The sequence below is a fragment of the Myxocyprinus asiaticus genome, chromosome 26, assembly GCF_019703515.2.
Source record: "Myxocyprinus asiaticus isolate MX2 ecotype Aquarium Trade chromosome 26, UBuf_Myxa_2, whole genome shotgun sequence".
Lineage (NCBI taxonomy): Eukaryota > Metazoa > Chordata > Actinopteri > Cypriniformes > Catostomidae > Myxocyprinus > Myxocyprinus asiaticus.
In genome coordinates, this window is record NC_059369.1 from 40,677,765 (window position 1) to 40,749,853 (window position 72,089).

General features: G+C 37.5%; 1 protein-coding gene and 1 long non-coding RNA gene across 3 annotated transcripts; one reads left to right on the top strand and one right to left on the bottom strand.

Moving 5' to 3' along the window:
- Positions 1 to 38,386: 38,386 nt before the first annotated feature.
- Positions 38,387 to 44,476, bottom strand: LOC127416943 (uncharacterized). Of its 2 annotated transcripts, XR_007893203.1 has the most exons (5): positions 44,387 to 44,476; positions 44,023 to 44,142; positions 43,456 to 43,502; positions 41,066 to 41,121; positions 38,387 to 38,813 (listed from the first exon to the last, which is right to left on the bottom strand). It is a non-coding gene; the product is annotated as an uncharacterized LOC127416943 (long non-coding RNA). The 2 variants fall into 2 exon arrangements; XR_007893202.1 differs by lacking the exons at positions 43,456 to 43,502; positions 44,023 to 44,142; positions 44,387 to 44,476 and adding an exon at positions 40,528 to 40,565 and having other exon boundaries at positions 40,699 to 41,102.
- Positions 44,477 to 67,265: 22,789 nt separating this feature from the next.
- LOC127416937 (uncharacterized) lies at positions 67,266 to 69,104 on the top strand. The gene is made up of 2 exons (XM_051656544.1): positions 67,266 to 67,861; positions 68,057 to 69,104. Exons 1-2 carry the CDS (start codon positions 67,351 to 67,353, stop codon positions 68,155 to 68,157), a joined length of 612 nt encoding a protein of 203 aa, XP_051512504.1. The 5' UTR covers positions 67,266 to 67,350; the 3' UTR covers positions 68,158 to 69,104.
- Positions 69,105 to 72,089: the final 2,985 nt, after the last annotated feature.

Sequence of the window (72,089 nt, forward strand, 5' to 3'; positions counted from 1 at the left end):
TTATAAAGCAACCAAATCATGTCCATTCAGCCGGCACTCTTTCTAAATGGCTTGATAGACTAAAGAGACTCTGGTAAGAAAATCGGGTTTACTGTTCACATCACAGGTTCACATCACACCTGTCCTGAGAGTGAGTGTCTTTGTCAGAACCACGTTAGAACTCATTCACCCTGGCCATTCATCATCTAGTACCGTGCCTGCCCACTAAAGGAGTTATTTTCTCACGATTCTTTGGGTTCTCACTATTCCCTTAACTTTTTCATGTGAAATGATACCCTTTCTTTACATGTTCTCAATGAGTGTGCATAGATCCAGCTGATAAATGCAATAGCATGCTCTTTGTGTGTCAGGTGTTATTTGGACTGGCAATTTGCAGATATTTTGACCCATACACTCATGTGTTTGAATAAAGAGCATGAATATTTTCTGATTGTTAAGAGGTACCTTAGAGTAATACAGCAATCAGCTGCAACAGGTGAAGCACAGTTGTGATTTTACAAGTTAAAGATTGTTGTTAGGTACAACATGAAGCGGAATGCTTAAAATCTCCTTTAATCATGGTAAAATCATGGTAAAATCATGGTAAAATACAGCCTTGAGGGTTTTATTGCTTTTATGCAATGGTGACAAGACCAGAATGATGAAAGACACTAATGTTTAATAAATAATTACAATTGACCCTTCGCTAAGTTCCACTCCCCTTGGTTACGGTCACTCACTCTGACAAGCTCTGCAGAACTCCCCATAGGAATGAATGGGAGATCGCCGTCAATGGTGCGGTTTTTGGCAAACAATTCTCATAAACGGAATTTACAATATTCTTACATGGGCTGGAATGAAGATTGACATTGTAAGGCATATTTATCTGATGTTTTTTTGTAAAAGAAATATTAAATTACACAGTAAATTGAATGAAAACTGTGGAGACAAACGATTATCACAGTCACTTGAAAAGAGAAAAGCATCATTTGATAGCAATTCCACACCTCATAACATAAGTGTAAGTGAACAGGTCTGCTTATAATGTCTCATAACACATTCACTTTGATGCTGTGAACTCTTTATTTACTAATCGCCTTTACTAAGATTTGAAACTCTATATCAAATAATTAATGTTGTTATTAGCTTTGATTTACCTCGGAGCAAATGTAGGTGTCCTCGCTGATGCTATTCATGTTCATTTGGGAATGAGGGGTATTACAGTTTAATCTACTGTATAGTACGCTCTTCTCAACATTTCTTTAAAGATTTTTTTATGTGTAACTTTAAATGTGTATCCTCTCTGGGTACCTTATGTCGTTATTGCAAGTGACCCGGCAACAATATGTTTTAAATTTTTTGGATTATTTTGATAAAATCCCGCTTAAAACAACTCAAACACACATTAATTCCATAGACTCTCATTGGAAAATAGCAAACACGTGTCAGAGTAATAGTGGCCCGGCAACAGTTGCTAAGACAGGATTGGTCAGAAATGCTTTTAAGGTGGGGCTTAGCGAAGGGTCAATTATTCATTATAATCAGGGGCATAGCAACTGTTATAACTGGGGGGATTCATCCCCCTCACCTTTTGAGAAATAATAATTAAATTTTAAGCTGTTTATATTGCTTAATTGTAGTGCAATGGAAAGAAGTGTGGCAGTTCATATAAAACAAAGTCTTTAAGTCCCAGCAGAAGCCTCTGCCAGCTGGTTGCTTCAGCAGTGGGCGGAACTGACTCAAAAGCAGTAATCCCATTGGCTAGCACTCACATGTCACAGTCCCTGTTTTAAATTTAGCAAATCAGTTCGGCTGAACGCAGACACCGTGATTAAAATTAATGAGCCCAACAGCCTGTCAGGCGTTAGCGCAACAGACACTGATCTGTTGACAATATGCAGTCTACCTGAGACAAGACGTGAGCAAAAAGAGAAGAAATCTTTGACTATTGTAAGTTAATGTTGCTAAACAGATGAAAAACATATTTTTTTTTTATATATATTTTGGTAACTTTTAGCGAGTTTTTATTCTCTGACCTCTTTATTGTTAGTCTTTTTCACTGAAGCACTGAATGACCAATAATGTGACATAAAAGTTACCAAAACATTATTAATGTCTCATGTACAACCATCAGCCAAGAAAACTGAAGTGGACAGACATTCAGGATTTCTTTCAAAGGGTCATGTGTGTGACAACAATATTCTTATGTCATAGTATACATCTAAACTATTATAAAGTTCTTTGACTTTTCCATGTTTTTCTTTGTTTGGCCATTATATTGAATTTAGATAAATTGTAACGGTGATGTTTGTGGCATATGTTTTAGAAAAATAAATATGTCAACAGTGTCGACAGAGGTGACACACGTTTCTGAAATTCTTTAGGTAAGATCATATTTGACACTGACATTAAGGGATATTTTTTATGCTTTGATTTGTTGGTTCTGACTGGACCAATATTTGAAATGTTTGACAGCAGTCATTAAAATATATGATAAATCTTCTGTTTAATATGAACATTTTCATTCATAGGTGGTTGCAGCTTTTTCAGTTCTAATTAAAGTTCTAGCATAAAAAATGCTGATGATTCTTAAAAGTTCAGTTGATATGCTTTCTTTCAAATTATGTCACATGTTCTTAAATGAAGAAACAAACACATTCTAAAAAAAAAAAAAAAAAAGAAAAAAGAATCATGTATTCTTAAATATTCTTTAAAACTGTCATATTGTGAAGAGAAGCTGATGAGATTTAGAATGTGTCCCCCCCACTTTTAAGGTTGTTCCTACGCCCCTGATTATAATAATATGTTATGACCAAGCAACTTGGAGTGCTAATTTAATTCATGTGCATATATTGTAATATTTTAGCACATTTTCAAAGGCTTTGAATGTAGTCTATCCAATCAGATTTCAGAGCTGGAACTTTCCTTTTTATGTCTTTTTTAGTTTGTCCAAACAATTATAACAGTAATTGTAACAAAGATTAACATATTTACCATTAAAAACTACCTCCCCTCATCTGCTTCTTATGTAATGCCACATCTCAGTGCACAATGAAAATTTCTTTGCATTTCAATGCATTTATATACTTGTTTATCCATGTAGCACCTCTTTGCCCTGTCAGTGTGTAGTATAAATGAGAGTAATGTACGCTTCAGTGGTCTCTCTCAGGGAGTGAATGTACTGGAATGGCATGGAGATATATTAAAATAATGAATAACATCCCTGGGCAAGGAGGAGGGAAAGACACAGAGCAAGCCCTCTAAATGACTCCCATTAATTCCCATTCAACAGACACTGTTCCTCGCGCTGTGCCGTCTGTGTTTGTGTTAGCGGCAGTGTTTGTTATGTTTGGTGCTCGGTAATGTTCCTCTCACCCATCATTAAACTTTTGCTGAGCTTTAATATAGTCTTTTTTAGTTTTGTGGTTGAGGTTAATAAAAGCATAAATGCTAAGTCATTGTTTATCATAGAAGGGTTCTAGAAGTAAAAATGGTGGTTATGGTTTTACTATACAAATACCATAGTTTAACTATGGTTTACAAAGTAACATTGTACCATAGTTTTTGACAGAGATATATTTTCTATAGTAATATTGTAGTAACCATGACTGTTGTAGGCTAACCATGTTTTTTTTTTCAGAAACCATGGTATACTATAATACAGTATACTATATCATTTAATTTTTATTTATTTATTATAACATCATCTTTTTTTTTTTTTTTTATGTCCTAAAAGGAGTAGGCTGAAGCCAAACCTTATTATGCCTGCCTATTTTACCTCTATAGTTTTCTATTCTCTCTTTAAATAAATCCATTTACAGTCCTATTTATAACTTCACCCTAACAAATGAATTATTTGAATCAAACTTAACCAAATGTAGCATTTGCTTTAACTGCTTAATTTCTACATGACACTTATACAAACATACACATACTGTATATACATAATACAATGCTCCTATCAACCCATTCTTTCATACTTTTTAAACACCTCAATTTTAAACATTCTCTTAATTGTTTCACACATTTTTAATTATATTTTTTTAGCTTAAATACCATTGTATTTGTAGTAAAACCATAATAACCAAAAAAATATGATTTTTATTACAATAGTTTTCATTTTTATGCATTATTACTATGATTTTATTACGAATATCAAGGTTAAAATATGGTTACTGTTGTAAAACCATGGTACATTTATTGCGAGGGCCCGCAAAACTATTGCAAGGGAACACAAACTATTGGGAGAGAATGCAAAATTTATTGCGAGGGAATGCAAAATTGTTTCAGAAAAAACTATTCACGCCCTGTCCGCTTACGGGCACCGTATTAGTTAACATTAACTATTACATTAGCCAGACTACATTAGCTACACTACAGGTTGCATTAGCTAACATTAGCTACATTAGCCAGGTTACATGGCTAACTGATGGAAGCAGTCGGGAAGAAAATCACTGGAGGCAGAGAGCGCGTGAACATGGAGTAAAATTCAGCGGGAGTATTCAGGTGCGGGATAGAAACCAGTCCTGTGCAGACCTCTAATTCAGTCATCATTTATTCACCCTCATGCCATCCCAGATGTGTAAGACATTCTTTCTTCTGCAGAGCACAAATTAATACAGTATTTTTAGAAGAATATCTCAGATGTAGGTCCATACAATGCAAGTGAATGGTGACTAAAACTTTGAAGCTCCGAAAAGCACATAAAGGCAGCATAAAATTAATCCATACAACTCCAGTGCTTTAATCCATGTCTTCTGAGGAGATCCAATCAGTTTTGGGTGAGAACAGACCAACATTTAACTCCTTTTCACTATAAACCTTGACATCAGCAGTGTCCTTGGCGATCATGATTTCAAGCTCGATTACACTTCCTACTGCTTGATGCATGTGCAGAGCGCTAGGTGGTGCTAGGGAGTGTAATCAAGAATTAAATCATGATTGGACTGCTGATGTTAAGATTTATAGTGAAAAAGGAGTTCTTTTTGGTCTGTTCTGCAGAAGAAAGAAAGTTATACACATCACAAATTTGTGAAGAGATATTGAATGTCTCATCATTCCTTTTAATTAAATATTACCTTATCGTTTCTGAGCATCAGAGAGTCAGAGACCCCAGTTATTGAACCAATTTAAATTCACCAAGAAAATGCTAAGAGCTAAACATAAACGAGTCCTTTTTATAACTTTCTGCTATCAAAGCAGCTGTCAGTTTTTTCTCTCTCTTCCAAATACATATTTTCAGTGTTTATTGTGCACATCTCCCACTTTTTTGTGAGGCAAACTCGGAAAATCACCTCTCTGTGACGCTTTCTGCAACATTTGTCATGTGGAGGGCAAAGCACCGCTTGACACTGGCATTGAGTGGAGCGCTGACACCTCGACTCAACTCATGTGAAATGCATTTTACAATGACGAAAGAACATTAGAAAATCAAAATGATTATTATTAGGCTATTATTATTGTCTTTTCTGATAAAAGTCTTGCTCAGCAGTTTAAATCTGTAGAAAAATTAGACCATAGATCTGCTTTGTGTTTATAATTCTTAAACATTCTACTGAAGTCAGTAGATTTGTAGTCATGCAAGTTTTAATGAAGGAGAAGTTAAGGACATTATTGAAACTCACTATTATTAGACTATTATGTTGTCTCTTTGAATGAAAAATCATGCTCACACTGAAGGAAGACCATAGATCTGCTTTGTTCTTATAATGCTTAAATACTATATAGTCTCTTGGTAGATTTCGGTCATGAAGGACTCAAAGTGATTCAATGACTCACTCATAGCACATAAGACGCTCATTTGTCACCATCTAGTGGCATCTCCAGAAGGGGTCACTGAACTAGTCAATTAATGAAACAATTTTGTGACACAGAAGCAAGTCACAACAAAGTAGCCTTTATTTTTTGCAGCTAATTCTGTGCAATTGTGCAGTTAATTTGCTATACTTGATTCACAAAAAGCATGACCATTGATTGTCCTCGTGAGTTTGCATCCCTGCAGCTTGGCCTGGCTGGGAAATCAGCTAGACCATCTTAAAACACCAAACCATCTTAGGCTGGTTTAAGATGTTTATATTCAGCTGGGTACTTTTCCTACCATGGAATAAAAATTTCACAGTGAATATTGACTAAATTTTTAAAGCATATATTATTGATTGCTCCTGTGCATTTGGCTGAAGTGGACTGTACTCACAGATTGTAAAATGAAGATTAAATACACTATCCGTGTTATTGAAAGAAAAAAGAAAACTGGGTAAAAGCTGCCAGTTACTTCATAAACTTTTCTTCATTAGTCTTTATCCGTATATCTATCTATCATGGAGACAGAGAAAAAGTAAATGGGAGAAAAGGACACTGAGATAGAGAGAGCATGAGAAATAGAGAGAGAGAGAGAGAGAGAGAGAGAGAGAGATTTTCATGCTCATTTCCTCTGACAGCTGTGAAAAGGATTAGAACATCTATCAGATGTTGGTTCAGATATGAAGACCTTCCAGTCAGTTTAGTTCACACATTTTCACACAAGCTCCATTTGCAAAATGCAATTTTTGGATCACGTTAGGGCATTCTCCATAAAGGTACAGTTTTCCTTTCGAACCATAAATAACTGACAATGATTAAAATGTATCAGTTTAGGGAGAACATCAATCTGTTCTTTAAGATAAAGTCTCTATTCTAGAGTTCAAGATCAGTTAGAATGTTCTCAGGAAATAGAATGCTCTAAAAAAAAAAAAAATCAGATCATGGGTCTTTTGTCAGGTTTTTATATGTAACACTAGGGCTCATTTTGTGACAAAAAATGCATCGTCAGTGTCTTGCCACAGGGTACACTGTGGTATACTGCACAAATCTGTGTATTAGTCACTTTTCTTCCCTGATGGTCTATGTTAGATGATGGAGGTGAAGAGTTATAGCGAGACAGGAGGAGGAAGACAAAGAATTCTGCACTGACTGCACAATTTGCTTGGCTTAATTGGATTATTAGTGACTCTTATGGGCTCAAAACTTTCACCAGGCAGAGCTGAGGTGTTGGAAAGAGAAAGAAAGAAGGAAAGGGAAACAAAAGAAGGAAAGGAAGTAAAGAAGGAAAGAAATTAGCTTAAAGGAAAGAACATGAAAGAAAGAAATATGAGGGAAAAAAGGAGAAAGTAAGTAAAATGTGAAGGAAGGCTGTAGGGGGAAAAACAAGGAAGGAAGAAAGAAACAGGGAAATTATGGAAAGAAAGAGACAGAGGGAAGGAAACCAAAGGAATGAAAGAAGTGAGAAAAGAGAGGGTGGGAACGAAGGAAGGAAGGAGGGAAGGATGGATGGATGGATGGATGGATGGGGAAATAAAAGAAGGAAAGAGAGGATGGGAATGAAAGAAGGGAAGAACACAAAATTAAAGGAGGAAGGAAAGATTGAGGAAAGAAGGAGACAGGTAAACAAGGGGAAAAAAATAAGGGGAAAGAGATAGAAAGAGAAACGACAGCATGAAGGAAATAATAAGGAAGGAAGGAAGGAAGGAAGGAAGTGAATGAAAGAAGGAAAGAGAATGTGGGATGGAAGGAAAGAAAGAAAGGAAACTGACAATGGAAAGATGGGAAAATGAAAGAATGAAAAATTATGAAGGAAAAAGGAAGACAGAAGATAGGAAGGAGAGGAAATAAGGAAACATTTTAAGATTGGATTAAGTAAAAAAAAAGAAAGACAAACAGACAGAAGGAAGGAAGGAAGAACGGACGAGGAAAGCATTAAGAAAGAAAAAGGAAGAAATTAAGGAAGAAATGTAAGGTAAGGAGACAGGAAAACAAGAAAAAATATGTAAGAAAATAAAGAAATAAGGAAAGAAAGAAATAAAAATTGGAGGAAGGCAGGAAAGAAAATAATGAATAAAGAATGGAGTAATGAAAAAAGAAAGAAAGAGGAAATGAAGGAAAGGGTATACTGTAGTGTGTGTCATTAAGGAGAGGACTGCACTGCCTCATCTCACCAGGGATCAGGCCTCTGTCTGCAGGCTAAGTGTATGAGCTGAGCTGGAGGGAGCGCTCCTGCTGGATGTGACAGAGAAAGAGAGAGAGAGAGAGAGAGAGAGAGAGAGAGAGAGTTAGGAAAGAGCAAGACTGAAGGTGTGCACTACTCTTCTCTTTAACTGGTGCTCAGTAATGAGGCAGCACGGGTGCTCAGCGCTGTACATACTGTGCCATGTGGTCACTGTCGTGCTGAGAACATGCCGCACTGCGGGCGATTCAGGCTGTGTCGTGGCGCCTCTGCCCACCACCCAAGTGTGTGGCACCCTGCAGAGCTGAGACTGCCAACTCAACTCAGTTCCGCACAGGACTCCAGGGCTTCTGCATCTGAAATACAGCTTTGCCCTTTGGATCTTACATTACCTTTGACCTTTCTCACGACTTTGGCAACATCCACATCTCACACCCTTCCGGCTCTTAACCCTATAAAAACGTTCCTTGCACTGTCTATTTCTTGTTTTGGTTTCTGTTTTTCTTTAATACATCTATAACTTCACCTAGACCTCACGTTAAACCTCTTCTGCTTCTTAGAAGCATTTCCGGCAAAGTTTGGCAACTTGCGCTAGAGCACAGCTAGGCAGAAATAAAGGAACAAAGGAAAACATAGGATTCCCAAGGTTCTTTTTCATTATGAGCTCTTCCCCTCCAGGGCATTGTGTCACACTTCCCGTGTCTGTCTCCTCTCGAAGGAGTGAAGTTCTCCAAGCTGTAAGAGGATATAAAACTTTGCACTCATCCCTCAAGTATACCCTGTCTTGAGGATCAACCCTGTGCCACACTTTGAAGCTCACTGTACTGTAATTAAAACAAAATGTATGTTTCTTTGAGGCAAGATGGCCAGGACATACAGTGTTTGAGGAGTTTGTGGTATGATTTCGTGATTTAGAGCTATCTAAAAAAAAAAAAGAGGAGGAGAGGAAGCAAGGAGATAGGAAGGGAAGAGTGACAGAAAGATGGGGAAATTAAGGAAGGAAAAAAATGAAGGAAAGCATGAAGGAAATCAAGGAAGGAAGGAAGGAAGGAAAGGGTGAAGAAAGGAAGGAAGAAAAGGGTAAAGGAAGGAAGGAAGGAAAGGGTGAAGAAAGGAAGGAAGAATAGTGTAAAGGAAGGAAGGAAGGAAGGAAAGGGTGAAGAAAGGAAGGAAGGAAAGGATAAAGGAAAGAAGGAAGGAAGGGAGGAAGGAGAAACCATGGACAGAGTGAAAAAAGATAGGGAAATGGAAGAAAGAAGGGAAGAAAGGAAGCAAGAAAGGTTAGCATAAAGGAAAAAGAAAGGAAGAAGATGGAGGAAGGAGAAAAAGAGGAAACAAGGAGAAAGTAAGGATTAAGTGAAGGAAAGATGAGAAAATTAAATAAGGAAAAAGGGAGGGAAGGATGTAATGAAGGAAAGCATAAAGAAAAATGAAGGAAGAAGGATGGAGAAGGAGAAAGGAACTACCAGTGTAGTCTAATTTGTGAATAAATGACTCTTATGGACCAATTATTTTTAATGAACAAGTCAAAAAGAATCTTGAGTCTTTACATATTCAGAAGAGAGTTTATTATTATTATTATTATTATTATTATTATTATTATTATTAACAAATAGTACTTTAAAAGTAAGAAATGTTAAAATGTAAAAAAAAAAAAAAAACAGTTTAGCATTTTTGTTTAGTATGTATAGGACTAATTAGTGAGGAGTGCGTCTTTAAAGTAATAAAAAATCATTAATGACATCCGTTTTGGTATCCGTTAGAGTGTGCATGTGTGTAAATATCTGTCAGCATTTGCATACTGTATTGTCAATGAATGGGTAAGCTTTTATGTGTTTGTAGTAGTCTGTGAAATATAAAAATTTCAATTTCACATTCATCTCTGAATGTTAACACTGGTTTAGTCCAAGCAGTCTTAGTGATCAAAAGAGACACAGAGTTCCCCGCAGGTTATCCTGATTAAAATGCTTGTATGACTGCGTGACATTTCAGACCTAAAAGGTGCTCTTTCCTCCTTGACTTTATGTTCCACAGAAACTTTGCTCACAACTTTAGCTTAAGAATGTAATGTGTGCTTCAAGTTGACTGTATGCTCTTAGTAAATCCCTCGATTGAAATTAAAGGGTTTTTTTTTCCAATTTCCAAAAATGAAAATTCTCATCATTTATTCACTCTCATGCTATCCCAGGTGTGTATGACTTTCTTCTGCAGAAACAAACTGCACAAACTGAGATTTTTAGAAGAATATCTCAGCTCTGTAGGTCCATACAATGCAAGTGAATGGGTGACAACATTTTGATGCTCCAAAAAGCACATGAAGGCAGCATAAAAGTAATCCATACAACTCCAGTGTTTAAATCCATATCTTCAGAAGTGATATGTGATAGGTGTGGGTGAAAAACAGATTGATATGTATGTCCTTTTTTCTAGAAATTCTTGTCACTGCCTAGTAGGGAGCAATTTGCATGAAGAATGTGGATCACCAAAAACACAAGAATAAGAATGTAAATGTGATCTGTTTCTCACCCACACCTATCATATCGCTTCTGAAGACATTGATTTAACTACTGGAGTATTTTGGAGTCTTATATGCTGACTGGTGTGCGTTTTGGAGCTTTAAAATGTTGGCACCCATTCACTTGCATTGTATGGACCTACAGAGCTGAGATATTCTTCTAAAAATCTCAGTTTGTGTTCTGCATAAGAAAGAAAGTCATACACATCTGGGATGGCATGAGGGTGAGTACATTTCAGAACAGAATTTTCATTTTTGGGTGATATATTCCTTTAAAGGCAGTCAAAAGTAGGAGCCAACCTGTGCCTTCAAAAGTTACTCCTTCTGGGAATGCATTCATACAAGTTCTGAAAAATTCTTCTAAATGTTTGATAGAGTTTAGATCTGGCGATTGAAGAGGCCATGAAATAAGTTTGACATTATCCTGGTTCAGAGGAAATCAGTTTAGAATGTTTTAGCATTGCCTTGTGGCTTTGTATCCTAGAAAACTCTTAAGGTTGTAAAATAAGGTTCTTCTTGGAAATTCACTCTGGGCAATCCTGATGTATTCATCAAGGTAGTGGTTAGTGCAGACGTGATGACATATTGAGCATGTGGTGCACCCCTTCGTTAACTGCCCTTCTCTCAATAAAAGTGGCAAAATGAGTAAATTAGAAAAGAAAAACCATTTAAATTAATTTGTCTTCCTGCAGGCCACAATTAACAATGACACAACAGATCACTGCATTTCTATTCTCAGCATCGCTCTGATGCAAATTTTACTTGCTATGTGAGCAACATGACCATATAACGAGTATCTTGTGCATTAGCGTAATCTCTCATCACGCGTTTTTTTGGAGTCTCTGTGCTGCTGAGGTGCCTCAACGTGACCAGCTCTCTAACAACTCTAGAGCAATCAACAGTTCAAACAAATAACACAAGAATGCTAATGTGTTGACCTTCTACCTCCAATTACTTAACTTCAGATATTTACTTTGGTCGCAATGGGGGAGCACATGGGAAAACTGTTGATATGGTTCCTAACTTGAGGGATTTCCAAAGCAGACCACACAGAAAGACTCATTTTAGTGTGTTTATTTCTGTTTTTCCTCATCTACAGTATTTCTGTTTTCTTCTCTCTACTTCTTGTTTACAACTATTTCCCTTGCTTTCTCTATCTCTCGCCACTGATTCTCAACCCTGGTTGGTTTGCTGTTCTGGACTGGTCTCCCAGGCTGGTCATGGTGGTCTAGACCAGCTCTACCACCCAAGAACAGCAAAACAGTTTAGGCTGGTTTCAGCTTTTACATTTTTTTTTCTTTGCTCTGTAATATGATAAAAAAGATTCTCATGTCTGTTAATAGCATAGACAGAAAAACACTTTTCATTGCGCTTTAAGAGGGGAATCTGATCAAGCTACTCATTTGTATTCAGATATGTAAGCTACTGTTTTTGCACAAGCAAGATGACACTTATTTGCTTCTTAACAAGTTACTAAAACAACTTTGCTTCATCTCTAGGGAAAATAATAGAAACATATAGACAGAACAAACATTGAGGCACTTAACCATGCTATTGACATCCGAAAGCACTGTCCTGTTGACATAACAGCCTAAATCATCATAAGGTGATTAGCTTAGCTGGTCTCCCAGCCTGTCAAGGCTGGTCAGGGTAAACTATTTTGATAGTTTTAAGGGATTTTAGGCACATTTGGGCAACTAAACTTTAGCGTGACCAGGCGGGGAGGCTAGCTAGACCAGCTTAAAGGAATAGTTCACCCAAAAATTTATATTATCTCATAATTTCCTCATGCAATCCCAGATGTGTGACTTTTTTTGTTCTGCTGAACACAAATTAAGATTTTTAGAAGAATATCTCAGCTCTGTTGGTCCATTCAATGCAAGTGACGAGTGGCCAGAAATTTAAAGCTCTATAAATGACATAAAGGCAGCATAAAAATATTCCATTAAACTCTAGTGGTTTCATCCATGTCTTCTGAAGTGATAAGATATGTGTGGGTGAGAAAGATGTTTTTAGTCCTTTTTTACTAACAATCTCCATTTTCTCTTTTCCAGTTTTTGGCGGTTTGGATTCTTCATGCATATTGCCACCTAGTGGGCTGGGGGAATAATTTATAGTAAAAAAAAAAAAAAAAGAACTTAAATATTCATCTGTTTCTCACCCACACCTACCATATCACTTCTGAAGATATGTATTTAACCACTGGAGTCTTATGGATTACTTTTATGTTGCTTTTATGTGCTTTTTGGAGCTTCAAAGTTCTGGCCGCAGTTCACTTGCATTGAATGGACCTATAGAGCCAAGATATTCTAAGTGTTTAGCAAAAGAAAGAAAGTCATACACATCTGGAATGGCATTACAGTGAGTAAATGATGAGAGAATTTTATTTTTTGGGTGAACTCTCCCTTTAAACCAGTTTTTCTCTCATATCTGTTATAAAGTCAGTAAAGTGTCCTCTCAGTATACCACACCATGCATGAGAAATAATCTCCTTTATTGGTGTAAAGTACAGCCTTAAAATGCTGTCAGTTTGTATAATGTTCCATTAAGGGTCATACACAGGGGGTTATATCCTAGAATATGCCTTAAATTGATATCAGAAAAGCTCATCTAATGCTGTTCCAGGATTATAAGTAATAGAGCATCATTAGAGGACCAGATAATGGATCACATTGAGCAAAATTGGGTGAAATGGAGAATCTACTGCCATGGTTGGGTTGGATGGCCAATTTCTTGCATAGATTTCTAGGGACATGATCGTAATTGATCCCATAATGAATTACCAACACTTCTTCATAATTTAGCAGCAAATGGGACTATCTAAAGCATAATAACTGCCGTGTCTAAAGCGATTCATACTACAACATGAAGAGGAGAGTAATTTAGCTGTCACTCATTTAAACCCCCTACCTCTTCTCTCTATCTCTCTCTGTTAGTCTGTTCAATTAAGCAAGCTCAGCTAGTGAATGGACTAAGGGTGTTGAAAAGTAGTTTTGATGATTTAATAACTTTTTAATAGACTTACGTATCTGTCTGATGGATCTTTTAAATTTGGGCTTCAGACAGAGTTATTATAACAGAGGGAACACAGAGTCATAGTTCTCATAGATCCCATGGTGGTCCTTAATTGGCACAGTGTCTCTTTCTGGCCTTCTTTCATACTCATCTAATTGCCACCCCTGCCATAAAAGGAACAGTTCACCCAGAAACGAACATTCTGTTGTAATTCACAGTGGCATGTGTGTTCAAATGACAACATGCATTGTTTAGTGCTAAAAGCAACACATGTTCTCACGTGAACACACATGCCACTGTGAATGAGCTAATCTCATAGCCCAACGCACATGCAACCCTCTTTTCACTCAAAAATGACTTAAACTGCGGGTTATCACCAAAACCTATTGTATGCCTACAGAAGACTTGGAATATGATGCACAAGCCGCATGGATGACTTGTATGATATCTTCTTGTCATATTAAAGAAAAACAAAAACATCATCATGTGTCATATCTGTCAGACGTCGCAGTTTCACCTCCCTTTAAAGGTGCACTCAGTAATTTTTTCCCCATTAAAAAAGTTTTACTCCTAAAGAAATTAACTGGATGAATGAATTTTGAAACATACAGTATGTATAAAATCGTGACCACTCACATGAGATGAGGACTCTAGTCATATCAGTAACCTTATTAAAGCTGTTTTATTCTGCATGGGGCAGGGTTGCCCTCATGGGGGCTGTCATTTTAGAATCACATGACCAGCTGAATACTACTCGCTTTATCTCAGTAACTTGTCTTGTTACTGGACACTTTCACTCTTGGATTAAATTAATCGTGGCTGATTGTGAATAGTCAATTTCTTCAATGACATCTGCAAATGAAAACTATTGATTTTGAATGATGTTGCATCCACACCACTTGGTGTCACTGTAAATCCAAGATGACACGAGCAAAAAGTTACTGAGTGCACCTTTAAGCAAGTGGATGATGGCAGCTTGTTTGATTATAGAGGAAGTATTCTAGTGTGAACACATCTTTGTGCACTACATGTTTGCAGATATGAAATAGATTAGCTACCTAGTTAGCTTGCTTGGTAGTAAGTTAATGTTACAAAGTAAATACTGTAAAGTTTAAAAAATAAGTTTAACTCTCAGAACAGAAGACAATATTAGTTGCCAAACCGTTTCAGTTTTATCCAGCTTGGGGAAGATAAGCCACCAGCAGGCTTACTATAACCCAGCAGATGAGTAGATGTGTAAGGGCACGCATTGTTTCTGCTGTCAGTGAAACTGACCCAGTCACTGACCCAGCAGCTTGGTTTCACAAAAATGACCCCACACTGTGAGCATAACCCAACAAAACGACCCAACAGGCTCAAACCAGCGTTTGATCAGACATAAAAAAAAAAACTGTGTTTTTTAGAGTGTTTCTTTTCCTTTTCTTATTCAGTACATCAACCATATACAGTACAGCCGAGGCATTGATGTGGATGCCTGGAGTGAAGGATGCTGCAGTCAGACTGGGTTATACTGTTTGTGGAAAAACATTCTCTCAAGACATCAGAAGAACATACATTGTGTTCCTCTTTGGGCGCCTTTAACTGACACAGAATGCACATCAGCAGTTCCATACTGCCCAGATTTATTACCATGTGTTTCTCTCATGCACATATGGTACAATGGAAAACATATGCATTCATGTGGACAAGAACACCCATGCATTTTCAAATGCATTTAGATGCAAATATTTATAATGTAGCATTGGAGAGTAACTAAATAAAATTTGCTATGCTACAAACTTATATACATTTTGTTGTTACATTACAGATGTTCTGAACTGTCCTGTCTCTTATGTGTAGCACTGAAATTGAAAAATGTAAAAAGGCATTGAAAAAGTGGGTGGCACTTTGCGCCTTATTGCCACCTTAAAACGCTTTTTAGTAGCGAGCAACTTTCTGTCAGTACATTGTGTTGAATCTAACTACTTTCTCAAAAGAATAACTTGACTCTAGTTTTAACTACATTAAATTAGGAGTGGCTTGTAGCTTGAAAAGCCACAATTTCAAAGTTCCTCCCTCCCTTCCCCAACACTGTTATGATGTTAAAATTTTGGACACTCCTGGCTAAATTGTGTGCGTGGAGTCTGATTGCTAACTTACAAATGCATTTATGTTGCAGAAGAAAACTAAAACACTTCCTCTTACTGGAAGGCTTTGAGAGCTTTTCCCAAGATGTTTGTTTTAATGGGCCAGACTGACCCTGCAGTAGTGCATACGGCATCTGTTTATGCCCATTGTTTGAGAGTGAGAGAGACGTTGCTCAATAAAGCAGCATCTTTCTCTCTCCCCAGAGTCTCTGCAGAGCTGGAGTTTCAGTCTGCTGCTCTTCCTTGCTGTCTGATCTATCTGGGGATGACGAGAACAACCAGAGAGGGTGAGATGAGACAATAGAACCAGATAAACAGAGAAACAGAAGATGGCAGTGGTGTCTTTTCCATTCAGATCAGCAGAGAGGGCGTTTGAGAGACGGCACATATCATGTGTTCATGTTCAGTAAAGCGTTTCGTGAATGAACCGCACACTTCATAGAGTCCTGTATCTGCTCCATACGCACAACATCAAACATGTGTGTGTGTGTGTGTGTGTGTGTGTGTGTGTATATATATATATATATATATATATATATATATATATATATATATATATATATATATATATATATATATATTTATATATAAATATATAAATGAAATAAATAGTTTATATATAGCATATACTGTATTTATAAATTATAGTTATAATATATACAGTATATATAGTATATATATACACACACATTTATATACATTTATATATATTTAAAACAATCTATAAACTACCATAATTTACATAACTCACAAACATAATTATACAGCTGAGTCAAAAATATACTGATGAAATGATGCATTTAACTAAATATAATATTATTTTGTAAAATTCTTGCTATAAACATTTATATATTGCTTTGTATATCACTATAAAAAAGAAGATGCAACGTTGTTGGAAAAAAGAGCTATTCTGTTTTGAAAACTGATAAGCTAGTGTCACAAAACTGACAAATGTATCTAGCGTAAATAATGTAGTATCACTAATTTTAGTTAGTCACTCCCCAACAGTCTAATACCACATTCTGAAAGTTCTATGTTATCAGTGTTTCCAAGAGAAGTGTCAGGTGCTCATGGGGCTAGAATGATTCATCGAGGTTACAAGATTACAGTTCTTGATAATTTCACAATCTTTGCACTAGGAAGGCCATGCTTAACCCTTCTCTCTTTTGCTCATTTATTTATTCTCTTACTGTATGTAATACAGTGAGGCTTCATCTATAATCCTTATCCTGCAATGGAGACACTGCATATCTCTGCTGCAACACCAGAACTCACTGGACAACCACAACTTCACCCGGTTTGCACCCGCCATGCCTCTACGATCACTTCCCATTCCCTGAACTAATCTCAGAGGACACATAAGGAGCTTTTCCTCCCTCTATTAAAAGTATGTGTGTTTGAAAGTGTGTAAATGCAATGCATGCATGTGTCACAGAAAGAGACAATTTAAGGAATATTTTAAAAAGAAAAAGTTTACCCAAAAATTAAAATTCTGTCATCGGTTACTTACACTCATGTCTTTTCAAACCCATATGACTTCCTTCTGTGGAGCACAGAACATGTTTTTGTTAACCTTTTAAAATGTTAAAGAATGTTGATATTTTCCAGACAATTAATGCAGATGGTGACCAGTATCTATCAAGCTCCAAAAAAGAAAAATTATATATACTATAAAAGAAGACTAGCTTGTGCTCTAAATTCCAAGTCTTCTGAAGCCATATGATAGGTTTGTGTAAGGAACGGGCAAGACTTTCATTTATTTAATCATTTAAATTTACATACTCTACAAAGATTTTTTAAGAAATGCAAACATTACTAAAATATATGAACAATGGTGCCTGGTTTGTTAATGATGGTTAATGATCCATGCCTAATAAGCAGCATTATATATAAAAAAGGATTTCTTTTTTCTTTTTTTTCTTCTCTTTTGCAGCATTCCTTTTAATGCACTAAAATACTAAATGATTGCAAACAGATGGAGTCACCTTTATTCGATTCACTCCGAACTCTGTTGTGTACTATAGTTTTAGGGCACACAAATTACTGGCCATGCCAAGACTGCACTTGCTGGCAAACCAGGAATGTAGGAGTACATATTGACATTGTATAGATGGGCATTGATAGCACTCTTGTCATGGTTCACTGTTGTTTGCTTTGTGTTTCTCCCCTGTCATCTGTTCCTCCCGGACTACACTTCCCATAATTCCCTTCCCTCATAACTGCCAGCTGTCTTTGATTGTTTTCATTCAAGTGCCATGGCCAACGAACCAACGCCCACACCTGCCACGGCCAACGAGCCAACGCCCACGCATGCCACGGCCAACAAGTCAATGCCCACGCCTGCCACGGTCAACGAGCTGGAAGCTTCAATCTCGTCCATCCCAGAGCCAGCGTTGCCAGCCTTGTCCGTCCCAGAGCCTGCGTTGCCAGCCTCGTCCATCCCAGAGCCAGCGTTGCCAGCCATGGCTCCGCCTTCTACGGTTTTGCCCCTCGAGCCTGCCACGGCTCCGCCTTCTATGGCTTCGCCCCTCGAGCCTGCCACGGCTCTGCCTTCTACGGCTTCGCCCCTTGAGCCTCCAGTCTCAAGTCTGTGGCTTCCTCCCAGGCCTCCAGACCCTATCTCGACCCTGTGGTCACCACCTGGGCCTCCTGACCCTGTTTCAGCCCTGTGGCAGCCAACCAGGCCTCCTGATCCAGTCCCTACCCTGAGGGGGTCTCCTGGTCATCCGCCTGATCTGCTCTGGTCTCCCTGGTCTCCCGGCCTTCCGCCTGTTCTGCTCTGGTATACTTGGTCTCCGGCTCCATCTTGGCCCTGCCACCCTGACCAGCCTTCCTTGGGCTTCAGGAGCCACCCAGTAGAGGGGGGGGGGCCTTGTGTTTCTCCCCTGACTACACTTCCCATAGTTCCCTGCCCTCATCACTGCCAGCTGTCCTTGATTGTTTTCACCTGAGTTTCATTTACTCATTACCTATTGTGTATATATGCCCTGTTGTTTGCTTAGTCCTTGTCAGTTGTTATGTGTTTTGACCTCCAGTTTATTGACCCGTTCCCTTCATAGATGTTTTGCTCATTTCTGTGTTTTTTCCCATCGTGGTTGTTTCTTTTGTTTCTTTTGTTCCTGTGTTTACCCCGTTAATCTGTACTTTGTTTATTTTATTATACTGTTTCGCTGCACATAGATCCAGCTCTCATGACTTCCTTCCTTATGTTACAACTCTCCTTATGGAGACCATTAGATCTCCCTCATGTTTAATGTATATGTTGTACAGGAGCAAACAGGAGTGATTGTCTGTTCAAATAAAATATGCACACATTGCTTAATGTGCCCTTCATTGTGCATGAATAGGTGAAGCTAAAGCTAAATATTGATTAAGCTTATAAGTTAATTTACTGTAAATGAAATAAAATTTTATTTATAATTTAAAATGTATATATTTAAATGTATAATTTAAATTTTATTTTAATTATTTATATAATCATGATTATTTAAAATGATTAAATGTAACATTTTGCTGTTATTTTATTATAATTTTTTTAAGACAGCTTTTTTGTTATTTTTTTGTGGTCATTTTGGGTCTTGACAGCACCGGTCTCATTCACTTTTATTAAATGTAAAAGAGCAGCCAGGATATTCTTAAAAATGTACAGTTTGTGTTTCATGTCAGAAAGAAAGTCAAACAGGTTCGCAATAACACAAATGTCAGTAAATAATTTTTTTTTGTGGTGAACTGCCCTGCGAAAAAGACGAGTTTAACCAGCATGCAATTCCTGATTTATGCTGGCTAGTGTGGGTTTGGTGCAGGTCTAGCTGATGGAGCCTGGTGGGGACCAGCACCCAAAACACAACATAAGATTCTGACCAGCAATGCTTGTGTTTTCAGTAGGGTGTTCCTTTGACAAAACAGAATTTTCTTAATTTGACTACAACCTCTCTTTCTATTTCCCTACAAACTTTGCTTTATCTATGAAGCACTCTCAATTTTACCGCCATCTCTTAAGACTGCACAAGTTTAGACATGCTGTCTCATTTTGATTGCTTCTCTGTGATCGCTTGCAGCAAAATACTCAACCAGAATTAGCTCAATAAAAACAGCTTTTGTGATGTACATATCTGCTGTCAAAACTGGTGAAACTATATGTACACAGTGGGCAAGATCTTTGTCTAACACATGAAGAACACAAATCTTGAAGGAATAGTTCACCCATGAAAATTCTGTTTCCATTTCCATTTACCCTCATGTTATTCGAAACCAGTCTTTCGTTGAACACAAAAGGGGAATTTTTGAAGATTATCCTGGCAACGTTTTCCATATAGTGAAAATGAATGAGGACGGAGTCTGTCAAGGTCCAAAATGACCAAAAAGGCACCATTAAGCATCACAAATCACTCAGGCCAGTTTGTGAACTGGGTCAACCGATTAATTGAAAAGATCTGTAACTTTAGAGGGACTATAACTTGAAGCCTATTTATTTACTTCATGTAAGTATTGAAATTGGAGAAAGAAGATATATGAATCTTTCCATGTTTTGGAATAAGTTATATTTACATATAAATAGGGTATTTTTAGACTCTGTCTTTAGTCTTTTATAACAGTGTCACACTTGAGAATTAAATATCCCACTGTGCCCTCTCTATACGAGTTCTCTTGTCAAACTGTAAACATTGTCATTACACTTGTGAACTCTGTAAAGTTTGTTCCAAAAGATGACATCCCACTAAGCATCCCAGTATTTTTATACAGATTGAGTGAAGTGTTGTGCAGAGCCATCAGTTTTAAGGTTTTGAATTTGGTTTTCCCACAGAGCAAAGGCATAATGTCATAGTGTTCTTATGATGGTCAGATATGCTCCAGATGTATTTCCATCATGGTCACCCAACACAGGGTGGATGCCTTGAGGAGTTGGAAACCATAGTTGCACATCGGAAATTGTTCCTGCAGTGTATGTTTTGAGCTGTTGTAAAAAAAAAAAATGGAAAAAAAGGAAAGAACTATAGCTTAACCAGCAATTACATCCTTGGACAAATCAGAAAATGAGAGACATTTGAGAAAAAATAATGAACTAATCATCAGAACCAAAATCTTGTCTCAAAATATGCAATTTTAAACCTAGTCTCACGTAAATTTCATGAGATCAGACCGGTAATTTTATTTCACGGTAACAGTATATGTGTTAAGCCTGCTACCTCTCCTGAACATCGCCAGAGGTCGCCATCTCCAGAATTCTAACTGCTACTCACGAACTACATTTCCCATAATCCTCTGCTCAGACGTATTACTCACTCACCTGTTTCATATCATCTCTGTCTATTTAAGTTCCCTGTTTCCATGCATTCTTTTCAAAGTCTTGTTCTGCCTAGTCTGCAATTCTGAGTGTTATTACCGTTCCTGTTTTTCCTGTGTTTTTGACTCCTGCCTGTTGATCGTATTTCCCTGCCTGCTTGTGAATTTTTGGACCTTTTGCCTGTTTACTGGATTACCCCTCTGTCTCTCAGATTTACTTGGTTAGCATTTCTTGGACTGTCTCCTGTTTACCGAACCCTTGCCTGTTTTGACATTTTTCCTTTTGTTTGCTACTTTGTTGTACTGTTCATACTTTTATTAAACTGCACATGGATCTTAACACTACTGCCCCGGTGTCTTCGCTACAAAACGTGACTATATATTAACTAAAAATCTGTTAACCATGTGGTAATGCCTATTTTTGGAATAAAGCAGTGAATTATTCTTCCCAAATGAAAGGTACTAAGGTTATTTCTCAATGCAAATTATTTTCTCTTATGATGATTAAAAATAAGTTGAAGTTCAAAACGAAAAAAGTGTGTGTGTGTGCACGCTAAAATTATTATAACAAAATATGATTTATATTAAAGAATATATATATATATATATATAGGAGGAAAAAGAGTGAGGCTTGCAAGCTGAAGAACACCAACCCAACCGTGAAGCATGAGGGTGGCAGCATCATGTTGTGGGGGTGCTTTGCTGCAGGAGGGACTGGTGCATTTCACGAAATAGATGGCATCATGAGGAAGGAAATATATCCACAGAATCTGAAGCAACATCTTAAGACTTTCCATCCAGGAAGTTAAAGTTCGGTTGCAAATGGGTCTTCCAAATAGACAATGACCCCAAGCATACCTCCAAAGTTTTGGCAAAATGGCTTAAGGACAACAAAGTAAAGATATTTGAGTGGCCATCACAAAGCCCTGACCTCAATCTGATAGAAAATTTGTGGGCTGAACTGAAAAAGTGTGTGCGAGCAAGGAGGCCTACAAACCTGACTCAGTTACACCAGTTCTGTCTGGATGAATGGGCCAAAATTCCAGCAACTTATTGTGAGAAGCTTGTGGTAGGCTACCCAAAACGACTGACCCAAGTTAAACAATTTAAAAGCAATGCTACCAAATACTAACAAAGTGTATGTAAACTTCTGACCCACTGGGAATGTGATGAAAGAAAAAAAAAAAAAAAAGCTGAAATAATTCTCTCTACTATTATTCTGAAATTTCACATTCTTAAAATAAAGTAGTGATTCTAACTGACCTTAGACAGGGAATATTTTCTACAATTAAATGTCAGGATTTGTGAAAAATATATACTTTATTATAATAATATAAAATAATTGTATTTTGTTATAATTTTAGTGTGTGTGTGTGTGTGTGTATATATATATATATATATACACACAGTGCATCCCGAATATATTCACAGCGCTTCACTTTTTCCATATTTTGTTATGTTACAGCCTTATTCCAAAATGGATTAAATTCATTATTTTCCTCAAAATTCTACAAACTATACCCCATAATGACAATGTGAAAGAAGTTTGTTTGAAATATTTGCAAATTAATTAAATAAAAAACGAAAAAAATCACATGTACATAAGTATTCACAGCCTTTGCTCAATACTTTGTTGAAGCATCTTTGACACCAATTACAGCCTCAAGTCTTTTTGAGTATGATGCTACAAGCTTGGCACACCTATTTTTGGGCAGTTTCTCCCATTCTTCTTTGCAGGACCTCTCAAGCTCCATCAGGTTGGATGGGGAGCGTCGGTGCACAGCCATTTTCAGATCTCTCCAGAGATGTTCAATCGGGTTCAAGTCTGGGGTCTGGCTGGGCCACTTAAGGACATTCACAGAGTTGTCCCGGAGCCACTCCTTTGTTATCTTGGCTGTGTGCTTATGGTCGTTGTCCTGTTGGAAGATGAACCTTTGCCCCAGTCTGAGGTCCAGAGCGCTCTGGAGCAGGTTTTCATCAAGGATGTCTCTGTACATTGCTGCATTCATCTTTCCCTCGATCCTGACTAGTCTCCCAGTTCCTGCCGCTGAAAAACATCCCCACAGCATGATGCTGCCACCACCATGCTTCACTGTAGGGATGGTATTGGCCAGGTGATGAGCGGTGCCTGGTTTCCTCCAGACATGACGCTTGCCATTCAGGCCAAAGAGACCAGAGAATTTTGTTTCTCATGGTCTGAGAGTCCTTCAGGTGCCTTTTGGCAAACTCCAGGCGGGCTGTCATGTGCCTTTTACGGAGGAGTGGCTTCCGTCTGGCCATTCTACCATACAGGCCTGATTGGTGGAGTGCTGCAGAGATGGTTGTTCTTCTGGAAGGTTCTCCTCTCTCCACAGAGAAACGCTGGAGCTCTGTCAGAGTGACCATCGGGTTCTTGGTCACCTCCCTGACTAAGGCCCTTCTCCCCCGATCGCTCAGTTTGGCCAGGCGGCCAGCTCTAGGAAGAGTCCTGGTGGTTCCAAACTTCTTCCAATTACGGATGATGGAGGCCACTGTGCTCATTGGGACCTTCAGCGCTGCAGAAATTTTTCTGTACCCTTCCCCAGATCTGTGCCTCGATACAATCCTGTCTCGGAGGTCTACAGACAATTCCTTGGACTTCATGGCTTGGTTTGTGCTCTGACATGCACTGTTAACTGTGGGACCTTATATAGACAGGTGTGTGCCTTTCCAAATCATGTCCAATCAACTGAATTTACCACAGGTGGACTCCAATCAAGTTGTAGAAACATCTCAAGGATGATCAGTGGAAACAGGATGCACCTGAGCTCAATTTTGAGTGTCATAGCAAAGGCTATGAATACTTATGTACATGTGATTTTTTAAAAAACATTTTTTTATTTTTAATAAATTTGCAAAGATTTCAAACAAACTTCTTTCACATTGTCATTATGGGGTATTGTTTGTAGAATTTTGAGGAAAATAATGAATTTAATCCATTTTGGAATAAGGCTGTAACATAACAAAATATGGAAAAACTGAAGCGCTGTGAATACTTTCCAGATGCACTTATACATACACTACCGGTCAAAAGTTTTGAAACACTTGACTGAAACATTTCTCATGATCTTAAAAATCTTTTGATCTGAAGGCGTGTGCTTAAATGTTTGAAATTAGTTTTGTAGACAAAAATATATTTGTGCCACCATATTAATTTATTTAATTATAAAACTAAAATGTAATGTAAAAAAAAAAATAATAAAGAAAAGCAGCCAATAAGTGCCCAACATAGATGGGAACTCCTTCAATACTGTTTAAAAAACATCCCAGGGTGATACCTCAAGAAGTTGGTTGAGAAAATGTCAAGAGTACATGTCTGCAAATTCTAGGCAAAGGGTGACTACTTTGAAGATGCTAAAATATAACACGGTTTTGATTTATTTTGGATTTTGTTTAGTCGCAACATAATTCCCATAGTTCCATTTATGTTATTCCATAGTTTTGATGACTTTACTATTATTCTAAATGTGAAAAAAATAAAAAAAATAAAATTAAAATGAAGAATGTGTTTCAAAACTTTTGACCGGTTGTGTGTGTGTGTGTATATATATATATGTATGTGTGTGTGTGTGTGTGTGTCAAAGCAGCTTCACAGAAAATCATGCTTTAACAGAAAATTAAGCTGTAATAACTATAATGTCTTAGATTCATTATTGGGCAAAACGTAGTGTCTACCAAGACACATTTCTACCTTCGCACTATATGTATTTCATATACTGCAAATATACAATTGACAGATTTTTTCCTTTCAAACCTACCACATACATAAATGCAGTAGCAAGTACCACTCTAGATGAAATTATGCACATTGTTGCCAAACCTGTTCTTCAAGTGTTTACATAAAAGTCAGAAATATTGGTTCAAAGAACCAATGACAGGGAAACCCAGAGGCTACATGAAATTTCCATTAATATTTCATATTGCTAATTACCCAATATATTACAGAGAATGCAATTGCAAAAAGCATTATAACATACTGAGTATGCCATTACAGCAGGAGATGTGTAAGTTCCAATCAAATTCATAACTTCGTTTAGGAAGCATATTGATTGAGAAATGAAATGTGCAGATGTTCTCTATCTTCCTCTCTCTCTCTCTCTCTCTGTCTCATTCTTCCTCTGTTTACCATTTGTTTAGGAAGTTTGCAGATCTAGAAGTTTCAAAAGGCTATGAATTGCTTTTGCATTCGAACTGAGCAGAGTTTAAAATGAGACTGTGGCACCTGTCTGAAAGCTTGATGCCTTGTTGTTCAATTGCATGCTGGGATACACAGAGTTTTGTGACATTTGGATGAAATGCATCATAAACAGAGCATCTTTTATCTAATACTCGAAATCCAACTGTGGTCTAAATGGCCATCAGCACACACTGTTTCATGGCATCAAAGGCCTAAATTATTCAACGACATCAGTACCACCAATTGTGGAGTAAATAACAGTAGAACCGATGAACTATAATTTTACAGTACTTATTAATCTTGTTTAATGTTAATTTTAGCATAAAATATACAGTGTATATATATATATATATATATATATATATATATATATATATATATATATATATATATTACATTGAGAATTGTACATTATTTAATGCATTATGAAATAACATGAATTAACACTGAACTATTGTATTTTTATAAATTAACATTAACCATGATTACTAAATTCTGTTAAATAATATTGTTAATTATGACACATAATGCATTTATTTTTACCACGGTCTCTGATCATTTCAGTTTGTGACACATTTCAGCACTGATTGTTTAGTGAACTTGTCATGTTGCAAAAAGGCTGACTGTATGTGATAACTCCAACTGCAATGCAGTTCAAAAGTATACAATCACTAGAGAAAGTGCTTCTATATTCATTCATTTCTAATGCAGTATAACTTTTTTTTTTCTTTACAAACATTATGTGCATAATAATTTGAGTGGAACTTTGATTTGAAAAATGAATACAGATTTCTTAGTATTTGAAATGCTCCCTTTTGCTTTAAAGACAGTTTACTGTATTTTTGATACAGTGATGGCCTCCACAAAGCAAAATCTGATTATCATGTTATGATCATGCTTCAATGAAAGCAAAGAAATTTGACCTTTTTGTACAATGGGAGTTAACAGGGTTAATATAAAACATTTGCTAACATTTGATTAGTGACTTCAAAAAAGTGCTGAATCTTAACTTAGCTTTTCATTGTTTTTGTTCTTTTTTCCCCAAAAAATTCTAAAGCTTTGTTTATTTAGAGGTGTAGATGGTAAAAAAAATTAAAAATTACATAAAAAAATCCCAGATTATCAGTCACCTCTAACTTTCAAAACCAAACTGCACCGCACAATAAGTATTGATACTAATTTTACATGCGGAGAGGTTAGCCAATCATAAAAGTCATGCACATACAATTCTTAAAGTACAATGCAATAAACAGCATATTTAATTCTAAGGTTCAGAGTGAGGCCTCAAATGGCCATGTCAAGCTACTTTACAACAGCTTTTAGTTCAAGAAAACTTGGCTAACATTGAAGTGGAGTAAAAAAACAAAAACATATAGCTTCTCAGAGATGCAGCGAATGTAGACTCTCTACACAACTGAATGAGGTTATCAAACCAGGTTTAGTGTAACATTTATTTTTGTCTTTAACAATAAACAAGATGTGTTTGAGCAGTGCAGAGGAACAAACAGATAAAGACTACGGTGAAAGAAAACAGATTTAAAACAGATCAGTGCTCACAGAGCTCTATCATTCTATTGTTTTTGTAGAACTGAAATATGGCAGTGAGTCTGGCCATGTATCTGCTTTTGCTTTCAATTCTGTTCAGTAAAAGGTCAGTCTTATTAGTTGCCTGGACTCAACAGCCTTTTTTCAGCCAGCAAGGGCAAACTATTGCCAGGGAGATTTTTGTTTAGTCATCTTAGCATCACAATCAATGAAGTGAAGAATAAATGCATAGAGACCTGGAGGATGTCTTTCTTTTTTCATTTTTAATCAGCACAGAAACATTATTTAGTATGTGATACCACTAAATAAAGTATTGATGGGGTTTCTGTTGGAGAGTTTAGGGTTCATGTAGGTGATATTTATCAACCAATAACTTTTAATGATTGCTCATCAGAATGTTAAATGAAAAAGCTCCTAGATCACATCTGATTTTCCACAACTCAAGACGTCTGGAGTTCTTTGTATACTGAATGTCCTTGGACAGATATTTGATCAATGTTTTGTCTGCAGGACGATCCGAAAACACTTTAAACTGCAGTACAGCCCATTGAAGAGACTGTACATCTATCCCTCACAACCTCGTTGTCATTCCTATTAAAAATAAAATATGGCGCTAGCGTGAATTTTGAGTTTTCTGAAATCTGTTTAAAAACAGATTCCTTTTTAAATTCCATTTGGTGATGCAAGTGGCAGAAATTTTACACTTCAGCTTTAAAATTAGTTTCTCTCAGTCCTAAGCATAAATTTGTGGCCAACAAGTGAAATGGAGAGAATTTGCAGTGTATTTAAAGACATTTGGAAAAAGAAGTTCTGATCACAGAGCTGGGACTGATCAAGTGAGATGAAGTTTGCTTCAAACAAATGGAACCCCCCCCCACCCAACGCGAGACTAAAGCAGCCCTTCCGTGTACACTCAAATCCGCCCCAAACCAACCCCACCAACCCTCGCTCTTCTCTCTCAACCTTTAGAGCACTACTGATGAAAGACTTGCATGAGTAGATGCAGATTCATTTAGAGAAGCAGCCATCAGGAGCATTCATCAAAGTACGGTCACGGACAGGAGCCAGCGATGGTGGATCATGGGGGGAGAGATTAGAGATGAAGGAGAGCGAGAAATTCTCCTGTGTGTTTTGTAGTCCAACATCAATTATGACCATAACCGGAGCTCTATAAATGCTGCATAATACTATACTTTATGTGGTCTCTGTAATAATCTTAATGTGCTGTCTGTACCACCTTTACAGTTGGCACACTGTTGCTCATGGCTTCTCCTTTACTCTTTGTTGTTGTAGTTCTTAGGTAAATAAACCAAAATGGCATACATGTCATAAATTAAGGCAAGGGTTAACTTTTATTTTTTATTTATTTATTTTTTTTTACTGAAATTTAGGGCAAAACTAGTTTTTTTTAAAAGTCTGGTGGGAGCACATTTTTATCCAGATAGGTTGTCACATGTGTTTTCAGTGCCATAAACCCATCCAATTTAACACAATATTTGTTTGCCAAAACAATGTTCTGATATTTTTGCTCATACACATTTCACTTTTGTTATTTTATGAATCGTTTTACTTTTTAAATTTCACTGAAAAGCATAGTAAAGTGACTGTCAATAATAAACCTACCCTGAAAAATACTGACTGTAGAAAAAGTGAGTTGTGCCTTTGTTTTACAAGGGAAAAAGCAGCTTGGATATTCTTAAAGTATCTCAATTTATATTTAATGGAAAAAATAAAATAATTTGTGTTTGGAATGACACAAGGGTGAGTAAATTAATGACAGAATTTTCATTTTTGGGGTAAAGTTCTTAAAGGAATGTTCTGGGTTCAATACAAGTTAAGCTCAATCAACAGCATTTGTGGCATAATGTTGATTACCACAAAAAATGAATTTTGTCTCGTTCCTCCTTTTCTTTAAAGAAAAAAAAAAAAGCAAAAATCGAGGTTACAGTAAGGCATTTACAATTGAAGTGAATGTAGCCGATTTTTGCAGGGTTTAAACACAGAAGCTTATAATTTTATAAAAGCACTTGCATTAATTCTTCTGTTAAATAAATAAATAAATAAATATTATTTGAACTGTAAAGTTGTTTAAATTGTCATTTTTACAGTCATTTAAAGGGTTTTAGGGTTTGTTGTCATTGCATCATCATGGTAACGAAGTTGTAAAATTGGCTATAACTTATAACTCTGGACCCCACTCACCCAACCCACTACCTCTTTGAACTGTTGCCTTCTGGTTGGCGCTACAGAGCACTGAGCACCAGAACTGTCAGGCACAGGAACGTTTTTTTCCCTCAGGCTCTCCATCTCATGAACAGTTAAAACTACCCCATTGAGCAATAACTATGTGCACTTCACAGATTAGTCTGTTTATATTTATCCAACATACCCTACCTCTTCCTTGCATCTGTATATAACAGATATGTATGTATATATATATATATATATATATATATATATATACACACAGTTGTGCTCAAAAGTTTGTATACCCTTGGAGAATTAGTAATATATGTACCATTTTTAAAGAAAACATGAATGATCAGGCAAAACACTTTTATTTCTTATGGGATTCATATTCAACAGAATGGCACAATCATAAAACAAAACATGGGAACAAAGAAAAAAAATTAAATGACCCCTGTTCAAAAGTCTGCATACCCTTAGTTCTTAATACTGTGTATTGCCCCCTTTAGCATCAATGACAGCGTGCAGTCTTTTGTAATAGTTGTCTATGAGGCCCCAAATTCTTGCAGGTGTTATAGCTGCCCATTTGTCTTGGCAAAATGCCTCCAGGTCATGCAAATTCTTTGGTCGTCTTGCATGAACCACACGTTTGAGATCTCCCCAGAGTGGCTCGATGATATTAAGGTCAGGAGACTGTGATGGCCACTCCAGAACCTTCACCTTTTTCTGCTGTAACCACTGGAGGGTCATCTTGGTCTTGTGCTTAGGGTCATTGTCATGCTGGAAAGTCCAAGAGTGTCCCATGCAAAGCTTTCGTGCAGAAGAATGCAAATTGTCTGCCAGTATTTTCTGATAACATGCTGCATTCATCTTGCCATCAATTTTCACAAAATTCCCTGTGCCTTTAGAACTCACACACCCCCAAAACATCAGTGAACCACCACCATGCTTCACAGTGGGGATGGTATTCTTTTCACTATAGTCCTTGTTGACCCCTCTCCAAACATAGCGCTTATGGTTGTGACCATAAAGCTCAATTTTGGTCTCGTCACTCCAAATTACAGTGTGCCAGAAGCTGTGAGGCATGTCAAGGTGTTGTTGGGCATATTGAATCTGGGCTTTTTTGTGGCATTGGCGCAGTAAAGGCTTCTTTCTGGCAACTCGACCATGCAGCTCATTTTTGTTCAAGAGGTTACATGTGGGTTATTCTTTGTAACCCGTACAATTCTTCTGGCAGTTGTGGCTGAAATCTTTCTTGGTCTACCTGACCTTGGCTTGGTATCAAGAGATCCCCGAATTTTCCACTTCTCAATAAGTGATTGAACAGTACTGACTGGCATTTTCAAGTCTTTGTATATATTTTTATATCCTTTTCCATCTTTATAAAGTTCCATTACCTTGTTGCGCTGGTCTTTTGACAGTTCTTTTCTGCTCCCCATGGCTCAGTATCTAACCTGCTCAGTGCATCCACGTGAGAGCTAACAAACTCATTGACTATGTATACACAGACACTAATTGCAATTTAAAAAGCCACAGGTGTGGGAAATTAACCTTTAATTGCCATTTAAACCTGTGTGTGTCACCTTGTGTGTCTGTAACAAGGCCAAACAGGGTATGTAAACTTTTGATCTGGGCCATTTGGGTGACTTCTGTAATCATTATGATTTAAAAAGGAGCCAAACAACTATGTGATAATAAATGACTTCATATGATCACTATCCTTAAATAAAAGACAGTTTTTTTTGCATGATCAGTCATATTTTCAAAATCAATGCCAAAATTTCACAATTTCTGCCAGGGTATGCAAACTTTGAGCACAACTGTATATATAGTCTTATTGTGTATTTCTATATATACTTATATTTTCTATTCACTTTTTATTTGTATTCTATTTTTTTATTTTTTATTATTATCTGTCTTGTTGTATTGTTTGTGCACTGGAAGCTTCTGTCACCAAGACAAATTCCTTGTATGTGTAAGCATACTTGGCAATAAAGCTCATTCTGATTCTGATTCTGATTCTGATCTTTACACAGAAAAGGTTTGTAAATGATTTTATCAATATCCTTTATGTCTTGTGGCTATACTTTTGAAACATTGATTATTTAATTGTTCAAAAATTGGCCCCCATTCACATCCATTGTAAGTGCCTCACTGTAACGATTTGTGCATTTTTTAAAGAAAAGGAAGAACGATTTTGTTTTTTTTGTTTTTGTTTTTTTGTGGTAATCAACACTATGCCACAAATGCTGTTGATTGAGCTTAAATTGTACTGAACACGGAACATTCCTTTAAGTGTTTCATTTTTCCTCTTTTCACACCACCATAGAACTGATCTTATAATGTAACATCATGAACTTTAAATCTCTAAAGAAACATACAGCCAGCTCAAGAGCCCTTTAAATTTAGAAGAGTTCTTGATAACAGGAGAGGTTTTTGCTCAGCCCAGAACCAGTGTTTGGGAAGCTACTTTGAAACTAAAGCTACAAGCTGCTCATAACTTAAAGTAATTACAGTCAAGCTACTCTTTTAAAATAAGTAGTTAGCTACACTACAAGCTACTAAAAAAAAAAAAAAAAAAAAAAAAAAAAGAATCTTAATATATTGAAGTTATTTAAAGTAGAAAAAGTATTTTTAGATGTATAACAGTCGGATGATGTTATTTAATTCTGCAATCAGAAGTTCTGAATTCAGTTATATCACCTGTTATAGTAAGTTATATATTTAATTAGGGTGACATTGATAGGGTGACAACATTAAATGGAGCATAATTTTATACTTCATATACACTATTAAAAATTGAAAACACCCTCTTTTTTATAACCAAATCGAAATACAGCAGTAAACAGCAGCAATTAATAAATCTTGTGCTTTAAAAAGAAAACAGTTACTTCTTGCAAAGTGCCTTTAAGACTGCACAGGGACTCAGGTGAATTAGTGAATCATTTATGAACATGTTCATTCACATTAAAAGTCTAAAAGAACCGACTCACTAAAAGGAATTGGAGTTGCCAACGCTCAATATAAGGGAAAATGTCCTGGTAACTTTCATAACCTCAGTTCTCTGATGGAGGAAACGAGACATTGTGTCGATGTAATGACACTAGGGGTCACACTTGGGAGCCCCAAACACCTCTGCTTTTTGAAAAAAGGCCAATGGGAATTTGCGAGTGGAATTTGCATGCCACTCCCCGGACATACGGGTATAAAAGGAGCTGGCTCGCAACCACTTATTCAGGTTTTGTGCTGAGGAGCCGAGACAAGGTCCCGGCCATTTCAGCAGGTAGTTCAGTATTGTGGCAAGAGGACACAACATCTCGTTCCCTCCATCAGGGAACGGAGGTTACGAAAGTAACCAGGACATTCCCTATCTGTCACTCACTCGACGTTGTGTCGATGTAGTGACACTAGGGAGTCCCTATACGAAATGCCACAATAAGCTGAACTGTGTTACATGGACTGGCAGTGCGAGATGGGCAGACCAGGCCGTAATGTAACCACCCCCAATGCTCTTATGAGCGTTGAACAGTCCTTTGGGAACAAGTTGACTTGCCCAACAAATAGGGACAGGCTAGCCCAGCTGTGGCTCTTTTCCTCTTTTTCTCCCCAAAAAGAGTGGAATTTTGTTTACCGGCTGGGGGCCATAAGTGTCTACGTCGGGGGGGGGTGTCACTCCCAAGGGGAAGACACCGCGGAGATCACACCCCACCCGGAGGGATCACAACTTGTGAACATGACTGGGAGTCAAAAGCGCACGTCTTCACCTCAGGGGAGTTACCTGGCCAGCTGTCCCGTAACTTACCTGCTCATACCTGACAATACACGGGATGAGACCGGCTCAACCTGGAGATTGTAGAACCTCGCAAATGTGTTGGGTGTTTCCCAGCCCACTGCTCTGCCAAAGAGGCGCTATGGGGAACTGAATCGCGTGGCCGAGTCGGACGGGCCGGGTCAGCCATCGCGACGGGTTGGGAAGTGCAAGCCACGCATCCAATCTCCGGGCGAGGGGGACAAAGGGGACAATCTCGTCGGACATACCGGCGGGTGGGGCCTCGCGGCGGGGTGGAGCCTGAGGCGCCACGTCGAGAGGGCTCGAGCCCTATGGTCGTACTGAGTCCAGGGACATCGAAGCACTTACCTGGCTCCTTATACCCACCAAAGGATCTGCCGGGGAGGGGGAGGAGGAATATCGTTCCCGCAGTCAACCTGATGTGTGTGTGTTTGTGCCACAGCTGGGTGCGCAGGGGCGGGGGGGCTGCCCCTGGAGCACCATACCTGCCATAAAGGAACGGTGGCTGGTGGTCGTGATAACAACGGCCATGAGTACTGGATATGTGACCCAGGGAATGAGGAAACCGCTCCTTTTCTGAACGTGTAGGTGCCACAGCCCTTCGGGCATGCTGCAAATCAACGAAAAGGCAAAGGATTCTCCTCCCGGCCCTCCACCGCGGGATGGAGTGGTCTGATTACCATCTCTAGGCCTGCAGCAGGTCTCCACGTGCCTGTGTCGCCCATCTCAGGGGTGCTTCAAAGCCTTCCTCGGGTTCTTGACAGCCGGCCGTGAGACGGGTGGCAGCTGCTTCCTGCGGGTGGCTCCACGCCGGGGCTGGACCGTGGGGAGTTACCCGGTGGAGTGGCTGCCACTGGGGTCCCCAAATCGCCCCCAGTGCTAACCGACGCGGCCTCAAACCCGTAGGTAGAAGGACCGAGGCGGGGAGCCGCTGGGGTGGTCTTTCCCTCTAACGAAGGAAAAACCACGACCGCAACGTTGCCATGGCCACACTCTCGCAGTGAGAACTTGACCCATCCACAAACACTGTCTCCACGTGGGCAGCACCCAAGCATGTAAGACCATGATCGTGGCCATCGGAAGCGGAGAGGTAACGACCGCAACCAGGAAATACACACAAATGGAGAGGCATCTTTAAAAAGATGCTCTCCATTAATGCCACTCTTTTAGAAGGGAAAATATACTCTTTCAGTAGGAAGAATATACTCTTTTAGCTGCTGAAGCGCCCAGGGGCCTTCTCTGCACTTCAACAGTGCAAGATGGGGAGAAGCCGCTGTAATGCACGGTAAATCCAACAGCTTTTCGAGGTGAATGGATCGGCAGAGTAATTCAGCTCGCTGAACACAACCGCTCGGCTCCGAAGAGAAAATCTGAATGATTGGTTACGAAAGTAACCAGGACATTCCCTATCTGTCACTCACTCGACGTTGTGTCGATGTAGTGACACTAGGGGTCCCTATACGAAATGCCACAATAAGCTGAACTGTGTTACATGGACTGGCAGTGCGAGATGGGCAGACCAGGCCGTAATGTAACCACCCCCAATGCTCTTATGAGCGTTGAACAGTCCTTTGGGAACAAGTTGACTTGCCCAACAAATAGGGACAGGCTAGCCCAGCTGTGGCTCTTTTCCTCTTTTTTCTCCCCAAAAAGAGTGGAATTTTGTTTACCGGCTGGGGGCCATAAGTGTCTACGTCGGGGGGGGGGTGTCACTCCCAAGGGGAAGACACCGCGGAGATCACACCCCACCCGGAGGGATCACAACTTGTGAACATGACTGGGAGTCAAAAGCGCACGTCTTCACCTCAGGGGAGTTACCTGGCCAGCTGTCCCGTAACTTACCTGCTCATACCTGACAATACACGGGATGAGACCGGCTCAACCTGGAGATTGTAGAACCTCGCAAATGTGTTGGGTGTTTCCCAGCCCACTGCTCTGCCAAAGAGGCGCTATGGGGAACTGAATCGCGTGGCCGAGTCGGACGGGCCGGGTCAGCCATCGCGACGGGTTGGGAAGTGCAAGCCACGCATCCAATCTCCGGGCGAGGGGGACAAAGGGGACAATCTCGTCGGACATACCGGCGGGTGGGGCCTCGCGGCGGGGTGGAGCCTGAGGCGCCACGTCGAGAGGGCTCGAGCCCTATGGTCGTACTGAGTCCAGGGACATCGAAGCACTTACCTGGCTCCTTATACCCACCAAAGGATCTGCCGGGGAGGGGGAGGAGGAATATCGTTCCCGCAGTCAACCTGATGTGTGTGTGTTTGTGCCACAGCTGGGTGCGCAGGGGCGGGGGGCTGCCCCTGGAGCACCATACCTGCCATAAAGGAACGGTGGCTGGTGGTCGTGATAACAACGGCCATGAGTACTGGATATGTGACCCAGGGAATGAGGAAACCGCTCCTTTTCTGAACGTGTAGGTGCCACAGCCCTTCGGGCATGCTGCAAATCAACGAAAAGGCAAAGGATTCTCCTCCCGGCCCTCCACCGCGGGATGGAGTGGTCTGATTACCATCTCTAGGCCTGCAGCAGGTCTCCACGTGCCTGTGTCGCCCATCTCAGGGGTGCTTCAAAGCCTTCCTCGGGTTCTTGACAGCCGGCCGTGAGACGGGTGGCAGCTGCTTCCTGCGGGTGGCTCCACGCCGGGGCTGGACCGTGGGGAGTTACCCGGTGGAGTGGCTGCCACTGGGGTCCCCAAATCGCCCCCAGTGCTAACCGACGCGGCCTCAAACCCGTAGGTAGAAGGACCGAGGCGGGGAGCCGCTGGGGTGGTCTTTCCCTCTAACGAAGGAAAAACCACGACCGCAACGTTGCCATGGCCACACTCTCGCAGTGAGAACTTGACCCATCCACAAACACTGTCTCCACGTGGGCAGCACCCAAGCATGTAAGACCATGATCGTGGCCATCGGAAGCGGAGAGGTAACGACCGCAACCAGGAAATACACACAAATGGAGAGGCATCTTTAAAAAGATGCTCTCCATTAATGCCACTCTTTTAGAAGGGAAAATATACTCTTTCAGTAGGAAGAATATACTCTTTTAGCTGCTGAAGCGCCCAGGGGCCTTCTCTGCACTTCAACAGTGCAAGATGGGGAGAAGCCGCTGTAATGCACGGTAAATCCAACAGCTTTTCGAGGTGAATGGATCGGCAGAGTAATTCAGCTCGCTGAACACAACCGCTCGGCTCCGAAGAGAAAATCTGAATGATTGGTTGCGAGCCAGCTCCTTTTATACCCGTATGTCCGGGGGAGTGGCATGCAAATTCCACTCGCCAATTGACATTGGCCTTTTTTCAAAATCAGAGGTGTTTGGGGCTCCCAAGAGTGACCCCTAGTGTCACTACATCGACACAACGTAGAGTGAGTGACAGATAGGGAAAACTGTCCGAAAGAACTGATTTACCTAAATGATTTGGTTCCCCCAGTGCTACATGAGAGAGAGGACGGTTTAGATGAGACCATTCGATTTTCCGCTTGGCTCCATTGCCGTGTTCGCAATACAATGTTTTTTTTTATTTTTTTTTTAGTTCATCTGCGATATAAGCACTGTTCAAAATATTACTACAACACCAAAATCTTTTGATGTAACAAGAAGGGATCTAAAATGCTGTTCCACTTAAATGCAAGTAGAATCTTAACCTTCAATGCTAATTTTCTAAGATTTGATTAAATTATCGACTCTCAGGCATATGGCTCACAAACTTTGAGATCAGTGGTGGGTGGTATGCATTCAGAAGTGATTTGTCTACAGGTTGAACCGACTAATGTGCCATTCCTTCTCCCCACTTCTTCATGTAATCATAAGAGCTCAGAAAAACTGCAGGAAGTCACTGGTCTTTTTTCTGCCTGCTATAGCTAGTCTTAAAAGAAGGAAATGGAAGCAGCCTCCCCCTCACAACTAATCTTTTCACTTCCTGCCTTCTCCAAAGTGCATTGACAGCCACAAAGACCGTCAGAACACCTAGCACTCATTCTTCAGACTTCAATACATCATGTTCCACAAAGACAAGCAGTGACACTGATGAAGGCGGAATTAGCGCTCTAGGCAGCTATAAATAACTTGACATTTGCTTAAAGGATCGTGATGGTACACTATCTCGGTGTCTCGCATATTTCCTATATCTATTCTTTTCAGACTTGACTGCAAGGCTAATGGTGTGGAGGTATTTTCCTCTGAATTGAATCCTATTGTGGACTCAAACGCTCACTCAGAATTCTATCTCCGCTGAAGTGCTGATTCACACATTTCACCGATTGTGCAAGTCAGAGCTGTGCTGTCCATCAACAAAACCGAATGACTGAATAAAAAAAAGAAGAATAAAAAGACCTGTTAACATTTGTGCATTTCTAAAAGCATTAGTTTGAAATGAGATTGGTTTGAAAAAATTCAACATTCTGAGAAGAAAAGCTGCTTCATTATCAAGGTCAGAAACCTCGAATTGACTCTCTAAATGGACTTTCTCTAAGTAGCAAGTTGAAGTTTCTCGAAAGTCTGAAAGTAAATCCAATGCATACGCTGTTTTACAGCTGGAATTAACATTCGTGTTGGGATGGTGCAATAAGAGGTCATCAGGCGAGACAGATTGCTGTTTACACCTGTGTGACGAGGACGGCGTGGCGTGGCCGTAAGCATGGACACCTGACCACGCCCTCCTCGTCACAACCAACACGTGTCTCAAATGTGTCTCACGTGACTATATCACTTGTAATTTGTTTTCAAGAGGAGGGTCTCTTATTTTGTGACTCTACATCATTTACAATTTCAGTGTGTAAGTGTAGTGGAAAACGCATCGAGTGCATTTACATGCACACCAATATGCTGATAACTACCAAAAATTCAGACATAAAATCAGACAACGCAAAAAAAATTAAATAACGTGTTTACATGAAACTTGAAATCATCGGATAATTCTTTGCTTTTGACATCAAAACAGTCATGCGCACAGTACCTGCGCACATTGGATAAGACCAATGGTAAGAACACGGTAAAGATGTTTACATGTAGAACGAAATGTGAGTAATGTGCATATAAACTTAAGTATAAAGTGTGTATAAACATACTAATCGTTTTTCCAATCAATCTCCTATGTTAACTGATTTTCAGATGTGCATGCGTCACATGATCTGTGTCATTATATAAGCCGCACTCTTTAAAACCCTTGATGTAACACAATGGTTGACTTCTTTACTTCCCCAAGGGGCCGTTCAAACCGCACACATTATTGCGCTACAAAAAACTAAACGCAGCACTTCAAATAAAGAATGCATATGTCTCAAGAGGCATATTTAACAATCAAAGTTCTTTTTAACTTGACACAGTGTCAAGCGTTTCTGTGTGAGACGCTAAATAAACAACAAGATGCAGCGCAATGTTAAAAAACTTAAATTTACTGGTATCAACAACAGTAAGGTTATCTATAACATCTGTAAAAAGTTAACCTAATATATGTGACTAAATTATTCTAAAATGTGACTGAGTTGGAACTCCTTTCATCAGGTTCTTATTGATTCAAATGAGTCATCTCTTGGAATTTCAAAAGGCAAACAAAATTAGTTATATTTTCTTACACTCAAACAAAAAAACATTTTAGCCTATTTTCTTAGGATTTAAGCATTTCTGTTTCATCTAAAAAAAAATACTGTATTTTGTGTTTGCTCTTATGAAAATTTTAATGTATTCATTTATTTATTTTTATAGTTTTAACAGTGGTATTTTTAACAAGACCATTGTAAGCACATGGAAGCATGGACCTTCACTACTGTGGCTAGATGTAACATGATTTCTATAAAACAAATTTTGGCATTTTTGTAATTACAAACAGTAGGCCTACTCTAAACACATGTAAAAACAATGAATACAAAATATAAACATTTAAAAGTTGTAACAAATTTATTTTATTCCCTCACTCCCCTAATGTAGCCTATGACAAATTTTCTAGAGCTGAAATAGTGATATGATAATATGTATTATGAACCTATTTCTGCCTAAAGTACAGTTAGTGTTACTATAGTAAATTCAAGGGTGGATATGTATAATTCTGTGCTGAATTCAAATGGTTTCCACATCTCGTGCCTTGCTTCTCACTTGTACTCGCAGCGCTGCAGTGATCAGAGGTGCATGTTTATGAGCTCAAGACCGGTCTGTGAGTAAAATGCACCTGCTTTGCACTCATGCTGCTCTGTCCATAGAGCCGTATCCACCTACAGAACCATAAAGGTGCATTAGCGGAGGTTGTGGCTTTGCCTGTCTATTTGATGCTGCTAAACCAGATACTTCAGATGCGTCACTAGACTTCAGAATCAGATGAACCGCTGTACAAATGCCAACCCGTATAATGGAGTCTAGATAAACATCGATGCAAACAGGAATTTGCCAATAGATTTGATTAACATGACTGATAAACGCCACCCCCCCCCCCATGTAACCTAACGTCCCACTCTCTACAAATTTGCTCTCAGCGCCCCCTGGCATCATTTCAACGCCCATTGGGGGGTGGTACTGCACCCATTGAGAACACCTGGTTTAGTGCATGTTTGCATTTGAAAAACAGTTGAAAAGCAGTCCAAGTGGAACACGTTCAAATAAATAATTTAAACAAATAGTTTTAATTATTTTGACTGCTATCTGTGTTGCATTATTTTTATATTATTTTTGCGTTATCTTTTTCGGAGTGTCTATTTGCAACCTGGTGTAAATAGTAACTGCCACACTTTGCAGCTATTTGCACCCCAGTAGTCTGGTGGAACCACAGAAATATACAATAAACTAACCAATATGCAGTGGAGTGGGGTGTAAAGACGGTGTTTGAATGTATAAGTTTGTCTTAGCGACCGCGGATGGAATCTGCCATTTGTCCTACTCTTTTTCCCATTCGATCCCCAGTTTCCACTCTTAATATTTCCTTTAATACTACTTAAATAATAGATAAAAATGGATATAAATGTGATTGCATCGCAGTGATTTGGTCATGGCAAATGTCGAGGAGTGCAGAGAAGGGTTTGATCCAGAGGCGGGGTCTGTCGATCGCAATCATTCCCGCGTGAAACCATGGTTACTGTAGTAAAACAAAGGTTATTTTTTCTAAGGTAAGGTTAAGGTTAGGTTTAGAGGTAGAGGTTAATGTAGTGTGTCTGTGGGACCCTAAATAAACACACACACAAAAAAACACACTGCAGTGATGCCCATACTGTATGTTAGTATTTAAATATGGGTGCAAATAGTATCTGACACTATAAGCAGCAGGGTGCAATTAGTATCTACCATTATTTGCACCAGGGTGCAATTAGTCTCTAAAATTATTTGCACTGGGGTTGGGGTGCAAATAATATCTGCCACTATTTGTACTGGGATGTAAATAGCATAAACCATTATTTGCACCAGGGCTATATTTTTCCTTTTAAGTTTATGCAATGGACCTTTTAAAAGTCAAATAAGTCAATGTACATGTTTAATGCTTGCTTAGTATTTAATGGCTACATTTACACATTATGAGCACTAGATCTGTGACCACAGAGACGTTTGGGAAACAGGGAAAAATATCAACAGCTGTCATGAATTACAAAATTCGTATAAGGTGTAACCGGTCCTGCTCAACCCACTCTGAGCAGGATTTGAACCAGCATCTCCAGCCACAGCCTTTAGCATCAGTCGCTAGTGCACCTCTTGAGACCAGGGGAGTGAAATTTAAACACTGCACAGCTTCCTACCAGCTGGCTACTGTTACAAAGGCTTACATGATCTTATAGAATTATGATGTCTTGATGATCGCTTTAATGCCGATATCTTAAAGTAGCATGTTTAATGTCAGATGATGCCTTAAAGCATTATGAAGTGTCATAATCATCAGATTTACACATTTTAATACTGTAAACAATGTTAAAAGGAATAGTTAACATGTTTTCATTATTTACTCACCCTTACGTTATTCCAAATTCTTATACTGTTAGTTTGTTCTGTGGAACACAAAAGGAGAAATTTGGTGACATAAACGACATGAGGGTGAGTAAAGAATGGCAAAATAATAATATTTGGTATGATGTCCAGAATTCTATCCTCTGGTCTTGAATTAGCAGGCCTATTACTCACGTGCAATTCATAAAGTCTTTTTACAACTTGGGAAAGAGGACAGTCTGCTAAAAGAAAAGGTGTCTGTGGTTTATATTATGAATCAACCATATCTTTGTTCCAATACTCAATTAATCCATTGTAAATCAGGACAGGTCCTTGTGATAAACTTTCTGCTCCTCTTGTCTCTCTGTTCACAAAGCTGCTGGAGAATATTTTTTAATACAAACTAATGAAACAACAAGATGTATATAAATCTTATGCACACGTGGACGACCATAATTTGATGATTTTTTCCCTAAAATGCTTCCCCTCTTGATAATCACACTTTTCCTGTCTCTGCAAATCTGAATCCTCCTGAGATCTCCTTGATGAATCCTTATCTCACCCTGTGCCGTGGTCCAGCAGAAGCTTGTTGGGATGTGATCTGGTTTTCTATTGATCCTGGAGGGAAAGAAGAGGTCAAATTTTAAATTCATAATTAAATAAATAAAAGCCCAACTGTGCCTTTGTATTATAAGCAACTGTGTTTCACTTTTAAGTGCTGCAGTACATAAATAGAAGGCTTAAAGATTGTGTAAGAACATTTTCTTCTACTTTTTGATGAAGTGATATCTTTTAAGGGCCTCTAGGGTGCATGTATTATCCAGTCAACTCATCCCAGGACGTTAAGCGCATTGATGTTATATCATCTTTAATGCACAAATGTGTAGTTTGTCTTCATGTTTCTGTGGTAGAAACTCAGAGGACCAGTCTAGTCTTCACAGAATACTGTGTCCTTCACTAACCCCTGTGTCATAAAATATATCACTGAACAAAAACAAAGAGAGAGAGAGAGAGAGAGAGAGAGAGAGAGAGAGAGAGAGAGAGAGAGAGAGAGAGAGAGAGGGAAAGATTTCTAAGCACAAGTCTCAACCTCAGACAGCATGTTTATTGACTGGCTGGCTTCTGCACAATTTTTTCAATGCTGGGCACTTTTAGCACTGTGGACAAAGTAAAATCTCGTTAAAACATTTTTTCACACTGTATGTATATGGATCAAATTTTTATCTGAAAAGTCATGAAAATTCCCACCACAGTCTCAATTCTGTATTGTGTATAATGGAATTTTGTGGTGGAAATGATGCTGATGGAAATAAAATTCAAATTGTCTTTTAAAATACAATGGCTGACTACTTCGTTTCGGAATGCTAATTTCATAGCTAACATATTATGTATCCTAAATGCACACAATTAATTAATATTTTCACACTGTGAGCAACCATCGAGGAGGAGCGAGCCAGCATTATGGTTGGCATGTGGCAACAAGGGGCCTGCCTGGACAAAATGGGAACAACTTACGGAACGAAAAATCTCATGGGCTGAGCTTTGGAAGGCGGAGCCCCACCGTATCATGTTCTTGGTCCAGGCTGTCTACGACATTCTACCAAGCCCAGCCAACCTGTTATGTTGGGGAAAGATGGAGAGCCCCGCATGCCCACTGTGCCCAGCAAAAGGCACTTTGGAGCACATCCTAAGCAGCTGTCCAAAAGCACTGGGCAAGGGACGCTACCGATGGTGTCACAACCAAGTCCTGAAGGCCATAGCAGACACCATCTCTAGTGCTATGAAGTATATGGAGCTGGTAGAGCAGTGATGAGAGAATGGCTGGCGGGCAAGATGCGAGCCCATAGAGGTGGGCTGCAGAGGATTTGCAAGTCAGTCCCTCTGCAGAATGTATAACATCCTGGGCATCCCCACACCCAATTAAGCAAAGGGCCATAAGAATGACCACAGAGGCAGCAGAACTGGCCTCGACCCAGCCAACATTGAAAGGTGGGGCCCATGTTGGTAAGACATAGCCTTGAAGTATGGGCCCCAAGTAGGTTTGTCCATGGGTTCCATGTTGGCCCTATCTTGGTTTGCCCATATAGTTCACATGGAGAATCTAATTGGGCTTAATATGGGGCCCAGCTGGGCAACCTACATCAGACCCATATAGGTCTCACTTTATGTAGCCCATATGGATTACATCAGTGCTCATTATGGGTTTGTCATTGGGTACTGGATTGGCCCCTCATAGTTTCCCTGCATTGGTTGAATGTGAATACTGATGATAGTTTAAAGATGCATATCCCACTTAGGAAAATTATAAATTATGGTAGACAGAACTGTGATGATTGTAATCTGCAGAGAAGTAAGGTATCATTATGTCACAGAAGTTTATTACTACAAAAATGCTGAAAATTTTATTTCAACAGTATGTCTTGCACATTTCATAACACATATCATGTATCGGTAGCACTTTACAATACGGTTCCATTTGTTGACAACATTTGTTGCATGAACTACCAATACTTCTACAGAATTCATAAATATTAATTTCATACCAATACTTTTTTTTTTAATCAAAAGTTAACATTTGTTTATTGTTCATGGTTGCTCATAGTGCATTAACCATTGTATTTTTTATTATTATAACATCAACATAGGCTTAATATATGCAATAAAAGAACTATATTGTTCATCCATGATACTTTACGCATTAACTAATGTTAATGAATGGAACTTTGGTTACACTTTAACCAAATAGAGGTGCATAGAGGTGCATTAGAGGTGCATTACGGAATATTTACAATCTACATGAAAATTCAAAAAATGGAAAAGATCAAGATGGTTGGTGCATCAAATATGATTTATTATGCACAAAAAATTCAAGGTTAAAACATGTTTGAAAAAAAAAATAGATTTTCTACATTAGAAATTGTGGACTAAATGTAACATATAACATTTCCTTACATTACTGTAGACGGTCTTGTCTGACATGGTGTGTTTCATTACTCCACCTGTAAAAACAAAAACAAAAAATGTCTTAGAATATAGTGGTCTGAAATGCCAAGCAGCATCTTTGACTACACAATGTCAATATTGATACAATGAAAAAAAAAAAAAGAAAAAAAAAAAAATATATATATATAGAATGTACCCCATAAAAGCTAAGGCAGCAATTTGCAATCACTTGCTTTAAGTAAATTTGATTGTTTTTATAGTCAAGTTTACCCCATTATATTGAGAACCTATACTGCATGCTAAAATAGAGTATTTTAAGAATATCAGGTAAAGTCTGCCTAATATTAATTAGATTGTAAGTGCAATTTACCTTTGTAATATAGGCAGTTTACTTAAAATAAATAAATAAATAAAAAAGGTAATTTTTACAACAACGACAAAAAAAAAATAGTACATTTTTTAGACTACAGTTACAACATTTATTTCAGTAACTCACAATATACACAACATTAATTGTTAATATCATTGTTTTCTCAACCCATTTGTGCACATGTAGGCCAATAAAAGATCTTTTACTTTATTGCATTCAAAGATGATTCTCTGTGAAATAATGACAGCAACATCTACTAAATCCTCTTGAGTGGCAGCATGGACAACAGAATCTTTAGAATGTGCTGAGTATGACTCGTCGTCCTCCTTAAAAAAAAATAAAAAATTACTGACTTTCACTTGCTCATTAAATTTTGATATTTAATCCAGGTATTTTAATTCTGTTGAGGGCCTGACAAATTCTACATACAAAAACACAAATAAAAAAAGTGGCACACTTAATTTGTATTGCCCGAAAGCTGATATCATGTTGAAACCCCAAATAGAATCGAATTGAAGAGACCTGCCCTATAGTAAATTGTATACCCTTATAAATTAATTGAACACATACCAGACAGTCTTGGAAAAGCTCCTCTCTCTTTTCCCCATGGTACTCAACGAGGTATATCAAAGCATCCCTTCTGCTCTCAACATCGCTGCCCTGTTAGGACAACTGAACAATGAGAACATCAACAGATATAATAATCAACATTATGAAACTAGCAAGTGAATTATGTGCTCAGTCAAAACATACCTGATGTTGAGTGTCTGATATTGGTCTTGGTGCCAGCCACTCCTTCCAGGTGTGTGTAATGCAGGTTAGTGTAATGGTCTATTTCTTTATAAATGTATGGTCCAGATGGCTATTACTATTCTGCTTCTATAGAATCTAGCAAGTAAAGAGCCATGATTAGAACACGACAAAAACTATTCCAAGACTAAGAAACATACAAATAGTGGCAAAACCATGACTTCTTTATTATTGATGAATACATACCTGAGCATCACTGAGTAATGCTGGTAACTTCCCCGGAATTTTTTAACAGCATGATCAACATGAGTAGAATGCATGGTAAAGCACAGAAACATTTTCAGATTAGACTATCCTGATATAGAGTCACAAATTCATAACATGATACATATGCATTAAAATGATTCACGTTATTAAAATCAAATCAGAAATACATTTTTCTACTTACAAGTGACGGCAAAAAGCATCTTTTCTGTCAAAATTTCTGGTCTCAATTGATCTGAATTCCAAATGGCGGCAAAACAGGCAGCACGAGAAATACTCTGATTCAAAATGTGCATCTCAGAATAATGTAAAGCTTAGTCACACTTTAATAATAAAACGCCACATTTAATGTTAAAGTAATAGTTCGCCCAAAAATGAAAATTCTCTCATTATTCATTACCCTGATGCCATCCCAGATGTATATGACTAAAACTATCCACACAACTCCAGTCGATCAATTAATGTCTTCTGAAGTGAATTGATAGGTTAAGAAACAAATCGATTATTAAAACATTTTTAACTTTAAATTGGCACTTCCATCCAGGGCTCTGTTGCTGTTTAAAATGGCTGAACTCTCATGTGACTTTCATTCTTATGTAGGAAATAAGCACCAATTCCAAATTCTCGTGTGAACTCGCCGAAGCACTTACGTCATGCGACAGCTCCGTGATGCGTCTACTACTGTCAGGAAGCGCTTTTTAAAAGTGAATAATGTTTTAATTATCGATTTAGTTTTGACATAAACTTATCGATTTGCTTCAGAAGACATTAATTGATCGACTGGATTACTTTTTCTGCTGCCTTAATGTGACTTTTGGACTGTCAAACTTTGGTAGCTGTTTCCTTGTATTTTATGGACATAAAGAGCTGAAATATTCTTCTAAAAATCTTCATTTGTTTTCTGCTGAAGAAAGAAAGTCATGCGCAACAGGGATGGCATCAGGGTAAGTGAATATTGAGAGAATTTTTAATTTTGGATGAACTATTCCTTAAATTTATCACTTTATCTTCACCCAAGACATTTTATTTTATTTCAGCTCATTGTAAAACGTTCCTGAGCTGGCAGCTAAATTTTACAAACTACGATAAAAATACAAAACCGCAACCTATCCTTGGAAAAACGTATATAATTCTCAAATAAAAAGTACATTTCCTTTGAATATGTCATATATAATAGAATTTAAGGTAAGATAAATGTTTTTTTTGTTGTTGTTGTTGTTGTTTTTTTAAGTTATCTGTGTTTATGCTGTTTCAAAATTATATTTTTCTCTTGATCCTGCTGGATGTCTGTTACATGCTACTCTCACCGCATCTCTTGTCTTAGCGTATGCGTACACGAATGTAATTAATAATTTGAGTAAAATCTACCACTTACAAAAAAACTCATAAAATATACTCAAATTAGAGTTTATGTTATGCAATTTGATTTAGGGAAATATAATGCTTTTCATTAATTCTATTTTGTTGAAATTTTCCTGTTCAAGTCGTCATTTTTATTTGTATAGCGCTTTTCTCAACACACATCGCTTTCAAAGCTGAAAATCATGCTTTATAGATATTACAGTTTCATTTTCTGTTAAAGTTATCTGTTAAATCTTAAGTAACAGTGTGAGCTCTACCTAAAATTACTAATCAATTTTTATGTATAATATTTAACACTCACCAAAAGCCTTTTTTTCTTCATTGCAGCCTTTATGATAAAAGTGTTAAACATGAACTTATTACTCATTACACAGTAATGAGGGCTATACTTTTCAGCAGACAGCATTTTTAACTGGCCCACAGATGTTTTATATGCAGTAAAAGGGATGTACAGTATTACTATTACTTGATCTAACCTTCAAAAAGGAATATTGTTGACCCAATCTGTCAGGTTGATTTAGTCATATTAAGCAACCTTTTGACTTGAATAAAACAAGTTCATTTCGTTGTTACCACATATTCACATACACTGAAAATAAAAAATAAATAAATAAATAATATATATATATATATATATATATATATATATATATATATATATATATATATATATATATATATATATATATAACATATCAATCAACCTGAATACATCAGGTTTCAACAACAAAATTAATTTAAAATGGTTTGTTAGGAAATAGCTCCTTAACAATTACAGGGTAGCAATTTTTACTGTGCATTTGAATACTGGCTAGTATTGTCAGACATTCATTAACATGTGTAATAGCTCATCATTGTAGATCTAAAATAGGCACGTTGGACAGACGTGATCGATACAATGCTTTCTCATGTTTGTTTGAACATTAGGTGGGAAAAACTTGACTACTTGGCTGATAAAACAGTGTAATAAATAATTACTCATAGAACTAAAATGAATTATTCATTTGAACTTACAGCACAGGACAAGATCTTGTGGTCTCGTAGTGGCTCATTCATGGCTTCCACATCTTGTACATTTTTCAGATGACAGACTGCTCCTTAAGGGATTCAATTATACAATCATTTTTCTGCTAAAGTTCCTGGACATTTCATGACAGCGATAACAAAGTTTGCGACACTTAAATCTCCAGACAAATGAGATAAGATTAGAAATACTAAGAAAATGTTTATTTTGTTTGCTCACTTCGACTGTTGACCGTTGAACTTGCGTGCCTTGCTGATGCAGCAAAACGATGTCCTCTGTGCTTAAACTATATCCATCCGCCGGGAAAGCGGTTATTATTTATTGTGATCACGTCTTGATTATTGTTTTTTAGCCTTAGAATAAGTATAAATTGTCATTTAAATAACTGATTAGGTGTTATGAGAAAACACCTAATGAACACAATTCTGCTGAATGAAATAAGCGGAACTACTTTGTCAAGCGGAACAGGTAGATATGTTGTACGTCTGACACGATTGAGCATCGGACATGGAGATCCCATTTGAGACCCATTTAAACTCTGCTGGAATGATTTTAAAAGTATTATTTTTCCATTAATATACTTTAAAATGTTTAACTAAGACAGTATCTGCTAAAAACACTATATTGGCTAGGCCTATTAAATAATTACATCATAATACAAAACTCTACATTTACTGTATTTGTATTTAAATACAAATGAGGATCTGATCAAATCTTGATTAATTAAGTCTTCTCTGCATTAAAATATACAAACAGACAAAATGTGGCCATTTGACAGTCTTTAATGCCACAAAGATGGATGGTAAACCAAATTTCCTTTTGCCCATATAGATCCAATGAAGGTCCCATACAGTACAACAACATGGGCAAGCCTATGTGGGACCCACATAATATGTCCAGTTTCAGCCCATGCCCACTTGGAACCCATGCAGCCTGGATATAAACCACATGGGGCCCAGATATACATGTTGGCTGGGAGACAGAACAATTATTTACAGCAGTAGACAGGGTTGTTCTTATGTTCCAAGAGCTATATTCCTACAAACAACTGGGTTTATTTACTTCAGTTTAAAAGACTATCTTATGCCAGATTTTAGATAGCCACTTATTCTGTTGTTTCATGATGCACACATAAGTCAACAACCACTGTTGCGCTTTCGTTCTGCACTGATAATGATTGCGAGTGTTTAAAAAAAAAAAAAAAGAAAGAAAAACAATAGCATTTACATTCATGAGATTCATTGCTCTTGTGTTTAATTGTTGGCTCATTATGTTAAACAAGGGCTGTGGAATCTTATTGAACTCTCCCATTCAGAGGACTCCAAACTGAATAATGCCTGTTTTAATGAGGGAAATAACTCGCCTCGCAATCGTATATGCTTCTGGGTATTGGCATGATGCCTCCACTCTGACTAATGACATCTACAGGGGTTTAACTCTTCAGGTGTCTCGTATAGGTATTGTATATGAAAGGAAGACTGTGAAACAGGCTAGAGAATTGGGCTTCAATATGCTTAGAGGCTCAAACCAGCATGGTCTTGAATTCATTATTGATTCCAGATTTGTTTGTGAACTGCCTGTAAATGAATGAACTGAATCTCATGCAACTTAGTGAGCTGTGAATAAACTGAAAGAATAGAAAGCCAAAAATGAAAATTCTGTCATTATTTACTCATCCTCATATTGTTCCAAACCTGTTTGCTGTTGTTTGTCCTGCATATGGGTGAATGACATGACGCCACTAATATATAAATATAACTGGATCACTGATGCAACGGTAAACTGCCAGCAGGAGTTGAAGCCACAGCAAGTGTTCGAGCAGCCATCTTAGTATGCTCAAACTCTCATAGAGCGTCAATGACTGACAGGCCAAAACGCCCCTGTTTCACCATCTCCGACCTACGGATACGACATTGCATTTGCCCTCTAGTGACAATCATGTTTAATGTTTAATTTGCTCGTAATGGATAATATTCGTTATGAGGGAGAAGATATATGGCAATTGCGATGTCAGAGCATTCACCTGCCCCGTGTTCAGCCTACCAATGCAGCACAATGATCACCAAAGGAAGTGGGAAAACTGTCCACAAGTTTTAATGGAGTAAGTAGGAAAAGCTGTAATATCTGCTTGTTTAGAGTGACAACGTGTCCTTACCCCCGAAAGTCAGACCGGGATTTCTAAATCACCATAAATGCCCAGGATTTGCTTGTTTTCATATTGCAGTGCTCTCTGTAGTCAGTTTAATTCATTGTCCTCCAGTTGAATCCATATCAGTTTAATTTTAACCAGCTTTGCTTTGCTTGTCTCCCTCAATCTCAACGCCCGCTGCACGTGTGATAGAGGAAGAGAGAGAGAGTGTGTGCTCTTATTCAAGTAACCTCGAGAACAAGGCACTTTTTTAATAAAAACATAAAACAAGTAACTCTGAACAAACACTTTGATTATCTCAATAAATAAGTCTGAAAATGTTTGTATCTTACCTCAGTTTCAGTGAACTTGTTTACATTCAGCTGATCTGTTTGCCAGAGGTGGATACAGTTTGATATACAGTAGATATACATAACTCGCTCGGGCTTTCAAGAAACAGAAAAAATTCCCCACTTTAAATAAATAAATAATTACATGTGTAGGATGTTTGCGTTGTAGGGATGTACATGCAGATTTCAGATATAAAATCGGTGATTGGTGATTTAATGTTTACTTGCTGAAATAAGATGATTTCCTATTAAGTCAGTAGGGGCATTGGAATGTTTGGGCATAGCAATATGGCAGCACAGTGGCTTCACTGATATGGCATCATGAGCAATCTAGTTATATATAAAAATAATATATATATATATATAATTTTTTTTTTTTTTTTTTCTTTGTCCAGATCTATTATGTTTTTCAAAAATACATAAAAAATGCAATTCACACAAAATAATTCCTTGGATGCACCTATACTATAATAAAAATGTTTTTAATGTTTTTAAATGAGTTCATTTTGATATTTTTTCTCGTGCTTATACAGTACAAAATAATAAAATAAAATAAAAGTCTCATTAAAAGTTGAAATTCTTGAAAAAATGTATATTGGCATAACCAGTCTTGAATAATATTTTACTGTTAATTAATTAAATAAAGGTAAGCAGTTAAACAATGTTGTTTTAATTTATTATCAGGGTTGGGAAGGTTACTTTTGAAATGTATTCCACTACAGATTACAGAATACATGTTGTAAAATGTAATTTGTAATTAATTTTGTTAGATTACTCAAGGTCAGTAACATATTCTAAATACTTTGGATTACTTCTTCAGCACTGGTAGATTTTTTCACTTGTTTTGACTATAAAAACTCTGCCAGTACAGTAAGACAAAATACACGTTAAAAATGCATTCTCTGAAAAACCTAAATATCTAATGCAGTGTTGTTTCTAAAACAAGATAAATCAAATTGATCTTGTTTTAAGGATTTGTAGATATTTTTACTGGAAAACAATAAAAAAATTATTATCAAGAATACGATTTTTGCCCTAATATCAAAGGTCTTACTAGAAAAAAAAAGAAATTATGATCTAACGTGAATTTTCTTGATAAAAATATATGATCTTGCCTGGTAACGTGCATGTAAAATGTCTAGAAATAGCATTTTAGCTTAACGTAAAGCTGACAATTTACACAAGGTTTATTTCTGTTTCTTCTGCTCCAAACTTACTTCAAACTTACTCTGTCTGCTTGTATGAATGTAACACTTCATAAGAAAGTGTTTCACCGCTGTTCAAATGCACTTTGGATCGCATCATTTATGTATACATTTTTCCATCTGAAAGGACTAAATATTAAATGAAACAAATGACAATAAAATGCAAAGTAATCTCTTCAGTAATCAAAATACTTTTTGAATGTAACTGTATTCTAATTACCAATGATATATATATATATATATATATATATATATATATATATATATATATATATATAAAATAAAAAATTAAAAAAAGATATATATTACCTTTAAAAATATGTTTGAAAACTTTTTTGACTGTTGAATTAATGACTAAGTTGTAGGGTACAAGGACAGTACATTAATACCTTTTACTTGATTACACCACTTTAAGTCAATAAAAAAAAAAAAGAAATACACAAGGACACAGTGCTTACATTTATACAAACTTGACACTTACATTTTGTGCATTTAAACAATGTTTTTTGAAGATTTCTTATTTTTATTACCTTGGACAACCTTATTTGTGAATGACCCGCATACAAATTGGCATGCCATGTTGATTATACATTAGATAACCAAATCTAATTTTTGGGGTCTATAATGTAAATCTGGAGATGACACATTATAGCTGCACTTTGTAAACTGAACACAAATAAGATTTCAGACCCTTTGTGGATGGGAAGATTTTCAGTGAATTTATTGCATGAAGCTACTGAATGATTTCATAAGACTTTGACTACTTTTATCGTGTTTTTTATCCTTTTGTTTGAGCTAGACAGATTGTTATTTTGTGTTTTATAGAAAACAGCATATGGGTGGGTGTAAAACTGCATGAGGGTAAATTATGAATTGTCATTTTTGGGTGAACTACTCAGAACATAAATAGTGAAACTAGGTAATCTAATATAAAAAAAAGTCTCCCAAACAGAGTAAAGGTTAATTGATTATTATTAGTCTGTTTCATTTTACAATTGATGTTTCATATGATTTTGATGCACTGTCAATGCCCACAGCCCAGAGAGAAGGAGAGACAGAAAGCCAGTTTACACACAACGTGCATCTGTCACGCTCTCATGAGTGTGTGTGTTCATAAATAAGTCATGCTGATTAAAGAGGGAGTTAGACCGCAAAGGAAGTTATGCATTCTGTAAAACAGATCTGCTTCTTTGGGAATGGACTGAGGAGCTAAACTGGCGGTCGAACAGTCCACAGCGGAATTCCAAACTGGTTATGGTGGCAAACTAGCAAAGCAAATCGAGTGTCTTGAATACCATGAGCAACATTAGGAATAAATTGTTATGGTTACTGTTATTTAACATGACTAAATGCCGCATGACAGCTGTCTTTGAGGGACACATATCTAAATTAGGGTGTTGTTTTGTGTTAACAATAAAATGTTGGAGCTGTGACCTAGTAGTTAACATACATGCATGTTGAGCCATAGTGCGAGTTTGAGTCTGGCTGTGGTTTTAAAGAAATAGTTCACCAAATAATAATTTCTCATGTTGTTCCAAACCAATACTACTTTCTTTCTTCAGTGGAAAACAAAATAATTTATTTTGCAGATTATCCTTTTTTTTATCACATTGAAAAGAAATGGGGGCTGAGGCTGTTGTGCATGCTTTAAAAAGGCCTACTAAAAAAAGTGTATTTTATGTGCAATATAATAATATTATATTATATTTTATACATATTACCTATTCATACAACCCCAATTCCGAAAAAGTTGGGACAGTGTGAAAATGCTAATAAAAACAAAAAGGAGTGATTTGTAAATTAGATTCACCCTTTGCTATATTGAAAGCACTACATCTACATATTATATGATGTTTATCACATGAATTTCATTGTTTTTTGAAAATGTACAGTACTTTCAAATCCGATGATTGCAACACGCTCCAAAAAAGTTGGGACAGTCGAGTGTTTATCACTGTGAAATATCACCATTTCTTCTAATAACACTTATTAAGCATTTAGTCACTGAAGACACAAGTTTGTTAAGTTTAGAAAGTGGAATTTTCCCCCAATCATCCATTATGTTGGTCTTTAGCTGCACAATTGTACGGGGTCTTCATTGCCGGATGGTGTGCTTAATAATGTGCCACACATTCTCAACTGGAGATGGTCAGGAATGCAGACAGGCCAATCTAGCAACCGCACTCTCTGCTTACACACTTGAACCTGAAATCCGGGCAGTATGTGGTTTGAAGTTGTCCTGCTGGAAAATGCAGGGACGTCCCTGGAAAAATGGTGCTGGATGGCAGTATATGTTGCTCCAAAATGTGTACATATATGTCTGCCCTCATGGTGTTCTCACAGATGTGCGAATTACCCATGCCATAGGCACTGACACATCCCTGGCCCATACAGACACTGGTTTTTGGACCTGATGCTAATAACAGCTTGGATGGCCCTTTTCCTCTTTGGCCTGGATAACGCGATGGTTTTGTTTTTCAAAAACTATTTGAAATGTGGACTCTTCAGACCAAATCTCAGATGAGACCGAGCCCAGAGAAGTCGGCAGTGTTTTTGGACAGTGTTGATGTAGGGCTTCTGCTTTGCATAAGAAAGTCTTAACTTGCATCTGTGGATGCAGCGGCGAGTGGTGTTGACTAACAAAGGTTTACTAAAGTTATCCCAAGCCCATGTTCATGATATCCATTACAGATGAATTATGTTTTTTAAGACAGTGACGTCTGAGGGATCGGAGATCACGTGCATTCAGAAGTGATTGCCCTTTACGCACCGAGATTTGACCAGATTCCTTGAATCTTTTAACTATATTGTGCACTGTAGATGGTGAAATGCCCCAAATCCTTCCAATCTGAATTGGGAAACATTGTTCTCAAAGTGCTGGATTATTTGCTGAAGCATCTGTTGGCAAATTGACAAGTCTCCAATGATCCTTGCTCTTGAAGGACTAGGCTGTTTTTGGAAGCTCCCTATATACTATGACACAATTGACTCACCTGTTTAACATCACATGTTTCACATCACCTTGTTATTTCAACTCGTCAAATTGTTATTAGTCTTAAATTGCCCTTGTCTCAAATTTTTTGGAGCATGTTGCAATCATCTGATTTGAAATCATTTTTGTGCATTTTTCATACTGTCCCAACTTTTTCAGAATTGTGGTTGTATATTATATAATACTGTGTTATATAATGTATTTATATAATTCATAATATATCGTAATATAAAATATATATTAATATATTAATATTTATATTATTAATATATCTGTCTTCCAAGTCTTCTGAGACCTGAAGATTTTCCCCTCCATCGTAGTTGTTCAATACAGGTTGCCCAAGGATGTCTTAATCTGGTTAGTTGGTCTGCGAGTGTGTTGCTGGGTCTCAGAAATTCTTTTTATTTATTTTTTTTCATACCAAAATGAACTAAAATATTACAAATTATTTAAACAGATGTACGACATGAGCTGTATTCTATTACAGGACTCATTTATCATAATTATGCCACCGAAATGCATGGTGCGATTGCATATTTTAAGATGAAAATGTTGATATTTACTTATCCCTCGGTTGAGTCTACTTATGGGTGACGTAGGGTGTATTGCTAATTGCTTCATAGTGCATGCTGGAAATTTGGCAACTCTAATGACAAATCTGATTTAAAAACAAGCCCCTGTGGAGCTGTTTAAATGTTGTAGATATTGTTAGCCATTATATTGACCTTTTTTGTGTTATAGGCACACATGATTTAATCATCTAATCATTCTTTCCTTTTATATTGATGCATTTGCTTGGTTGTTGTCAGTGTAATTTAACAGAGAAAGAACATAGACCCTTAATATGAAGCCATCAAGGGACAAGACAAATGTATAATTTGTTTTGGCTATGATGATGTAGCCTAACCATTTCTTGCCAAGCCCATGAATTACGAGACAATCACTTTTGCCGGTACTCTGCACTCTATTACATTTGCTGATAACATACAGCCAAGTGAAGTTAATGAGAAGTAAACAGGAAAGAGGAATCTATCAATAGAGTGTCTTTTGTTTATACAGTACATCACTGATCCTGCTATTATCCTGACTCTTTAGATGGCCTAAAAATACTGTGCATTTATGCCTTTAAAGTGCAGACAGACTCACATACAGGTGGGCAGTTTAAAATCTTATATCAAGGAATGAGTAATTTTATTTCATGATAACAGCATTTACAGTGATAAAGTAAATTTAGCTGGTATAATAATTTGGTTTTTATATTAAATAACCACAACTATTTTGGATAAACAAGTAAATTGAGTAACACCATCTTCTTTGTTCATTGATTATATTTGGATGGTTGCCAAAAGATTTACAGTATAACAAATGAATAATTAAGTCCTCTTGGCTCAACATCAGTTCTGATTAGGCCTTTCTGACATAGTTATCAGTCATTTATGTACTTTTTTTTTTTTGGGTTAATTAGTTTTTCACTCCATTGGCTCACTGCCACTCTTAGAAAACTGAAATTATTTATGATGTTCCCCAAGGCTCAGTTCTAGATTTATAGTAAACAACTAAGTAAAATTACTTTCAAAGAGATTACAGCTTCCACAACTATCCCTAATGGTAATTAGCACATTTTAAAATACCCAATTGATACTTCTGTGGCTATAAAACAGAAACACACTATCTGTATCAAAAGACAGACAGACAGACAGACAGATAGATTTATATTATATTATATATAAATAAATTATATTATATTTTTATAATATGTAATACATACAGTATATCCATTAATTAGACAACTCTATATCTAAAGTACTGTTACTTCTGACTGGAGTGGTGTCCAAAATTAACTGGTCTAATGGTTAGTGATTTCCCCTAAAAACCACCCATCCAACAATAATTCTATTCCCTGCTGCTTCAATTAAACAAATGACCCATAAAACAACAGGACAATAGAGGATGCCAAGCGTAAAGAAGCCTGTGCCATCTGAGGGGAGTACTGGGTTACTTCAAGCCTGCTTTAATGAGAACCATAATTTAATTCAAATCACTGTGAGAGAGTAAAATAGTTTGTTATAAGACCGTTATGTAACGATCAATGCAGATATTATACATAATATGAATATTCCTTTTTTTTTATCTGTTATGTGACATTTTTTTATGAGAATTCACAAGGAGATTTATTTATTTATTTATTTATTTTTTTTTTTGTGACAGAAAAAAAAAAGAGAGAATGGAAAGAGAGAGACAGAAAGAAAGCTAGTAGTTCTTAACTGGTTTTGCTTCAGGACCCAGATTTCACATTGGACATCAAGTGGTCACCCAACAGTTGAGAATCACTGATGAAAGAGATCTCAAATCAGCAGACGTTATCTAAGGACTGCTGTAGCATCATGGACACTGGAGAGGGTTCTGGGATGTGGGTAGGGGCCCTGGGGGCTGAGAGCGTCTGGTATTACAGCAAAAGATGGGCAACACAGGCAGCCTTTTCAAGTGCCCTGCTCCAATCAGAGCTTATGTGGTGGTCTGGGTTTATATTACAGCAGAGTGATACTTTATATCAACACACACATATGGCCTCTCCAGGCCATAAGAGTCCTACTGGCTCACAGACTAATGAAAAAGAAATTAGGACCCACATCTGAGGACTTTCTGTGGTTTTTGGCCATCCGTCCTGGAAAAAAATAATTCCATTATGGGATGCAAAATGTCCCGGAACTTGAATATTTTCAAGCGATGGCGTGAAGACGCTACTCAGCCTTATAGGAACAATTCAAGGCACCTTTGTACAATGGGCATATTTTCAGACATATGTTCAGACAAAATTAAATTGTGTGATCTTTAACAAAATTAAAGTAGTAAAACTTAATATATCTAAGTTTTTTTTTTTTTTTTTTCACTTAATTTTTTAAAGATTACTCGATCCAATTTGGTGGAAATTTGTTATGAAAAAAAAAAAAAAAATCTTGAAATGCACTGCTAATCTTGAAAATATATTTTGAGTGAATGTTTATGTAACATTTTTTAAATTTCCTTTGATTTAAACATATAAATGTTGTTTTGTTTTTTTTGTTTTTTTTACTTTATACACAACTTCATTCTTTAAACATATATATTTATAAATTTTAAAACATTTAAATGTTTAGTGTGAGATATAAACTCAACACTACTTAGGGCAAGAATAAGTATATAAAAAAAACATGAAAACACACACTCACACACACAAAACATTTCAATTTCATAGCAAAATTACATCAATTTAAATTGACTAATCTTTAACTAAATAAACTAAAATAAATATTTTAAGTATTATTATAATTTTGTTAAAATATCTAAATGTGTATCTTAAAAATAGGCTAAAATATTTTTTTGTGTATTGATGTTATTGTTTGAATTATTTGCTATATATGTGATGATTTCCATATCAAACAAGAAGTAAACAATCATAAATAATATGCTTTATTTCTTGTACGATGGCCAGCAATATGTGTTTCGGTCATTGATCAGATGTCCAGGAATTTTCCAGGGCCAAGGTGGCAACCCTAAGTATGACTGATCAGTTTCCTGGAAACAAGGGTTGACATACGGTTAGATATAGCGATATACAGTGCCCTAACCATTCGCAATGTGATAACATGGCACAATACAACACATTTTGTCAATTGCTTTTCCACATGCAAGGAAATCCCATTGGTCCAAAATCATACTCCATGTAAGTTGTGTACAAGGGGTCTTAAAGGGATAGTTCACTCAAAAATGAAAATTCTGGCATCATTTACTGGTGATATTATTTCTGACGTGATACTATTTCTGATGCGATATTTTTGAATTACTAATGGAGGCTTGAACGCATCATTTTGTTTGAACCAGCAATGGCAGATTCTTATCCGCCACGTAAGAAAGTAGTTCCATGCACAAATGCCTTTTTATGACCGTATTCAGTTTTTCCTATTTTTTTTAAATTTACTTGTTCATTGAACTGTTGTATATAAGCAATATCACACTCACAATCATGCTATATGGCCCTAAATAAGCACTGCTGTGATTACCTCATTTTGATTACCTGCGTCCGAATCACAGCAGTGCTGATGTAGGGCCATATCGCACTCTTGCTCATGTGATATTGCTTAAATATAATATGGCACAATTTGCAGCATTTCTAGGTGCCTGTGAAGTCCACAAGACTGAAGGGTGTCCCATGTGTCATTTTTTGGACTACTACTTGACTGCACTGTATGTGGCATTATATTGATCTTAGCAGAATAACATTGCAGGAACTTTCCAGTTAAATGATAACAACTTGGAGCACACAATATGGGTGAAAAAGTCACTTGAAAATGAAAAGTGGTTAACTCGGTGTTCCAATATGTCTTTGTCAGGCAGCTTAATTTCCTTCAAATACTCTAGATGACCCTGTCATGAAGATGAATGACTCTTTTCAATCCCCTGACCTCATTTTGTCTTGTACTTGTAAGCTCTCCAGAAAAAGCATGTTGATTTTTACATATATGTACTGTTTACATCTCTTTGCAGTGCAATGTGCTTGTTTTGACTGATGAACCAGTTTGACAGCAAAGAAACCCGGCCGAAACTGGGTTCAGAGCCAAACTGCTGTCAGTATGTCCACAGAGATTGTCATCTTTAGAAACTTAGTGGTTTATCTTAAATCGCATTTCCTCCCATCACAGTAATATGTGAACGAGCAAACACTCACCAATTAAATTTGAGGAAAGAAGTCTGCCAGCATATAGAAGCAGCTTTACATGGCTTCCAATATGCGGACAGAAAACCCCTTTCTCCTTTTGTTTTTTAGTCTCACTCAGTTGAGGCTGTGGAATCGGGCCCTTTGGATATCTCCCAGCCTTTGTTTGGATGGATTTCTAGGAGTTAATCTCAGCGATGGTGATTAGGACAGGCACTGTTCTTCTGCTGAATACCAACACGGGAGGGGAGAACGAGGGAAATTTTCCCAAGGAGAGAACTCGTTGCGAATCACATACAGAAATGGAAAAGGTCAACAAGAATGCAAATGCATATCTTTCAAAAGACGGAACATTTGCTTGATTAGCAGGATACAACCGGCTCGACAAATAATGAAAATTTGAAAAGAAAGATCTGATTATTCTTTGTGCTGTTTCATCTGGGATAATCCAGATATTGATGATGATACAACAGAATCTAATGAAAGGAATAGTTCACATAATGAAAATTCTGTCATTATAATTTTTTTTTTTTTTTTCAGCCTGATCTCATGAAAATATGTGATTGTCAGTTGAGCTACTGTGCGATTTGAACAAGCTTGTAAATGTAGTCGTTAATGTAATGCAAACATTAATATGTCTCGCCTTACAGGTCATGCGCTAAGGTCAAATTTTTTAAAATTTTTTTTTTTATGCCATAAGATAGTTTTGTGTGAGGAACAGGGCAAAAAATAAGTGATTATTGATGGATAATCTGCCGTTTTACTGGTCATTTGTGTGAAAGGGGATATCAGTCATTGTTTTTGTAACACCTCAAGTGTACATTTCACCAGAGATAGAGAAGAAGACTTGTTTGTATGAGATCAAGTCAAAATTGAAATCTGTAAATCACTGATAAGCTTCCCCTTTACTGCAGCACTTGTTCGCAATTACATGTAGATTTCTTTGATATTTTTGACACCAAAACACCATTGGTAATAGCATTTGACGTTACCGAATAGAGAATGAAATTTAAGAGCTGCAGTGGATGGGAAGATATTAATGACTTAAATTTCAGTCTGTTTCTTGCACAAATCTAAAGTACGGCTTTGTGTGCATTATAATCAAGACTTGGTGTGTGACGCAAAATTAGTGTAGACTACTTTTATGGTGTTTTTTTGGAACTTGATATCCATGGTTACTATAAACTTTAAAAGAGCTCTGTAGAAATGATTCATGAAAATTCTCCTTTGTTTTCCACAAAATAAATAAGAGCATAAAAGTGTAAATAATTACATAATTATGCAAGGGTTTTTAGGCAAACTTTTCTTTTAAAGTCATAACTTCTTGAAAGATTGTCTTTTAATAAATATTTGAAATGGCAAATGTGCAATGAAGAAAATAGCCGCACTGTCATAAAAAAAATTACTCTCCATAAATCTACCTCGGTGTATGTAGGTGTGTTTGTGTGTGTGTGTGTGTGTGTGTGTGTGTGTGATACTCTAGTAATTAGAGGATTAGAGAGCGGATGTGTTTCTGATGAGGCAGGCTTGTTATTCTAATCTTGTTAGCACAGCTGCTGTACCTCTCAGGTCTTTCTTTGTTATTTAGAAATCTGCTGGCTTCCATTACACTTCTCTTGTTGAGCAATCCTGATCTCCTTCCATGTTGCAGACAAAGAGAAACCAGAGCTGATATTTTGATATTTTGGACAAGCGTGTCCAATGCATTTATTTGTATGTTTTGATGTTTTACCCAAAGATGCAGAAAATGCAGAGGTTGGGAACAACTGGCTGCGTTGAATTTGGCAAATGTGATATGCTTTCCCTTCACATGTGCACAGATCTGTTTACTTATTATTTTTTCCTTTTACAGGAAAAATCACATTGAGACTGAAATTTTCACATTTGATTTGGGCCAATATGTGAAATATCAAGAATCATTTTAATATTTTATTGAAATGTAATTATTATTATTATTATTTAATATTTATTAGTTATTAATTGATATACAGCAGTTAGTTCCGGTCCTCGAATCTCATTAGACGAGAGACGTTCCATGAGTACTGATGGTCTCATACCATCAGCACTGGGACGCTTCACTGTGTGTATCACTCCGCTTGTGTTCATGTGGTTCTAAAGTGTAAGAGCAGTGCAGATGTGTTAAGAGCTACTGTGTGTCTCTTTACATGTATTTTTTTTTCATTACATATGTTAGCCAGCAGGTGGTGGCAAAAGATCATTTTTGTGTGTAATATGAGCCAGTTAGGTGACATGAAGTTAATCCGTGTCAGCCAGTGTTTACATACAGCTCTCCGTGATCGCTTGTATTACTACTACACTACTAAAGCTAGGAAATAACTTTAAACGGCTTTAAACAAACAGCTTCAGCATTACGGCTCATCACAGCTGAGAGACACAACAGACTGATTGATTACAGAACTCAAGGCGCTTACCTCTTACCGGAGTTTCCACATTGGAGAGGCCGTGCTGTTTAAAATGGCAGAGGAGTTTGCGGTTTCTATAGTGAAAGACTCTTGCGCACTGGCTACCGCGAAATAAGGAGAAATACCCCTGCTTGGATGGCTACTTTTCCACTGAGAAAGCTGATCTTCAGAAAGCAGACAGCATCTCTGCTTGGGAGTGGCAACAGGTGATCGCACACGCTCCATCTCTCTCTCTCTCTCTCTCTCTCTCTCTCACACACACACACACACACACACACACACACATCCATCCTTGTTTATCCAATAACTTGTTAGAAACAGCACAAGCCGTGATACTATTTCTGAAGTGACATTTTTGAATTGAAAATTGAAAAATTACTAATGGAGGCTTGGATGCATCATTTGGTTTGAACCAGCAATGGCAGATTCTGATCGTAAGAAAGTAGTTCCATGCACAAATGCATTTTTATGACCGTACTCAGTTTTTCCTAATTTTTTAAAATGTACTTGTTCATTGAACTGTTGTATATAAGCAATATCACACTCGCAATCGTGCTATATGGCCCTAAATCAGCACTGCTGTAATTCGGCTGCCGTAGTTAATCACAGCAGTGCTGATTTAGGGCCATATAGCACGATTGCGAGTGTGATATTGCTTAAATGTATCAATTACTGAAATTTTGGTAATTTGACAACTCTAATATGTCATGCTTGACGAGTCTTGTCAAGCATAAAAAAGAAACATATGATGTATGTTATGTAAGAGCATAACTTGTCAACTTTTGATTGAAAAAATATATACACCACCGGTCACCGGTAATTTAAAAAAACAGAAGTATTTTGAAATTGATGACTTGGACCAAATAATAAAGAAAAGCAGCCAATAAGTGCCCAACATAGATGGGAACTCCTTCAATACTGTTTAAAAAGCATCCCAGGGTGATACCTCAAGAAGTTGGTTGAGAAAATGTCAAGAGTACATGTCTGCAAATTCTAGGCAAAGGGTGACTACTTTGAAGATGCTCAAATATAACACAGTTTTGATTTATTTTGGATTTTGTTTAGTCACAACATAATTCCCATAGTTCCATTTATGTTATTCCATAGTTTTGGTGACTTTACTATTATTCTAAATGTAAAAAAAAAAAAAAAAAAAAAAAAAAAAAAAAAAAATTATATATATATATATATATATAGAAAGAATGAGTGTTTCAAAACTTTTGACCGGTAGTGTATATTCACTATTATTTTAAAGTAAATAAGTGGTATATCCTGTTACCTTGTGCCCCCACTTTGGTGAAAAATGAGGTAAATGACATACCCAAAATAAAAACATATTTTCATTATCATGACAAAGATTTAGCGTTAATCCTTTATTATTATTATTATTATTATTATTATTATTCCCTTTTCTCCCTAATTTGGAATGCCTAATTCCCAATGTGCTTTTAAGTCCTCGTGGTGGAGTAGTGATTCGCCTCAATCCGGGTGGTGGAGTATGAATCCCAGTTGCCTCTGCATCTGAGACCATCAACCAGCGCATCTTATCACGTGGCTTGTTGAGCGTGTTGCCATGGAGACATAGCGCATGTGGAGGCTTCACGCCATCCACCGTGGCATCCACTCTCAACTCACCACGTACCCCACCGAGAACGAACCACATTATAGCAACCACGAGGAGGTTACCCATGTGACTCTAGACTCCCTAGCAAATGGGCCAATTTGGTTGCTTAGGAAGCCTGGCTGGAGTCACTCAACATGCCCTGGGATTCGAGCTAGCGAACTCCAGGGGTGGTAGCCAGCGTCTTTTACCACTGAGTTACCCAGGCCACCCTTTTTTTTATTATTTTTAAATATTATGTCTATGACTGACTATAAGGGTATGTAAAATATAATATAGTCTTTTAAAACATTCATAAGAATATCATCATTAAATAAATTATATTTTTAATGGAATAAGTTTATAATTAATTTTGAATAAGTATTACAATTTAAATAAAATACTTTAAGCTTGAAAAGTACATAGGAGATTTTTTTTAACTTAGTGGTGCACTTCATCAAATGTTGTGGAAACAAATTGTAGTCTCTTCATGGTATGACTATAAAGATTTTTTTTTCTCCAGATGTAATAGTAGTAAACTGGTTTGGATTATTTACCCCCCCAGGCATAGATTCCGTGTTCACTCATTGGTGCGTGGGCAACCAGGCTGTGCTCCTGACACATCTGATCTGTTGTCTTGTGTATCGGGTGAGTAACAGAAAGAGATGAGTGCATGAACCAGGGCTAAAACAGACAGCCTGTGGCCATTAATGCCTTCTTATCTAGTGAAGTTGGTGACCGTTGGTGACTTGGGTCACCAGCAGCTTCTGTGTGGAACAAGTCGACATGCTATTGCCCTAAAAAGTGATAGTTAAAGCAGAACTTTTCATGGTAACCATGCATGTTTAACAAGACAATTATAGAGAGGAAATAGTGAATGAACCATATAGGACAGAGTTAAGCCTAAATTATACAGTGGAAGAAGCTGAACTTTTTTCTCCTGAACTTCGAACTAAAGCACCTTACCACACGTGGCATCGTTTTAAAATGTGTTTGTTGAGGGACAATTCACAGAAGGTTGTCAATTCTCAAGCAGACCACACATCGGGTAAGATATTACATTGTTTTAACGACTGGCTCGGAGTGACAGGCTTCAAAGTTATCAATTTTTTTACATTAAGATAGTAACCTAGCCAGCCACAATCTCTTCAGCCTGCATGTGCGATTGTAAATTAAGAATCAGTCATCAGCCATCAACGCTCTACAACTAGCTGAGTTGTCCTTGGTCAAGAATTTCAGGGATGTATACAAACAGAAATATCAGCAGATAAACACCATAGCAGATCAAAAACTAGCATTTCTAGTGTGTCACAAAAGTGTCACGATAAATAAAAAATGCTGTATTTTACTCATTGGTATTTTTATTCATTTTACTCATTGTATTTTTTTTATTATTATTATTTTACTGTATTATGTATTTACAAATACAGTAAAATGTTACTGTATTTGGATTTACAATAAATTAAAAATGCTGTATTTTAATACCACTCAGAGTATATTAACCCATAATGCAACTGTGAAATACAGTAGCATACTGTGCAATCACTCTACAGTAATAAACTGTTCATAATGAAGTAAAATACTGCCCAATTTACAGAAATTGCTAACAGTGTAAATAAATATATATATTACATTAAAAACATATAATCAGCACTTGATTTTAAGGACATTTTCCTTACTTTGTATCCTATACTAAACAATTTTGGGACTGTGCTGTGTCACCACTCAATATCCAATGTAAAATCTGGGCCCTGAAGCAAAAGCAAGAACCCAAAAATACAATACACTTATCTGAGGGACTTATTATTATTATTATGTTAATCTGCAAAGAACCATATACAGTAGTCAACTCAAGAAACTTTACAGTGGAAAGTGTCATATAAAAAAATGTTAGTTTTTGATCTGCTAAGGTGTTCATTTGCCGATACTTCTCCTGTTTGTATACATCCCTGAAATTTTTGACCAAGGACAACTCAGCTAGTTGTAGAGCGTTGATGACTGATTTTTAATTTACAATCACACATGCAGGCTGAGGAGACTGTGAAGCTGCCACAGGGCAGAGAGAAAAAAATAAAATAACAAGAACGTAATGGGAGTTTGCTGATATATTTCTGATATTTAATTCCTCACCTTTATTTATAGTTCTTTTAAAAAAAAATCTTGAATTTAGGCTTCCCATTTGCCTCAGGCTTCACTGTATGGCCACCAGAGAGCAGATAGATTTTTCGATGTAAACTTCAACATTCAGAAATTTACAATTTATGTTAACCAGTATTTGTGTGAAATTAACAGCAAGGACTCTGAACAGTGAGATTAGTTACTAGATAGTTAGCTAATGGAGATTTCATTTTGAATCACCATGTAATCATAATATTTGATAGCCTATGTGTATTATGTGTTTGCTGGGCTTAACGCTAACAAAATGATTAAAAATGCACGTCTGCGAGCAATGTTGTCTCTTTCTGGAGACCATATATGCTTTTAATAGGTTTGCAAAGGGGCACAACTTGGCAAACTTCTGGTTTTCGTGAACTAGGCTATGTTTGAATCCCAGTGTACGTTCACAACGGCTGCATCAATAAAATCTAAAAATGCTGCCTTCTTATGTTGTATGTATGCGAAGGTAGGATGAAAATAAGGTACTTTTCAAACTGTTCTGAGACAATTTTCCTTGAGAGTCTCCTTCATTTAAAACATGCTGTCGGTTAAGCCATTAACTGATCAGGCAGCGAGTCAGCTGCCCAAAACTGCAGCCACTATTGTTTTTCCAAAGTATGTGGTAATGGAAATCGTTTTCAAAATGCAAGTGTATTATTGTGGACGTGGTCTAATTTTATGGGCTTTCTGTGTTTCAGTACATATGTGACATAATTAATATCTGAATGTGCACTGGCATTCAGACAGTACACGAAAACCTGAAGTTTGCATCCTATTAAAACCATATGTGCTCTCCAGAGAGAGAGAGCAAGAGAGAGAGAGAGAGAGAGAGAGAGAGAGAGAGAGAGAGAGAGAGAGAGAGAGAGAGAGAGATCAACACTGCTTGCAGACGGTGTCTAAATAGTAACTGTAAAAATAATTACTCTTGATTGAGGTCATCCATTTAATCACAGAAGAAATCATAAATGTTCTACAAGAAATTTCCTGTGCAGAGGCCTGATCTTTTCACTGTTTTCCCAGATACCATTTGATGACGTGCTTGAAAGAAAAGGATGATTCACTGTTCCTTTTTGCAAAATGTAAGTACTTTTCATTTTAAAAAGTGACATAATCCATGATATAACTTACAGTTCATATAACAGTTAGAATATCTGTCTACTACAAACTAACTAACTAACTAACTGTGTGTGTGTGTGTGTGTGTGTGTGTTTTAAGTCACATCAATACAGCAGATGCTGAGATTTGCACTCCCAAGTACTTCAAAGCTGATCACTCTAGGTAAGATCCTTTAAAACATTAATTAGTGGTACTTACGACTAACATGATCTGTACTTCCTCTGATTTTTTCACTAAAAATAACAAAATTGGGATTATATGGATTCAGAACACTTGCAATATAAAGTGTTTAAGTAATTTAGACTAATTTAACAGTGCTTTTTGTTTTGTTCTTTCCTGAACTTCACTGATCCTTGTCACTATGCATGCACTGTATGGAAAAGAGAGAAAGGGTTTGGCAATGGTGATGGAATTACATTAGGTGATTAAATGATGGCAGAATTTTAATTTTTGGGTGAACTAACCATTATGAGAAGAGCTCCCACATTTACACATAACTAAGGACAACACTTTCGAATGCTTTAGCAAAATTAATACTATATATATATATATACACACACACACACACACACACACACACACTACCGGTCAAAAGTTTTGAAACACTTGACTGAAATGTTTCACATGATCTTAAAAAAATTTTGATCTGAAGGTGTATGCTTAAATGTTTGAAATTAGTTTTGTAGACAAAAATATATTTGTGCCACCATATTAATTTATTTCATTATAAAACTAAAATGTAATAATAAAAAAAAAAGTTTTTGAAATTGATGACTTGGACCAAATAATAAAGAAAAGCAGCCAATAAGTGCCCAACATAGATGGGAACTCCTTCAATACTGTTTAAAAAGCATCCCAGGGTGATACCTCAAGAAGTTGGTTGAGAAAATGTCAAGAGTACATTTCTGCAAATTCTAGGCAAAGGGTGAGTACTTTGAAGATGCTCAAATATAACACAGTTTTGATTTATTTTGGATTTAGTTTAGTCACAACATAATTCCCATAGTTCCATTTGTTATTCCATAGTTTTGATGACTTTACTATTATTCTAAATGAAAAAAAAAAAAAAAAAAAAAAAAAATCATTTTTGGGTGAACTGATCCTTTAAGATTTCAGCATAAGAAATTCATATGTGGTTTGAATGACATAAGGACGAATAAATTATGACAGAATTTGTATATCACCTCTACCAATATAAAAAGTGATATTTTATATATATATATATATATATATATAATATATCACAAGATGTGCTTACCTTGAACAAGATCAACAGCACAACAGACACTCGCAGCTTGTTTAGAACATTCAACACACTTCTCTGCCCTCCCCCTCCACCGCCTGACACATTACTGACAGCAGATGTCTTCGCCACATTTTTTAACTAATAAGGTTACAACCATCAGCAATACATTCTCAGCACCACACCCTGTCAAACACCCGTCTCCTGTATGCAACTCTTCTGTCTCTATGTTCTCTCCTCTGACTGACACTGAGGTCTCTAAACTCCTCCTCTCCAACCACCCCACCACCTGTTCCCTTGACCCCATTCCTTCTCACCTTCTCCAGGCCATTTCTCCGTCCACCCTACCTGCACTCACACACATAATTAACACATCTCTACTTACAGGCACTTTTCCCACTACATTTAAGCAGGCTCGAGTAACCCCACTGCTGAAGAAACCCGCACTTAATCCCACACAAATTGAACACTACAATCAAATATCTGCCTATCTCTCACAGAACAAGCTGCTGGATGACAATCAATCATGCTTCAAAAGTGGACACTCCACCGAGACTGCCCTGCTGTCTGTCATTGAGTCGCTGAGACGGGCGAAAGCTGAATCCAGATCATCAGTCCTGATTCTGCTGGACCTTTCTGCAGCCTTTGACACAGTCAACCATCAAATCTTACTCTCCACCCTCTCCTCGCTGGGCATCACAGGAACTGTGCTTGACTTGTTTAATTCCTATCTCTCAGGTAGGTCCTTAAAAGGTAGCCTGGAGAGGTGAGGTATCCAAGCCACATCAGCTACTTACTGGGGTACCTCAGGGATCAGTGCTTGGGCCACTTCTCTTCTCTATATACACAACATCACTGGGACCCCTCATTCAGGCACATGGTTTCTCTTATCACTGCTATGCTGATGACACGCAACTCTACTTGTCTTTCCAGCCCAACGACACCACAGTGACTGCTCGAATTTCTGCCTGCCTGGCAGACATCTCGGCCTGTATGAAGGAGCACCACCTGCAACTCAATCCAGCCAAAACTGAACTCCTTGTCTTTCCAGCCAACCCTGCTGTTGAACACAACATCACCGTGCAGCTGGGTGCAACTACAGTAACGCCTTCCAAATCGGTCAGAAATCTAGGGGTAACCATCGACAACAGACTACATTTCACATACCACATCTCAAAGACCGCAAGATCATGTAGATTTACACTCTACAATATCAGGAAGATAAGACCCTTCCTCTCTGAACATGCCACACAACTGCTTGTTCAGTCACTTGTCATAACTAGACTTTACTACTGTAATGCTCTCATTGCAGGCCTCCCTGTATGTGCAATTAGACCCCTGCAAATGATCCAGAATGCAGCAGCACGTCTGGTCTTTAATGAACCAAAGAGAGCACGTTACACCACTCCTTGTCTCTCTCCACTGGCTGCCGGTTGATGCACGCATCAAATTCAAGGCTCTGATGCTGGCATAATGAACAGTCACTGGGTCTGCTCCAGCATACCTAAAATCATTTATGCAGAACTACGCGCCCACTAGAAGCCTGCGGTCGGCTAAGGAACGTCGCCTTGTAGTACCAACACAAAGAGGCACCAAAACACTTTCCCGGACTTTCAGCTTCATCATACCATGTCAGGTGGAACAACTTTCCCAACTCCATCCGTGAAGCTGACTCACTCTCTGTCTTCAAAAAACGACTAAAAACACATCTGTTTCATGAGCACTTAACCAGTCATTAAAAATAATAATAATAATAATAATAATTCCTGTTGTACTTTATTCTGTTTTGAATACTATTATGATGCTAGTGATACTTTGTAATACAGCACATTTCATACCACTGTCTCCTAAGATGATTCGCTTATGTTTTCCTCTTTTGTAAGTCGCTTTGGATAAAAGCGTCTGCCAAATGAATAAATGTAAATGTAAATGTTACCTTTGACGTTTCTTTCAATTGCCAGCATTCACTGGGCAGAACTGAATCCCCTGAAGAAAAAAAATAAAAATAAAATAAATAAATAAATAATTATAATAATAATAATATATATATATATATATATATATATATATATATATATATATATATATATATATTCTGTTAAAAAGCTTTTTATATTGGTAGAGGTGATATACAAATTCTGTCATAATTTACTCGTCCTCATGTCATTCAAACCACATATGAATTTCTTATGCTGAAATCTTAAAGGATTAGTTCACCCAAAAATGAAAATTCTCTCATCATTTATTCACCCTCATGCCATCACAGACATGTATGACTGTCTTTCTTCAGCAAAACTCAAGTGAAGATTTTTGAAAGAATATTTCAGCTCTGTAGGTCCATAAAATGCAAGTGAATGGGTGCCAGATTTCTGAAGCTCCAAAAAGCACACATAGCCATAATAAAAGTAACCTATACAACTCCAGTGGATTAATTAATGTCTTCTGAAGCGAAATGCTAGGTCCGTATAAGAAATAGATCAATATTTAAAACTTTTTTTACTAAAAATGTTCACTTCTGGCCAGATTGTTGACGAGGGTGGAGATCAAACCGCGTGACGTATAGTGCGTAAACCTAAGTGTGGAAGCGCAGTGTTGTTTACAACACAGGAGCATAAATAGTCATACATAGAGTAGATGCCTGTCACGAACTTTTCTGTGTTTTCCCCGTCTTCTAGAGACTCATATTTTGAATTCATTCTACACTACATTTTCAAAGAAGCCCAGTCATCATCCTCACCAGTCCTCCATCATTGTGTTCAGCTGTTTTGCGTTTACCTTCATTTGTGCCCCTATTTATACCTTCAGGTTTAGTTATTCCCTGTCTAGTCTCGTCGATAGTAGCATTGAAGCTAAGTTGTCCCTTTGTTCTTCAAGCCTTGTGTTATTTGTATTTGTATATCCATCTTCTTCATTAAATACTGCATTTGGGTTCACTAACCTCTCTCTCCTGGCTTTTTGCATGACTCATTCGGCTGGTTTGGATACGTCAACTGTGGCGTCATCTTGGAATGGTCAACAAGGAGAACTGTTTGAATCGGTTTGAATGCAAGTGAATGGAGGAGATGCCTCAGACCGAGCTCCTTGCTCAGACCGCTGCATAAACTGCTTTTGTGTGGAAACAGTATTGCGGTCCATAGGAACAGCTGATAATATGGGATCTATGTATGAATATCTATGCAGAGGAGGCTTTCGTGCTTAAGTCACGTGAGAGACAGTTTGAACTCCACCCTTGTCAATGAGTAAACCACAGCTGGCCGGAAGTGTACATTTTTAGTAAAAAAAAAAGTTTTAAATATTGATCTAACAGACACCTAGCCTTTCGCTTCAGAAGACAATAATTAATCCACCGGAGTCATATGGCTTACTTGTATGATGGCTATATGTGCTTTTTGGAGTATCAAAAATTTGGCACCCATTCCCTTGCATTTTATGGACCTACAGAGATGAGATATTCTTCAAAAAATCTTTGTGTTCTGTTGAAGAAAGACAGTCATACACGTCTGGGATGGCTTGAGGGTGAGGAATTTATGAGAGAATTTTTGGGTGAACTAACCATTATGAGAAAAGCTCCCACATTTACACATTACTAAGGACAACACTTTTGAATGCTTTAGCAAGATTAAAACTATTTATTTATTTATTTTTCAGGGGATTCAGTTCTGCCCAGTAAATAAATCAATGCTGTCTATTGAAAGCAAAGCCAAAGGTAAGCACATCTTGTAATATGCCATAATATTTAAATATGTTAAATTATATTACAACCTCAATTCCAAAAAAGTTGGGACAGTATGAAAAATGCTAATAAAAACAAAAAGGAGTGATTTGTAAATTATATTCACCCCTTGCTCTACAATTACACATTATATGATGTTTTCCCTTGTGAATTTCCTTGTTTTTTGAAAATGTACAGTAATTTCAAATCAGATGACTGCAACACGCTCCAAAAAAGTTGAGACGGGCAATTTGACGAGTTAAAATAACAAGGTGATGTGAAACAGGAGATGTTAAATAGTTGAGGCAATTGTGTCATAATATATAAGGAGCCTCCAAAAACAGCCTAGTCCTTCGAGAGCAAGGATCATTCGAGAATTGTAAATTTGCCAACAGATACTTCAGCAAATAATTCAGCACTTTGAGAACAATGTTCCCCAAAGACAAATTGGAAGGATTTTGGGCATTTCATCCTCTACAGTGCACAATATACTAAAAAGATTCAAGGAATATGGTCAAATGTTGGTGCGTTAAGGGCAAGACAAAAACCATTTCTGAATGCGTGTGATCTCTGATCCCTCAGACATCACTGTCTTAAAAAAACATAATTACTCTGTAATGGAAATCATGAACATGGCCTTGGGATTACTTTAGTAAACCTTTGGTAGTCAACACCATTCGCCGCTGCATCAGTAGACTTTACAATGCAAAGCAGAAGCCCTACATCAACACTGTCCAGAAGCGCTGCTGACTTCTCTGGGCTCGGTCTCATCTTAGATGGAAAGCAGAACAGTGGAACTGTGTTTTTTTGGTCCGAAGGGTCCACATTTCAAAACGTTTTTGAAAACAAAGCCATCGTGTTATCCGCGCCAAAGAGGAAAAGGGTCGTCCAAGCTGTTATTAGCATCAGGTCCAAAAGCCAGTGTCTGTATGGGCCAGGGGTGTGTCAGTGCCCATGGCATGGGTAACTCGCACATCTGTGAGAACACCATGAATGCCATCCAGCACTGTCTTTTCCAGGGACGTCCCTGCATTTTCCAGCAGAACAACTTCAAACCACATACTGCAAATGTTTCAAGTGCATGGCTGTGTGAGCAGAGAGTGTGGGTGCTAGACTTGCCTGCCTGCAGTCCTGCATGGCAGGCAACTGACCATCTCCAGTTGAGAATGTGTGGCGCATTATGAAGCACACCATATGGCAATGAAGACCCAGTACAATTGTGCAGCTAAAGACCAACATAGTGTATGATTGGGG

Bases quoted from the DNA above. Each gene is read 5' to 3' on its own strand.
- LOC127416937 (XM_051656544.1), top strand. From the start codon at position 67,351: ATGTTCTCTCCTCTGACTGACACTGAGGTCTCTAAACTCCTCCTCTCC. The intron at 67,862-68,056 runs GTAGGTCCTTAA...TTGTCTTTCCAG, and splicing joins GTTTAATTCCTATCTCTCAG to CCCAACGACACCACAGTGAC.